The sequence below is a fragment of the Triticum urartu genome, chromosome 3A (assembly GCF_056163025.1).
Source record: "Triticum urartu cultivar PI428250 chromosome 3A, HENAU_Tu73, whole genome shotgun sequence".
In the NCBI taxonomy this organism is placed as follows: domain Eukaryota; kingdom Viridiplantae; phylum Streptophyta; class Magnoliopsida; order Poales; family Poaceae; genus Triticum; species Triticum urartu.
Window position 1 is genome coordinate 45,671,497 of NC_141875.1, and position 70,831 is coordinate 45,742,327.

General features: G+C 45.5%; 4 protein-coding genes and 1 pseudogene across 7 annotated transcripts; 4 read left to right on the forward strand and 1 right to left on the reverse strand.

Moving 5' to 3' along the window:
* Positions 1 to 37,976: 37,976 nt before the first annotated feature.
* Positions 37,977 to 42,113, forward strand: PGGT-I (Prenyltransferase family protein). 2 transcript variants are annotated; one of them, XM_087546247.1, is made up of 11 exons: positions 37,977 to 38,304; positions 39,603 to 39,678; positions 39,759 to 39,817; positions 39,931 to 40,070; positions 40,598 to 40,653; positions 40,761 to 40,813; positions 40,923 to 40,968; positions 41,109 to 41,233; positions 41,404 to 41,471; positions 41,587 to 41,674; positions 41,826 to 42,113. In XM_087546247.1, exons 1-11 carry the CDS (start codon positions 38,134 to 38,136, stop codon positions 41,967 to 41,969), a joined length of 1,026 nt encoding a protein of 341 aa, XP_087402373.1. In that variant the 5' UTR covers positions 37,977 to 38,133; the 3' UTR covers positions 41,970 to 42,113. The 2 variants fall into 2 exon arrangements, with proteins under 2 accessions (XP_087402373.1, XP_048550875.2); XM_048694918.2 differs by having other exon boundaries at positions 37,978 to 38,304; positions 40,737 to 40,813.
* Positions 42,114 to 42,280: 167 nt separating this feature from the next.
* LOC125530533 (very-long-chain (3R)-3-hydroxyacyl-CoA dehydratase PASTICCINO 2A) lies at positions 42,281 to 44,860 on the forward strand. The gene is made up of 9 exons (XM_048694916.2): positions 42,281 to 42,677; positions 42,780 to 42,891; positions 43,394 to 43,412; positions 43,538 to 43,626; positions 43,733 to 43,786; positions 43,894 to 43,964; positions 44,091 to 44,172; positions 44,264 to 44,360; positions 44,500 to 44,860. The coding sequence occupies exons 1-9, from the start codon at positions 42,607 to 42,609 to the stop codon at positions 44,568 to 44,570; spliced, it is 666 nt and encodes a 221-aa protein (XP_048550873.1). The 5' UTR covers positions 42,281 to 42,606; the 3' UTR covers positions 44,571 to 44,860.
* Positions 44,843 to 46,488, reverse strand: LOC125530534 (uncharacterized). Of its 2 annotated transcripts, none has more exons than XM_048694917.2 (3): positions 46,278 to 46,488; positions 46,058 to 46,208; positions 44,843 to 45,179 (listed from the first exon to the last, which is right to left on the reverse strand). In XM_048694917.2, exons 1-3 carry the CDS (start codon positions 46,471 to 46,473, stop codon positions 45,152 to 45,154), a joined length of 375 nt encoding a protein of 124 aa, XP_048550874.1. In that variant the 5' UTR covers positions 46,474 to 46,488; the 3' UTR covers positions 44,843 to 45,151. The 2 variants fall into 2 exon arrangements, with proteins under 2 accessions (XP_048550874.1, XP_087402374.1); XM_087546248.1 differs by lacking the exon at positions 44,843 to 45,179 and adding an exon at positions 45,695 to 45,975.
* Positions 46,489 to 49,718: 3,230 nt separating this feature from the next.
* On the forward strand, positions 49,719 to 50,153 carry LOC147978371 (putative ripening-related protein 6 pseudogene; annotated as a pseudogene).
* A 2,255-nt stretch (positions 50,154 to 52,408) lies between these two features.
* Positions 52,409 to 58,041, forward strand: LOC147978372 (putative ripening-related protein 6). 2 transcript variants are annotated; one of them, XM_087516587.1, is made up of 3 exons: positions 52,409 to 52,570; positions 57,160 to 57,170; positions 57,765 to 58,041. In XM_087516587.1, exons 1-3 carry the CDS (start codon positions 52,409 to 52,411, stop codon positions 58,039 to 58,041), a joined length of 450 nt encoding a protein of 149 aa, XP_087372713.1. The 2 variants fall into 2 exon arrangements, with proteins under 2 accessions (XP_087372713.1, XP_087372714.1); XM_087516588.1 differs by lacking the exon at positions 57,160 to 57,170 and having other exon boundaries at positions 52,409 to 52,572; positions 57,771 to 58,041.
* Positions 58,042 to 70,831: the final 12,790 nt, after the last annotated feature.

Here is a 70,831-nt window from a genome sequence, read left to right on the forward strand (position 1 = left end):
AGCTGACCGGACTCCAAACATGCATCCAAACCCTGGTGGACAAGAAGCTCAAGCTTGTCAACGTAGTCCAGGTTATGCTCATCCGCCTGATCCTCCCGTGTCAATGACGGGCCTTCAACCTGTGGGAGTTCGACCCGGCGCAGCATCAAACTCTAAACAGGCTCTTTGACACGACGTATGAAGATGCCTGGAGGGTGCTTTTCAAGGGCGCCGAGGCTCCCGCATTCGCTGCCGAGGATCGCGGATTCAGTACTCAGCATCACGCTCATGCGGTAAGCCATTTTTGTCCTTTTACAGGGTATCAGTTTTTCATAGCTCGACTCTATGCGGGATCTGAGTTCCCTTATCTTTGATAGGATTGGGTGGCGACGTCCGGACAGATCAACTGTCCGGTTCCTCTGCCCGAAGGCCCAGCGGACACTCGCTTGGCGAAGCTGCTGGTTCCGGCGCCCTATGTGGTGCCGGAGAAGAAGGCCACGAAAAGGGCCACGGGGACTCGAAAGAGTGCCCGGCGCCAGGAGGTGTCGGATTCGTCATCCGACGGTCCCGAAGCGCCTTCCTCTCGTGAAGATGAGGAGGAAGAAGAAGAGACCTCTCCCCCTCTAGCGGGAGGAGAGAATAAAAGGAAGGCCGCCCTCTCCGAGGAGGCCGGAGGGTCCAAGAAGGGGAAAACCCTTCCTCCGGACTGCTCCACCGACGCCGACAATGACGAAGAGGAGTGGCAGCCCAGGGCCAAGCCCCTGGCGAAATTGTAAGTGTATGGATACCGGGGTAATTCATAGTATTCATTTTTTGCACAGCTTTTCCTTATGTCAAATATGTTTATGTAGCCCACCCAAGGACCGGCTCGACGCATCGTTGAGCGGCTCACTGGACCCGTCGGAGGTGAACTCGCTTCCGACGGCTTCATCCCCCCGCCCTACGGACGACACCAAAGTGTTGTCCCAACAGGTTCCAAGCGGGGAGGAGGTGATCCTGGAGGCGCCGCAAGGCGACCTCCCGGACTCCAGGAGTAAAGGGAATGAAACCCCCCAGGGCTCCAAGTCCGGCTTAAGGCCGGACACAGCTCCGGAATCTTCAAGGGTTCTAGAGTCCGGCGGGAGACCTCCTTCCAAGAGGAGCAAGCCTACCATGCCGGTGACCTCCATCCAACTGGAGGCGCCGGACAATATGTTGGAGGCGCTCCAAGGTGCCTCCATCGACGAGGGGCACCGCACTATTATGAGTGCGGTGATCCAGAAGGTTCAGTCCGCCAAAAGCGGACTGACTGAAGCTTGTACAAGCCTTTTAGCAGGCTTTGAGGTAAGTAAAGAATGTTCAAATGATGTTACCGCATAGACAGTAGCCCCTGATGCTCTGTTGGGCGTTCGGGAAGAAAAGCCGAATAGAGGATCAAAGAATTCGCAGGAGTCTAACAAAAGGAGTTAATATGCGTATGCAGGCTTCTCTGCTAGCGTCCGCCACACTGACTGCGGAAGTGGACGTGCTGAAGCAGAGTCTCGAGAAGTCCGAGCAAGAGCTCGGGCGTGCCAAGAAGCAGCTCGAGGAGAAGGAAGGTAAGAAATACCCTGTTTGAATATGTATATAAAAAGGTGCAATTGCAAAAAATGACAGGATTTACATGGCTATTGCAGGGGCCACGTCTGAGGTGGCGACCCTTAAGCAAGCGCTGCTCGAGGCCGAGAAGAGTGCGGCCGTGGAGCGCATCGAGTAGGAGAGGTATGGGGCTGAGGTTGGCAAGGTGCGGCAAGAGCTCCAGGTTCTCATGAAGAAACATGAGAGTTTGGAGCTTGACTCGAAGACACGAGCGTCCGAGCTCGCGGTAGCTATAGAAAATGCCAAGTCAGCCAAGGCCGAGTCCCAGAAGACCCTCCAGGAGTTGGATGAGGTGAAGAAGATTGCGGCGGGTAAGGCATTCTTTATGCAAAGCAAACACATAAACGTGAGTTACCTGTTACTTACCCGAATCCAGAGCTCTCCAGGGGCGTTCGCAGATCTTCCCCGGAGTGTATCTGATGCCGCCGCATTCTATCAAGCCAAGGAGGGTAGCTCGACGGAGAAGGTGTTCTGGTCTCAGTACGCTGAGGCCGGACACCCCATGCCCCTGAGCGACGAGCTGAAGCAACTGGTCGAGCTCCACAAGGCGGCCGAACAGGCCATGAAGGGCCTCCTAGTTCGGCTGTGGCCTAGAGAGGCTCTGCCTGGGAGCTATTTCGGGCTGGTGCGGCGGCTGGTGGAGGCATGTCCGAGGCTTGAAGACATCAAGCGCTCCGTCTGCATTGAAGGTGCCCGTAGGAACCTTGCCCGTGCTAAGGTGCACTGGGGCAAGCTGGATGCGGAGAAGCTTGTGAAGGATGGGCCACCACCGGGGAAAGAGCATCGCAAGCCCGAGAATTATTATAAGGATGTTCTAAAGGGTGCCCGCCTTGTTGTGGATGAATGTACCAACGATGTATTTTTTGAGTAAAACTCGCTCGTTTTATCCTGTGCGCTGAAAACTTGTTCATATGCGCTAAGCAATGCTGCTTGAATTTAAAATATTACCTTCTGTGCGGTTGTTTATCAATACTGAGAGATGGCGAGTCGTCGGCTTCTGCCCCCATGCCGCTAGTGCTGGGGTGTTCGGGGATAAACCTGGGCGCTCTTTTTCCCATATTTGGTTCCTTCGAGGGAGGCGCTCAGCCCAACGAACGAGGCAATCGGACTATAATGCGTGAACACTCTCACTTAGCCATAGAATTCTATAATTTTAAATTTCGGCGAAGCCCCTAGTATTTGGAAGACCGATTTCGGGGTGCTATCCACGCCTTGGCCGGACAGAGCCGACTCCTCGCCCGAAGCGGCATAAGTCTTTAGGGACTCGAAAAAACCTCTCGAACAGCGACCAGCTCTCGCTTCATCATGACAGTCAGTTTTAGCTTTCTCCACTGAGGTGCTCGGCCCAGCTCAACTGGGGCACAATCGCAGTGGTTCTCCTAGTGCTACCTTAGCCGATATAGCGGAACGTAAGGCACCAAAACATAGGAGCCGGGCAAACCCAACTATTGACCCAAGACATGATTCGGAGCCGATGCATATAATGCTATAAGTTCGGGGTGCCGCACTTGTTAAAGTGTTCGGACTTCTCACACCATGTTGAGGGGTACTGAAGCCCCTGGCGTATTTTGGCCGTACCAAAGTGTACGGGTGCAACATGTCATTAAGAAACATATATATATATATATATATATATATTTAAAAAAAAGGTAATGCAAAAAATAGACAAAAGCTATGCATTGTTCATTAAAATAGCTGCGATCAAAGCAAAACGATACAAGTGATGCGATAAATGAAAAGTTGGACTATTTAACATGTCTGCTTCAAGGGCAAGCTGCGGGATAGTATGCGAAAAAGGTATACTACTCGTGATAGAGACCACCTGGGATTTCCGTAATGCGGCATGGCTTGTCTGCTTCCCTGGTCCTTGCATCGTTTGTGCGGCAATTGAACTGCCGAACAAGCCTTCCGAAGAGTAGAGTCCTGGAAGTAAGAGAAAAGTATAAAAAAGTCGGCATCCCCTGGTGCGGTTTAAGCCGTGTTTTGGGCGTGCCGTGATGGTGCCCCTCCCCTTATGCCCATGGTATTTCTAGGGCGTAGTTATGTACGCGAAGTACTGGCGTCGCCTTTTTGCGGGGGTTGGGGCTGGGGACGCATTGCTACGCCTGCTCGGAACATGCCAGGCGGTCTTGTTGTAGGTTACTCCGGGCGCGCTTGACTGTGTCCGGACGTTTAATGGCCGGACTGGGGAACTGCCTGGAGAGGCTACTTTGTACTTCCGCTGCAAGGGCCGCCGTGTGCTCCTCCGTTCGGAGGAAGCGTTCAGTGTTTCCATTGACCGTAATTACTCCTCGAGGGCCTGGCATCTTGAGCTTAAGGTATGCGTAGTGCGGGACCACGTTGAACTTGGCGAATGCGGTTTGCCCGAGCAGTGCATGGTAGCCACTGCGGAACGGGACTATGTCGAAGATTAACTCCTCGCTTCGGAAATTATCCGGAGATCCGAAGACCACTTCAAGTGTGACTGAGCCTGTACAGCTGGCCTCTACACCTGGTATTACACCTTTAAAGGTCGTTTTGGTGGGCTTAATCCTCGACGGATCTATGCCCATTTTCCGCACTGTATCCTGGTAAAGCAGGTTCAGGCTACTGCCGCCGTCCATAAGGACTCTAGTGAGATGAAATCCATCAATAATTGGGTCGAGAACCAATGCGGCGAATCCGCCATGACGGATGCTAGTGGGATGGTCTCTTCGATCAAAGGTGATCGGGTAGGAGGACCATGGGTTGAACTTTGGGGCGACTGGCTCTACCGCGTATACGTCCCTTAACGCGCGCTTCCGCTCCCTCTTGGGGACGTGGGTGGCGTATATCATGTTCACCATCCGCACTTGTGGGGGAAAACCCTTCTGTCCATTGTTGTTCGGCGGCCGGGGCTCCTCGTCGTCATCGCTATGCAACCCCTTATCTTCATTGTCAGCGCTTAATCTGCCTGCCTGCTTGAACACCCAATAGTCCCTGTTGGTGTGATTGGCCGGCTTTTCGGGGGTGCCATGTATTTGGCACAAGCGGTCGAGTATTCGGTCCAGGCTGGACGGGCCCCTGGGATTCCTTTTGAATGATTTTTTCCGCTGACCGGGTTTAGAGCCTCTGAATCCGGCATTAACTGCCGTATCCTTAGCATTCTCGCCGTTGATGCGGCGCTTCTGTTGGTTGCGACGCGACCTGCCGCTAATGTCCCTGGTGTCCGAACGACCAGGGTTCTTGGTCATATTGTTGCTACGAGCAAGCCAGCTGTCTTCTCCCGTGCAAAAGCGGGTCATGAGTGCCGTGAGTGCTGCCATAGATTTCGGCTTCTCTTGTCCTAGGTGCCGGGCAAGCCACTCGTCACGGATATTATGCTTGAAGGCTGCTAAGGCCTCTGCGTCCGGACAGTCGAGTATTTGATTTTTCTTTGTTAGGAACCGTGTCCAGAATTGCCTGGCCGATTCTTCTGGCTGCTGAATTACGTGGCTTAGGTCGTCAGCGTCTGGGGGTCGCACATAAGTGCCCTGGAAATTGTCGAGGAATGCGGCTTCCAGGTCCTCCGAACAGCTGATTGACCCTGTTGGCAGGCTGTTAGGCCACTGCCGGGCTGGTCCTTTAAGCTTGAGTGGGAGGTATTTGATGGCATGGAAATCATCGCCGCGGGCCATGTGGATATGAAGGAGATAATCCTCGATCCATACCGCAGGATCTGTTGAGCCATCATATGATTCGATGTTTACGGGTTTGAAACCCTCGGGGATTTGATGATCCATTATTTCGTCTGTGAAGCACAATGGGTGTGCCACACCTCTGTATTGGGCGATATCATGACATAGCTCCAATGAGCTTTGTCTACTGTGTTCGGCCCTGCCGAATTTGTGGTCGGCGTGACGGTTGTCGTCTCGAGCCGTGGGGTGCCTGCGCGATCCGTAGATCGATCTTGTTTGCCTTGTCTTGTCCTCCAACATGTCTCGTAAGTCCGGCGCATATTCCCGTGCCTTGGTACGGGGTGCGGCTTGGGTGGAGGGCCATGAGGCCTCTCTGTCGCGGCCACGAGGTGGCCTGTCGGCCCCGTCGAGTGCTTCCTCCTCTAATCGGGGTAGCAACCTGCGCTTCGGGTAGCACTTGGAGGGGCGTTCGGGTTTATGCTCTTCGGCCGCAAGGACTTCAGTCCATCTATCGACTAGCCAATCTTGATCAGCTTTAAGCTCTTGCTGTTTTTTCTTGAGGCTTCTTGCCATGGCCATAAGCTTGCGTTGAAAATGCTCTTGTTCGACGGGATCCTCTGGCACGGCGAATTCGTCGTCGTCGAGGCTTGCCTCGTCTTCAGAGGGAGGCATACAATTATTGTCCTCGACCTCTCTATCGGCCGCTCCCTCGTGAGGGCTGGTTTCTCCATCCTCCTGTGCTAAATCTTGCTCGGGGGGATGTTCTTCGGCGCTTTCCGGGGTATTATTATCTCCCGTGCTGGAATCGCCGTTTTTGTGTTGGCGGGATTTTGAGCGGCGCGCTGATGCCGGTGCTTTTGCTGTTTCTTGGAGGGGTCATCCTCCGCTGTTCCATCGCCCTCTCCCTCTTTTGGGGTGTCCACCATGTATATGTCATATGACGAGGTGGCTTTCCAGGGCCTAGTGGGCGCTGGTTCTTCATCATCTCCTTCATCGGTGTCCATACCGTCGATGTCTTCGGAGTCGAAGTCGAGCATGTCGGTTAAGTTGTCAACAGTGGCTACAAAGTGGGTGGTGGGTGCGTTTTGAATTTCTTCATCGTCCGTATCCCAACCTTGCTGACCGTAGTCCGGCCAGGGCTCTCCTGACAAAGAGAGAGACTTCAGTGATTTTAGGATATCGTCGAAAGGCGAGTGCTGAAAGACGTCCGCGGCCGTGAACTCCATGATCGGCGCCCAATCGGATTCGCTCGGCAGGGGCGCGGAGGGTTCGGAGTCTGGAGAAGAATCCGGCTCCATGGAGTCACGAGTCTTGTAGAGTACGGGGCTGGTGTTCGGCTCAACCGCCGTTGGGATCGCAGCCCCCGAGGTGGCGTCCAACCGCCCATCCTCGATCGGCGCGGTCGGCTCCAAACTAGGGGTCGGAGCCGATGCGGGTGCGGCCTCCAGGGCTCTGTTCGGCGGCAGAGCTAGATCATGCTTGTCGTGACAGTGTGGCGCGCCCGGCAGTGGTTCGAATCCGTCGAAGATCAAGTCCCCGCGGATGTCGGCCATGTAGTTTAAACTTCCGAATCTGACCTAACGGCCAGGGGCGTAGCTTTTGATCTGCTCTAGATGGCCAAGTGAATCGGCCCATAGCGCGAAGCCACCAAAGATGAAGATCTGTCCGGGGAGGAAGGTCTCACCCTGGACTGCATCGCCATTGATGATCGTAGGAGCCATCGGGCCTGACGGCGACGGCATAGAGGAACTCTCAATGAAAGCACCAATGTCGGTGTCAAAACCGGCGGATCTCGGGTAGGGGGTCCCGAACTGTGCGTCTAGGCCGGATGGTAACAGGAGGCAAGGGACACGAAGTTTTACCCAGGTTCGGGCCCTCTCGATGGAGGTAAAGCCCTACGTCCTGCTTGATTAATATTGATGATATGGGTAATACAAGAGTTGATCTACCACGAGATCAGAGAGGCTAAACCCTAGAAGCTAGCCTATGGTATGATTGTTGATGTGTATGTTGTCCTACGGACTAGAACCCTTCGGTTTATATAGACACCGGATAGGGTTAGGGTTACATAGAGTCGGTTACAATGGTAGGAGATCTGAACATCCGTATCGCCAAGCTTGCCTTCCACGCCAAGGAAAATCCCTTCCAGACACAGGACGGAGTCTTCAATCTTGTATCTTCATAGTCCAGGAGTCCGGCTGAAGGTATAATTCGGCTATCCGAACACCCCCTAATCCAGGACTCCCTCAAACGTTCTTGCTAGAAACCCATAGCAGCCACGTAAAACATGCAACAACAATTAGAGGACGTCTAACTTGTTTTTGCAGGGTATGCTATGTGATGTGATATGGCCAAAAGGATGTGATGAATGATATATATGATGTATGAGATTGATCATGTTCTTGTAATAGGAATCACGACTTGCATGTCGATGAGTATGACAATCGGCAGGAGCCATAGGAGTTGCCTTAATTTATTTATGACCTGCGTGTCAATGAAAACGCCATGTAATTACTTTACTTTATTGCTAACCGTTAGCCATAGTAGTAGAAGTAATAGTTGGCGAGGAAACTTCATGGACACAATGATGGAGATCATGATGATGGAGATCATGGTGTCATGCCGGTGACGATGGTGTTCATGTCGTGCCTCGAAGATGGAGATCAAAGGCACAAGATGATATTGGCCATATCATGTCACTTTATGATTTGCATGTGATGTTTGTCATGTTTTTACATCTTATTTGCTTAGAACGATGGTAGCATAAATAAGATGATCCCTCATTAAAATATCAAGGATTGTGTTCCCCCCTAACTATGCACCGTTGCTAAGGTCCGTTGTTCCGAAGCACCACGTGATGATCGGGTGTGATAGGTTCTAACGTTCGCATACAACGGGTGTAAGCCAGATTTACACACGCGATACACTTAGATTAACTTGACGAGCCTAGCATGTACATACATGGCCTCGGAACACGGAAGACCGAAAGGTCGAACATGAGTCATATAGTGGATACGATCAACATGAAGATGTTCACCGATGATGACTAGTCCGTCTCACGTGGTGATCGGACACGGCCTAGTTGACTCAGATCATGTATCACTTAGATGACTAGAGGGATGTCTATCTAAGTGGGAGTTCATTGAATAATTTGATTAGATGAACTTAATTATCATGAACATAGTCAAAAGGTCTTTGCAAATTATGTCGTAGCTCACGCTTTGGTTCTACTATTTTAGATATGTTCCTAGAGAAAATTTAGTTGAGAGTTGACAGTAGCAATTATGCGGACTGGGTCCGTGAACTGAGGATTTTCCTCATTGCTGCACAGAAGGGCTATGTCCTTAATGCATCACTCAGTGCGTTGAACCTCGAGCGTCGTCTGTAGATGTTGGGAAACATCTGACATACACGTTTTGATGACTACGTGATAGTTCAGTGCATAACACTAACGGTTTAGAATTGTGGCACCAAAGACGTTTTGAAACATCGCAGAACATATGAGATGTTCCAAAGACTGAAATTGGGATTTCAGACTAGTGCCCACGTCAAGAGGTATGAGACCTCTGAAAAGTTTCTTAAGCCTGCAAACTAAGGGAGAAAAGGTCAATCGTTGAGCATGTGCTCAGATTGTCTGAGTACTACAATCGCTTGAATCGAGTGGGAGTTAATCTTCCAGATGAGATAGTGATAGTTCTCCATAGTCACTGCCACCAAGCTATTAGAGCTTAGTGATGAACTATAACATATCAGGGATAGACATGATGATCCTTGAGCAATTCGCGATGTTTGACACCGTGAAAGTAGAAATCAAGTAGGAGTATCAATTGTTGATGGTTAGTAAAACCACTAGTTTCAAGAAGGGCAAAGGAAAGAAGGGATACTTCATGAGACGGCAAATCAGTTGCTGCTCTAGTGAAGAAACCCAAGGTTGAACCAAACCCGAGACTAAGTGCTTCTATAATGAGGGGAACGGTCACTGAAGCAGAACTACCCTAGATCCTTGGTAGATGAGAAGGCTGGCAAGGTCGACAGAAGTATTTTGAATATACATTATATTATTGTGTACTTTACTAGTACTCCTAGTAGCACCAGGGTAATAAATACCGGTTCGGTTGCTAAGTGTTAGTAACTCGAAATAAAAGGCTACGGAGACTAGCTAAAGGTGAGATGACGATATGTTGGAAGTGTTTCCAAGGTTGATGTGATCAAACATCGCACGCTCCCTCTACCATCGAGATTGGTGTTAAACCTAAATAATTGTTATTTGGTGTTTGCGTTGAGCATAGACATGATTGGATTATGTTTATTGCCATACGGTTATTCATTTGAGGAGAAAAATGGTTACTCTGTTTACTTGAATAATACCTTCAATGGTCTTGCACCTAAAATAAATGGTTTATTGAATCTCGATCATAGTGATACACATGTTCATGACAAAAGATATAAGATAGTAATGATAGTACCACATACTTGTGGCACTGCCATTTGAGTCATGTTGGTATAAAACGCATGAAGAAGCTCCATGTTGATGGATCTTTGGACTCACTCGTTTTTGAAAAGATTGAGACATGCGAACCATGTCTATTGGTAGATATGCATGAAAGAAACTCCATACAGATGGATCATTTGGACTCACTTGATTTTGAATCACGTAAGACATGCAAATCATACCACATGGGCAAAATGACTGAAAGGCCTCGTTTTTAGTAAGATGGAACAAGAAAGCAACTTGTTGGAAGTAATACATTTTGATGTGTGCAGTCCAATGAGTGCTGAGGCGTGTAGTGGATATCGTTATGTTCTTACTTCACAGATGATTTGAGTAGATGCTGAGTATATTTACTTGATGAAACACAAGTCTGAATTATTGAAAGGTTTAAGTAATTTCAGAGTGAATTTGAAGATCGTCGTGACAAGATGATAAAATGTCTATGATATGATCATAGAGATGAATATCTGAGTTACGAGTTTGGCACACAATTAAGACATTGTGGAAATTGTTTCACAACTAATACCGCCTGGAACACCATAGTGTGATGGTGTGTCCGAACATCATAACTGCACCCTATTGGATATGGTGCATACCATGATGTCTCTTATCGAATTACCACTATCATTTATGGGTTAGGCATTAGAGACAACCGCATTCACTTTAAATAGGGCACCACGTAATTCCATTGAGATGACACCGTATGAACTATGGTTTAGAGAAACCTAAGCTGTCATTTCTTAAAAGTTTGGGGCTGCGATGCTTATGTGAAAAGGTTTTAGCCTGATAAGCTCGAACCCAAAGCGGATAAATGCATCTTCATAGGACACCCAAAACAGTTGGGTATACCTCCTATTTCGGATCTGGAAGCAATAGTGTTTGTTTCTAGAAACGGGTCCTTTCTCGAGGAAAAGTTTCTCTCGAAAGAATTCAGTGGGAGGATGGTGGAGACTTGATGAGGTTATTGAACCGTCACTTCAACTAGTGTGTAGCAGGGCACAGGAAGTTGTTCCTGTGGCACCTACACCAATTGAAGTGGAAGCTTATGATAGTGATCATGAAACTTTGGATCAAGTCACTACCATACCTCGTAGGTCGACAAGGATGCGTACTACTTCAGAGTGGTATGTAATCCTGTCTTGGAAGTCATGTTGCTAGACAACAATGAACCTACAAGCTATGGAGAAACGATGGTGGGCCCGGATTCCGACAAATGGCTCGAGGCCATAAAATCCGAGAGGATCCATGTGTGAAAACAAAGTATAGAATTTGGAAGAACTACTTGATGGTCGTAAGGCTATTGGGTACATATGGATTTTAAAAGGAAGACGGATAATGATGGTAAGTATCACCATTAAGAAAGCTCGACTTGTCGTTAAGATGTTTTCCGACAAGTTCAAGGAGTTGACTGCGGTGAGACTTTCTCACTCGTGGCGATGCTAAGAGTCTGTTGGGATTGTATTAGCAGTTACTGCATTATTTATGAAATCTTGCAGATAGGATGTCAAAACATTGTTTCCTCGACAATTTTCTTGAGGAAAGGTTGTATGTGATACAACCAGAAGGTTTTTGTCAATCCTAAAAGATGCTAACAAGTATGCAAAGCTCCAGAAAACCTTCTAAGGACTGGAGTAAGCATCTCGGAGTTGGAATATACGCTTTGATGAGATGATGAAAGATTTTGGGTTTATACAAAGTTTATGAGAAACTTGTATTTCCAAAGAAGTGAGTGGGAGCACTATAGAATTTTTATGAGTATATGTTGTTAACATATTGTTGATCAGAAATGAACTAGAATTTCTGGAAAGCATATAGGGTTATTTGAACAGTGTTTTTCAATGGAAAACCTGGATTAAGCTACTTGAACATTGAGCATCAAGATCTATAAGGATAGATCAAAAACGCTTAATAGTACTTTCAAATGAATACATACCGTGACAAGATTTTGAAGGAGTTCAAAATAGATCAGCAAAGAAGGAGTTCTTGGATGTGTTACAAGGTGTGAGTATTGAGTAAGACTCAAGACCTGACCACGGTAGAAGAGAGAGAAAGGACGAAGGTCATCCCCTATGCTTTAGACGTAGGCTCTACAGTATGCTATGCCGTGTACCGCACCTGAAGTGTGCCTTGCCATGAGTCAGTCAAGGGGTACAAGAGTGATCCGGGAATGGATCACATGACAGCGGTCGAACTTATCCTTAGTAACTAGTGGACTAAGGAATTTTCTCGACTATGGAGGTGGTAAAAGAGTTCGTCGTAAAGGGTTATGTCGATGCAAACTTTGACACTAATCCGGATGACTCTGTGTAGTAAATCGGATTCGTATAGTAGATCAGTTATTTGGAATAGCTCCAAGTAGCGCGTGGTAGCTGCATCTACAAGATGACATAGAGATTTGTAAAGCACACACGGATCTGAAAGGTTCAGACCCGTTGACTAATAACCTCTCTCACAAGCGAGATATGAACAAACCCCATGGGTGTTGGATTCATTACAATCACATAGTGATGTGAACTAGATTATTGACTCTAGTGCAAGTGGGAGACTGTTGGAAATATGCCCTAGAGGCAATACTAAAATGGTTATTATTGTATTTCCTTATTCATGATAATTGTCTATTGTTCATGCTATAATTGTATTAACTGGAAACCGTAATACATGTGTGAATACATAGACCACAACATGTCCCTAGTAAGCCTCTAGTTAACTAGCTCGTTGATCAATAGATGGTTATGGTTTCCTGACTATGGACATTAGATGTCATTGATAACAGGATCACATCATTAGGAGAATGATGTGATGGACAAGACCCAATCCTAAGCATAGCACAAGATCGTGTAGTTCGTTTTGCTAGAGCTTTTCTAATGTCAAGTATCGTTTCCTTAGACCATGAGATTGTGCAACTCCCGGATACCGTAGGAATGCTTTGGGTGTACCAAACGTCACAACGTAACTGGGTGGCTATAAAGGCACACTACGGGTATCTCCGAAAGTGTCTGTTGAGTTGGCACGAATCGAGACTGGGATTTGTCACTCCGTGTGACGGAGAGGTATCTCTGGGCCCACTCGGTAATGCATCATCATAATGAGCTCAATGTGACTAATTAGTTAGCCACGGGATCATGCGTTACGGAATGAGTAAAGAGACTTGCCGGTAACGAGATTGAACGAGGCATGGGGATACCGATGATCGAATCTCGGGCAAGTAACGTACCGATTGACAAAGGGAATTGTATACGAGATAGATTGAATCCCCGACATCGTGGTTCATCCGATGAGATCATCGTGGAACATGTGGGAGCTAACATGGGTATCCAGATCCCGTTGTTGGTTATTGGCCGGAGAGTTGTCTCGGTCATGTCTGGATGGTTCCCGAACCCGTAGGGTCTACACGCTTAAGGTTCGATGACGCTAGGGTTATTAGGAAGACTTGTATGTGATTACCGAATGTTTTTCGGAGTCCCGGATGAGATCCCGGACATCATGAGGAGGTCCGGAATGGTCCGGAGGTAAAGATTTATATATGGAAAGTTGTTGTTCGGGTTCCAGGAAAAGTTCGGTTTTTTCCCGGTATTGTACCGGGAAGCTTCCGGAAGGTTCTGGAGGATTCCGGAGGGGTCCGGAGGTCCGGAAAATGTTCCACCACGTCCAATACAGCAGCATGGGCTGTAGGGGGGCTCCCTAGCCTTAATGGGCAAGGGGCACCAGCCCCCCAAGGCCCATGCGCATGGGAGAGGGGAAACCCTAAGGGGAGGGCCTCCACTTGACTTGGGAGGCACTCCTCCCCCCCTTGGCCACCGCCCCCAACCCTAGATGGGATCTAGGGGGGCGGCCCCCTCTCTCCCCACCTATAAATAGTGGAGTGGTGGGAGGGCGGCCATACGCTTGCACCTGGCGCAGCCCCTCCCCTCCAATACCTCTCCTCCTCCACGTGAGCTTGGCGAAGCCCTGCCGGAGAACTGCCACTCCATCACCACCACGTCGTCGTGCTGTTGTTGGACTCTCTTCCTCAACCTCTCCCTCCTCCTTGCTGTATCAAGGCGCGGGAGACGTCTCCGTTCCGTACGTGTGTTGAACACGGAGGTGCCGTCCGTTCGGCGCTAGGATCATCGGTGATTTGGATCACGACGAGTACGACTCCATCAACCCCGTTCTCTTGAACGCTTCCGCTTAGTGATCTTCAAGGGTATGAAGATGCACTCCCTCTCTCTCGTTGCTAGTATCTCCTAGATTGATCTTGGTGACACGTAGGAAATTTTTGAATTATTGCTACATTCCCAAACACTGGGATGGACCTGCTGGAGGTCTTTCTCAGTCGATGCATCCAACCGCTCCAAGCCCGTGACCATCCGATGTGGATGTACTCGGGTCTCGAGGACTCCACTCGGATCCACCCGGAGGACGTTAGCGAAGACATGGTGGAGAAGTGGCTGAGAGGAATCACCGGCAACAAAGATAATCCCCGGGGGTCTAGGAGGGTGATTCCATTCGACCATTCACGCCAGCCGGAACAGGTGTGATTCTGCATTGTCAAGTTTCTTCTCGATTCATTGTGTAGCACTTTGTTGATGGTCAACTGTATTTCTTTTGCTCGTTGTCCTTTCAGGCTCTCATTGATATGTACTCGATGCCCAATGGACTGCAGGAGCAAGACGTCGAGGAAGGGGGGAGCGGGGGCGAGAGTGGCGAGTGGCACTCGGATGTAGAGGAGGACGAGGAGAGCGACGACTCGAGTGATGACGAAGAGGTCGATTCGCCTCCTCGCAGAGAGAGGAGATCCAAGCACGCTCATGACCCGGCAAGCACCCCGGTCCTGGCGACCGCGCCGACTGGGCAAACTTCGAAGCGCCCCCGGACGTCTTCCCCAGCGCCGACTGAGAAGGCATCGAAGCAGCTCAAGGTTGTGCCGCCTCCTGCGCCAAAAGCATCGAAAGCCACCTCCTCTAAACCACCGAAGGCTTTGCCCAGAATCAAAGTGATCGTCCCCACCATCTCCAGGTAATCATCTGATCCGTTCTTTTCATCGACTCGAGCAACAGAACATAACCGACTGAGTGTGGACATTTACAGTGCTGCTACATCGGGAACCTCTTCCTACCAATATCGAGACGAGGAGATGGAAGACACGGTCACCTCCAACCCAGGTAAAAACTCTTATGATCTTGTTCTTGGTTACTCGGTTGATTGAATTCTAGCGATTCACTTGGGGTCGACTGATTTCTCTGCAGCTCCACCCAACGTCATCGATCTTCCAGATGATGATGAAGACGTGGCCCCTAGACCCAGAAAGAACAAAAAAGTAGCAGCTGGCAAGACGTCTCAACAGGGACCGACGACCACACCAACCGCCCGGCAATCTGAAGACGCAGGCGGGGCCTCTGTAACTTTCGATGTACCATTATCGAGTGAGCGCCCTGCACCGTCAATTGAATCGGTGTTCCCTTCAGTCGTCCAGCCTCATGCTTCGGAGCTCCAAGCTGCCGCAGGTCGTCTGCCCCCTTCTTCACCAACTACCATGTTCCGGAAAACCAGTCGGGCGCGGCTGCAGAAGCCATCTGTCAGGCTGACATGATGATGGAGCGGATGAAGACGGTGCACGAGCATAGCCAGGCTGCTTACGACGCCAGCGCTGCTCTCCGGGCCAATGTCCAGGTAAGTAAACTTCCGACTGACCTTGTTCTATTAGGATATGCTACCTGAAATATTTTCTTCCATACAATCTCTTATTGTCTGCGTCGAATTTGTACACCCACTGGGTGTTTTGTTGTCTTTGGTATTTGCGCTCTTCCACTCGGTCTGGGCGAGTAGGATCTGAACCGGTGGGGGCACTCTAAGTGCACCCACTAGGCGTAGTCCCCGAGACCGCAGTCGACTGCGGGCAGTCGACTGGGGTCTGAGTTCTTTTTTCTTTCTTTTCTTCCACCCGACCCGGGCAGACCGGTCGAATGAGATCTGAACCAGTGGGGGCAAGTTAAGTGCACCCACTGGGTGTAGTCCCCGAGACCGTGGTCGACTGCTGGCAGTTGGCCGGGGTCTGAATAGTTCTTTTCTTCTCTTTGTTTTTTTACTCGACCCGGGTGGACCGGTCGAGTTGGGTCTGAATCAGTGGGGGCACGCCAAGTGCACCTGCTGGATGTAGTCCCCGAGACCACAGTTGACTGCGGCAGTCGACTGGGGTCTGAGTAAATAACCTTTGATCTTGTCGATTGACATGTCTTTTACCTCCTGCAGAAATCTTGTACTCTCATTTCCAAGTTTGATGAACTTGAGGAGAAGCAGAGGCAACTCAACCTCGACTTGGAGCTGGCCCAACAGAATTTGAAGAAAGCTCAAGATGAAGCTGCTGGTATGGAAGGTAACTGCCTGTCGACTGTTCACGTCGATCGTCTTTTAAGATATTTCTTCGATCTCTTGTTTGATCTAATTGCTTCTTTTGCAGAGAAAATGAGGTTGGCTCTGGAGAAGGACTTGGACCTTGCAGCTGCGCAGAAGGAAGCCCAAGATAAGACTGCCCTTGCACACCAGAAGCTGGCTTCAGTCGGAGCGTTGGAAGGGGAGGTGAACAAGCTGAAGTCCCGTCTCAATGAGTCTAACCGAGAAGTGAGTCATCTGAAGAAGGATAAAATTGCCCTAAATGAGAAGTTGGAGTCTGCGGTCCGCAAGAGAAATGACACGGAAGCCTATCTGAGAACTCTTGCTAAGAAGCTCTATCTTATACTGGAAGGTACTCCTTTTAAACCGACTGTTTTGCTGCTTGCAAGTTAATCCTGTCCAGTCGACTCACTAACTCTTTGACTGCAGAATTCTGCCAGAACTTTGACGAGGAAATCGGAAGGATCGAGACGGGTCTGGACCCTATCGCTTCTCCGGTTTGCGACGAAACTGCCATGAACGTGCTCCGACTGGAGTCCCGTGTCGCCAGCGTCACAAGTTACCTTGCGCGTCTAAAGGTGGCAGTTTCAAAATGACCTGGAATCTCTGATGGCTCAGCTCGACGAGATCCCTGGTCGAGTGCAAGAATGGAAGAAGTCCTCTGCCCGGTGTGGTGCTGACGTGGCGTTGTCCTTGGTAAGAGTCCACTACAAGGAAGCTCATGAAGACAAGCTGGCGACGATCAAGGTTACCAACACCAAAAGGCACGACTTCCAGTCCTTTATGGAGACTTTCATCGCTGCTGCCACTCGGATCGCAGATGGAATCGACTTGGACGAATTCGTCGAACCCTCCAGCCCTCCTACTGCCGAGTGAACAAACTATGAGATTTAAACCTGTCTTAAATTTGCCTCGGAATGCTGAGTGGTTGCTGTAACCATTACACTCCTTCGGGCTTGATGCTCGAATACTTTTGATCTGTTGCTTGGAACTTTAGGATTTATCCGAACTACTTTTGAGTATACTTGCTTGCTTTTGGGATCTGCTCCGTTGTATTTGTGGCGTAGCTCAGAGGAGAAGGTTGCAGTCGACCTGCGCCTCGCCGTCCTTGCGGACAAAGATGGAGCGCACGTTGTACTTGTGGCAAAGCTCGGAGCAGAGGGTTGCAGTCGACCTACGCCTCGTCGTCCTTGCAGACAAGGGTGGAGCGTACGTTGTATTTGTGGCGTAGCTCGGAGGAGAAGGTTGCAGTCAACCTGCGCCTCGCCGTCCTTGCGGACAAGGATGGAGCGCACGTTGTGCTTGTGGCAAAGCTCGGAGAAGAGGGTTGCAGTCGACCTACACCTCGTCATCCTTGCGGACAAGGGTGGAGCGTACGTTGTATTTGTGGCGCAGCTCGGAGAAGAGGGTCGCGGTCGACCTGCACCTCATCGTCCTTGCGGGTAGGGATGGAGCGTACGTTGTACTGGTGGTGCAGCTCTTAGGGAAAGGATTTTACAAACTTAGGAAAGTACTGGACTGCAGCTAAGCCCCCGAGTGGGAGGATTTCTCACCACTCGGTAGAATTTTTTAAACTTAGGCGAGTACTGGACTGCAGCTAAGCCCCCGAGTGGGAGGATTGCTCATCACTCGATAGGATTTTATAACCTTAGGCGAGTACTGGACTGCAGCTAAGCCCCTGAGTGGGAGGATTGCTCACCACTCGGTAGGATTTTTTAAACTTAGGCGAGTACTGGACTGCAGCTAAGCCCCCGAGTGGGAGGATTTCCCACCACTCGGTAGGATTTTTTAAACTTAGGCGAGTACTGGACTGCAGCTAAGCCCCCGAGTGGGAGGATTGCTCACCACTCGGTAGGATTTTTTAAACTTAGGCGAGTACTGGACTGCAGCTAAGCCCCCGAGTGGGAGGATTGCTCACCACTCGGTAGGATTTTACAAACTTAGGCGAGTACTAGACTGCAGCTAAGCCCACGAGTGAGAGGATTGCTCACCACTCGGTAGGATTTTACAAACTTAGGCGAGTACTGGACTGCAGCTAAGCCCCCGAGTGGGAGGATTGCTCACCACTCGGTAGGATTTTTTAAACTTAGGCGAGTACTGGACTGCAGCTAAGGCCCCCGAGTGGGAGGATTGCTCACCACTCGGTAGGATTTTTTAAACTTAGGCGAGTACTGGACTACAGCTAAGCCCCTGAGTGGGAGGATTGCTCACCACTTGGTAGGATTTTACAAACTTAGGCGAGTACTGGACTGCGGCTAAGCCCACGAGTGAGAGGATTGCTCACCACTCGGCAGGATTTTACAAACTTAGGCGAGTACTGGACTGCAGCTAAGCCCACGAGTGGGAGGATTGCTCACCACTCGGTAGGATTTTTTAAACTTAGGCGAGTACTGGACTGCAGCTAAGCCCCCGAGTGGGAGGATTGCTCACCACTCGGTAGGATTTTTTAAACTTAGGCGAGTACTGGACTGCAACTAAGCCCCCGAGTGGGAGGATTGCTCACCACTCGGTAGAATTTTACAAACTTAGGCGAGTACTGTACTGCAGCTAAGTCCCCGAGTGGGAGGATTGCTCACCACTCGGTAGGATTTTCTTCCGAACCTAGGCGAAACGGATTCGTGGCTAAGCCCCCGAGTGGGAGGATTGCTCACCACTCAGTAGGATTTTTTAAACTTAGGTGAGTACTGGACTGCAGCTAAGCCCCCAAGTGGGAGGATTGCTCACCACTCGGTAGGATTTTTAAAACTTAGGCGACTACTGGACTGCAGCTAAGGCCCCGAGTGGGAGGATTGCTCACCACTCGCTAGGATTTTTTAAACTTAGGCGAGTACTGGACTGCAGCTAAGCCCCCGAGTGGGAGGATTGCTCACCACTTGGTAGGATTTTACAAACTTAGGCGAGTACTGGACTGCGGCTAAGCCCACGAGTGAGAGGATTGCTCACCACTCAGTAGGATTTTACAAACTTAGGCGAGTACTGGACTGCAGCTAAGCCCACGAGTGGGAGGATTGCTCACCACTCGGTAGGATTTTTTAAACTTAGGCGAGTACTGGACTGCAGCTAAGCCCCCGAGTGGGAGGATTGCTCACCACTCGGTATGATTTTTAAACTTAGGCGAGTACTGGACTGCAACTAAGCCCCCAAGTGGGAGGATTGCTCACCACTCGGTAGAATTTTACAAACTTAGGCGAGTACTGTACTGCAGCTAAGCCCCCGAGTGGGAGGATTGCTCACCACTCGGTAGGATTTTCTTTCGAACCTAGGCAAAACGGATTCGCGGCTAAGCCCTCGAGTGGGAGGATTGCTCACCACTCGGTAGGATTTTTTAAACTTAGGCGAGTACTGGACTGCAGCTAAGCCCCCGAGTGGGAGGATTGCTCACCACTCAGTAGGATTTTACAAACTTAGGCGAGTACTGGAGTGCAGCTAAGCCCACGAGTGAGAGGATTGCTCACCACTCGGTAGGATTTTACAAACTTAGGCGAGTACTGTTGGGGAACGTAGTAATTTCAAAAATTTCCTACGCACACGCAAGATCATGGTGATGCATAGCAACGAGAGGGGAGAGTGTTGTCTACGTACCCTCGTAGACCGAAGCGGAAGCGTTGACACAACGTAGAGAAAGTAGTCGTACGTCTTCCCGATCCAACCGATCCAAGCACCGAACGGACGGCACCTCCGAGTTCTGCACACGTTCAGCTCGATGGCGCTCCCCGGGCTCCGATCCAGCAAAGCATCGGCGAGGAGTTCCGTCAGCACGACGGCGTGGTGACGATCTTGATGTTCGACCGTCGCAGGGCTTCGCCTAAGCACCGCTACAATATGACCGAGGTGGAATATGGTTGAGGGGGGCACCGCACACGGCTAAGGAACGATCACGAAGATCAACTTGTGTGTCTATGGGGTGCCCCCTGCCCTCATATATAAAGGAGTGGAGGAGGGGAGGGCCGGCCCTCTCTATGGCGCGCCCTAGGGAGTCCTACTCCCACCGGGAGTAGGATTCCCCCTTTCCTAGTCCAACTAGGATTCCTTCCATGTAGTAGGAGTAGGAGACAAGGAAGGGGAAAGGAGAAGGGAAGGAAGGAGGGGGCGCAGCCCCTCCCCTAGTCCAATTCGGACTAGGCCTTGGGGGGGCGTGCAGCCTGCCCTGGGCAGCCCCTCTCTCTTTCCCGTATGGCCCAATAAGGCCCAATACTTTTCCCCCGTATTCCCGTAACTCCCCGGTACTCCGAAAAATACCCGAACCACTCAGAACCTTTCCGATGTCCGAATATAGTCGTCCAATATATCGATATTTACGTCTCGACCATTTCGAGACTCCTCGTCATGTCCCCGATCTCATCCGGGACTCCGAACTCCTTCGGTACATCAAAACTCATAAACTCATAATATAACTGTCATCGAAACCTTAAGCGTGCGGACCCTACGGGTTCGAGAACAATGTAGACATGACCGAGACACGTCTCTGGTCAATAACCAATAGCGGAACCTGGATGCTCATATTGGCTCCTACATATTCTACGAAGATCTTTATCGGTCAGACCGCATAACAACATACGTTGTTCCCTTTGTCATCGGTATGTTACTTGCCCGAGATTCGATCGTCGGTATCCAATACCTAGTTCAATCTCGTTACTGGCAAGTCTCTTTACTTGTTCCGTAATACATCATCTCGCAACTAACTCATTAGCTGCAATGCTTGCAAGGCTTAAGTGATGTGCATTACCAAGAGGGCCCAGAGATACCTCTCCGACAATCGGAGTGACAAATCCTAATCTCGAAATACGCCAACCCAACATGTACCTTTAGAGACACCTGTAGAGCTCCTTTATAATCACCCAGTTATGTTGTGACGTTTGGTAGCACACAAAGTGTTCCTCCGGCAAACGGGAGTTGCATAATCTCATAGTCATAGGAACATGTATAAGTCATGAAGAAAGCAATAGCAACATACTAAACGATCGGGTGCTAAGCTAATGGAATGGGTCATGTCAATCAGATCATTCATCTAATGATGTGATCCCATTAATCAAATAACAACTCTTTGTCCATGGTTAGGAAACATAACCATCTTTGATTAACGAGCTAGTCAAGTAGAGGCATACTAGTGACACTCTGTTTGTCTATGTATTCACACATGTATTATGTTTCCGGTTAATACAATTCTAGCATGAACAATAAACATTTATCATGAAATAAGGAAATAAATAATAACTTTATTATTGCCTCTAGGGCATATTTCCTTCAGTCTCCCACTTGCACTAGTCAATAATCTAGTTCACATCGCTATGTGATTAACACCAATAGTTCACATCTTTATGTGATTGGTTCACATCTCCATGTGACTAACACCCAAAGGGTTTACTAGATTCAATAATCTAGTTCACATCGCTATGTGATTAACACCCAAAGAGTGATCATGTTTTGCTTGTGAGAGAAATTTAGTCAACGGGCCTGCCAAATTCAGATCCGTATGTATTTTGCAAAATTCTATGTCTACAATGCTCTGCACGGAGCTACTCTAGCTAATTGCTCCCACTTTCAATATGTATCCAGATTGAGACTTAGAATCATCTAGATCAGTGTAAAAAACTTGCATTGACGTAACCCTTTACGACGAACCTTTTTGTCACGTCCATAATCGAGAAACATATCCTTATTTCACTAAGGATAATTCTGACCGTTGTCCAGTGATCTACTCCTAGATCACTATTGTACTCCCTTGCCAAATCAGTGCAGGGTATACAATAGATCTGGTACACAGCATGACATACTTTATAGAACCTATGGCCAAGGCATAGGGACTGACTTTCATTCTCTTTCTATCTTCTGCCGTGGTCGGGCTTTGAGTCTTACTCAACTTCACACCTTGTAATACAGGTAAGAACTCTTTCTTTGACTGCTCCATTTTGAACTACTTCAAAATCTTGTCAAGGTATGTACTCATTCAAAAAACTTATCAAGCGTCTTGATCTATCTCTATAGATCTTGAAGCTCAATATGTAAGCAGCTTCACCGAAGTCTTTCTTTGAAAAATTCCTTTCAAACACTCCTTTATGCTTTACAGAATAATTCTACATTATTTCCGATCAACAATATGTCATTCACATATACTTATCAGAAATGCTGTAGTGCTCCCACTCACTTTATTGTAAATACAGGCTTCACCGCAAGTCTGTATAAAACTATATGCTTTGATCAACTCATCAAAGCATATATTCCAACTCCGAGATGCTTGCACCAGTCCACAGATGGATCGCTGGAGCTTGCACATTTTGTTAGCACCTTTCGGATTGACAAAACCTTCTGGTTGCATCATATACAACTCTTCTTTAATAAATCCATTAAGGAATGCAGTTTTGTTTATCCATTTGCCAGATTTCATAAAATGCGGCAATTACTAACATGATTCGGACAGACTCAAGCATAGATACGAGTGAGAAACTCTCATCGTAGTCAACACCTTGAACTTGTCGAAAACCTTTTGCGACAATTCTAGCTTTGTAGATAGTAACACTACTATCAGCGTCCGTCTTCCTCTTGAAGATCCATTTATTCTCAATTGCTTGCCGATCATCGGGCAAGTCAACCAAAGTCCAAACTTTGTTCTCATACATGGATCATATCTCAGATTTCATGGCCTCAAACCATTTCGCGGAATCTGGGCTCATCATCGCTTCCTCATAGTTCGCAAGTTCGTCATGGTCTAGTAACATGACTTCCAGAACAGGATTACCGTACCACTCTGGTGCGGATCTCACTCTGGTTTACCTACGAGATTCGGTAGTAACTTGATCTGAAGTTACATGATCATCATCATTAGCTTCCTCACTAATTGGTGTAGTAGTCACAAGAATAGATTTTTGTGATGAACTACTTTCCAATAAGGGAGAAGGTACAATTACCTTATCAAGTTTTCTACTTTCCTCCCACTCACTTCTTTCGAGAGAAACTCCTTCTCTAGAAAGGATCCATTCTTAGCAATGGATGTCTTGCCTTCGGATCTGTGATAGAAGGTGTACCCGACAGTCTCCTTTGGGTATCCTATGAAGACATATTTCTCCGATTTGGGTTTGAGCTTATCAGGATGAAACTTTTTCATATAAGAATCACAATCCCAAACTTTAAGAAATGACAACTTTGGTTTCTTGCCAAAACATAGTTCAGATTGTGTCGTCTCAACGGATTTAGATGGTGCCCCTTTTTAACGTGAATGCAGTTGTCTTTAATGCATAACCCCAAAAACTATAGTGGTAAATCGGTAAGAAACATCATAGATTGTACTATATCCAATAAAGTACGGTTATGACGTTCGGACACACCATTATGCTGTGGTGTTCCAGGTGGCACGAATTTGTGAAACTATTCCACATTGTTTTAATTGAAGGCCAAACTCGTAACCCAAATATTTTACCTCTGCGATCATATCGTAGAAACTTTTATTTTCTTGTCATGATGATTTTCCACTTCACTCTGAAATTCTTTGAACTGTTCAAATGTTTCAGACTTATGTTTCATCAAGTAGATATCCCCATATCTGCTCAAATCATCTATGAAGGTCAGAAAATAATGATACCTGCTGCAAGCCTTAATATTCATCGGACCACATACATCAGTATGTATGATTTCCAACAAATCTGTTGCTTGCTTCATTGTTCCGGAGAACGGCGTTTTAGTCATCTTGCCCATAAGGCATGGTTCGCAAGCATCAAGTGATTCATAATCAAGTGATTCCAAAAGCCCATCAGCATGGAGTTTCTTCATGCGCTTTACACCAATATGACTTAAACAGCAGTGCCACAAATAAGTTGCACTATCATTATTAACTTTGCATCTTTTGGTTTCAATATTATGAATATGGGTATCACTACGATCGAGATCCAACGAACTTGTTTCATTGGGTGTATGACCATCGAAGGTTTTATTCATGTAAACAGAACAACAATTATTCTCTGACTTTAATGAATAACCGTATTGCAATAAACATGATCAAATCATATTCATGCTCAACGCAAAAACCAAATAACACTTATTTAGGTTCAACACTAATCCTGAAAGTATAGGGAGTGTGCGATGATGATCATATCAATCTTGGAACTATTTCCAACACACATCGTCACTTCACCCTTAACTAGTATCTGTTCATTCCGTTTTGGGTTACTACTCTTAGCAACTGAACCAGTATCAAATACCGAGGGGTTGCTATGAACACTAGTAAAATACACATCAATAATCTGTATATCAAATATACCTTTGTTCACTTTGCCATCCTTCTTGTCCGCCAAATACTTGGGGTAGTTCTGCTTCCAGTGACCAGTTCCTTTGCAGTAGAAGCACTTAGTATCAGGCTTAGGTCCAGACTTGGGCTTCTTCACTTGAGCAGCAACTTGCTTGCTGTTCTTCTTGAAGTTCCCCTTCTTCCCTCTGCCCTTTTCTTGAAACTAGTGGTCTTGTCAACCATCAACACTTGATGTTTTTCTTGATTTCTACCTTCGTTGATTTCAGCATCACGAAGACCTTGGGAGTTGTTTCCGTTATCCCTTGCATATTATAGTTCATCACGAAGTTCTAATAACTTGGTGATGGTGACTAGAGAATTCTGTCAATCACTATCTTATCTGGAAGATTAACTCCCACTTGATTCAAGCGATTGTAGTACCCAGACAATCTGAGCACATGCTTACTAGTTGAGCGATTCTCCTCCATCTTTTAGCTATAGAACTTGTTGGAGACTTCATATCTCTCAACTCGGGTATTTGCTTGAAATATTAACTTCAACTCCTGGAATATCTCATATGGTCCATGACGTTCAAAACGTCTTTGAACTGCCGATTCTAAGCCATTAAGCATGGTGCACTAAACTATCAAGTAGTCATCATATTGAGATAGCCAAACGTTCATAACGTCTGCATCTGCTCCTGCAATAGGTCTGTCACCTAGCAGTGCATCAAGGACATAATTCTTCTGTGCAGCAATGAGGATAAACCTCAGATCACGGATCCAATCCGCATCATTGCTACTAACATCTTTCAACACAATTTTCTCTAGGAACATATCAAAATAAACACAGGGAAGCAACAACGCGAGCTATTGATCTACAACATAATTTGCAAAATACGACCAGGACTAAGTTCATGATAAATTTAAGTTCAATTAATCATATTACTTAAGAACTCCCACTTAGATAGACATCCCTCTAATCCTCTAAGTGATCACGTGATCCAAATCAACTAAACCATGTCCGATCATCACGTGAGATGGAGTAGTTTCAATGGTGAACATCACTATGTTGATCATATCTACTATATGATTCACGCTCGACCTTTCGGTCTCCGTGTTCCGAGGCCATATCTGTATATGCTTGGCTCGTCAAGTATAACCTGAGTATTCCGCGTGTGCAACTGTTTTGCACCCGTTGTATTTGAACATAGAGCCTATCACACCCGATCATCACGTGGTGTCTCAGCACGAAGAACTTTCGCAACGGTGCATACTCAGGGAGAACACTTCTTGATAATTAGTGAGAGATCATCTTAAAATGCTACCGTCAAACTAAGCAAAATAAGATGTATAAAAGATAAACATCATATGCAATCAAAATATGTGACATGATATGGCCATCATCATCTTGCGCCTTTGATTTCCATCTCCAAAGTACTGTCATGATCTCTATCGTCACCGGCATGACACCATGATCTCCATCATCTTGATCTATATCAATGTGTCGTCACGTGGTCGTCTCGCCAACAATTGTTCTTGCAACTATTGCTATCGCATAGCGATAAAGTAAAGCAATTATTGGACGCTTGCATCTTATGCAAATAGAGAGACAACCATAAGGATTTTGCTAGTTGCCGATAACTTCAACAAAACATGATCATCTCATACAACAACTTATATCTCATCACGTCTTGACTATATCACATCACAACATGCCCTGCAAAAACAAGTTAGACGTCCTCTACTTTGTTGTTGCAAGTTTTACGTGGCTGCTACGGGCTTAGCAAGAACCGTTCTTACCTACGCATCAAAACCACAACGATAGTTTGTCAAGTTGGTGCTGTTTTAACCTTCGCAAGGACCGGGCGTAGCCACACTCGGTTCAACTAAAGTTGGAGAAACTGACACCCGCCAGCCACCTGTGTGCAAAGCACGGCGGTAGAACCAGTCTCGCGTAAGCGTACGCGTAATGTCGGTCCGGGCCGCTTCATCCAACAATACCGCCGAACCAAAGTATGACATGCTGGTAAGCAGTATGACTTATATCGCCCACAACTCACTTGTGTTCTACTCGTGCATATAACATCAAACCATAAAAACCTAGGCTCGGATGCCACTGTTGGGGAACGTAGTAATTTCAAAAATTTCCTACGCACACCCAAGATCATGGTGATGCATAGAAACGAGAGGGGAGAGTGTTGTCTACGTTCCCTCGTAGACCGAAGCGGAAGCGTTGACACAACGTAGAGGAAGTAGTCGTACGTCTTCCCGATCCGACCGATCCAAGCACCGAACGGACGGCACCTCTGATTTCTGCACACGTTCAGCTCGATGATGCTCCCCGGGCTCCGATCCAGCAAAGCATTGGGGAGGAGTTCCGTCAGCACGACGGCGTGGTGACGATCTTGATGTTCAACCATCGCAGGGCTTCGCCTAAGCACCGCTACAATATGACCGAGGTGGAATATGGTGGAGGGGGGCACCGCACACGGCTAAGGAACGATCACGAAGATCAACTTGTGTGTCTATGGGGTGCCCCTGCCCCCGTATATAAAGGAGTGGAGAAGGGGAGGGCCGGCCCTCTCTATGGCGCGCCCTAGGGAGTCCTACTCCCACCGGGAGTAGGATTCCCCCTTTCCTAGTCCAACTAGGATTCCTTCCATGTAGTAGGAGTAGGAGACAAGGAAGGGGAAAGGAGAAGGGAAGGAAGGAGGGGGCGTAGCCCCTCCCCTAGTCCAATTCGGACTAGGCCTTGGGGGGGCGTGCGGCCTGCCCTAGGCAGCCCCTCTCTCTTTCCCGTATGGCCCAATAAGGCCCAATACTTTTCCCCCGTATTCCCGTAACTCCCCGGTACTCCGAAAAATACCCGAACCACTCAGAACCTTTCCGATGTCCGAATATAGTCGTCCAATATATCGATATTTATGTCTCGACCATTTCGAGACTCCTCGTCATGTCCCCGATCTCATCCGGGACTCCGAACTCCTTCAGTACATCAAAACTCATAAACTCATAATATAACTGTCATCGAAACCTTAAGCGTGCGGACCCTACGGGTTCGAGAACAATGTAGACATGACCGAGACACGTCTCTAGTCAATAACCAATAGCGGAACCTGGATGCTCATATTGGCTCCTACATATTCTACGAAGATCTTTATCGGTCAGACCGCATAACAACATACGTTGTTCCCTTTGTCATCGGTATGTTACTTGCCCGAGATTCAATCATCGGTATCCAATACCTAGTTCAATCTCGTTACCGGAAAGTCTCTTTACTTGTTCCATAATACATCATCTCGCAACTAACTCATTAGCTACAATGCTTGCAAGGCTTAAGTGATGTGCATTACTGAGAGGGCCCAGAGATACCTCTCCGACAATCGGAGTGACAAATCCTAATCTCGAAATACGCCAACCCAACATGTACCTTTGGAGACACCTGTAGAGCTCCTTTATAATCACCCAGTTACGTTGTGACGTTTGGTAGCACACAAAGTGTTCCTCCGGCAAATAGGAGTTGCATAATCTCATAGTCATAGGAACATGTATAAGTCATGAAGAAAGCAATAGCAACATACTAAACGATCGGGTGCTAAGCTAATGGAATGGGTCATGTCAATCAGATCATTCATCTAATGATGTGATCCCGTTAATCAAATAACAACTCTTTGTCCATGGTAGAGGCATACTAGTGACACTCTGTTTGTCTATGTATTCACACATGTATTATGTTTCCGGTTAATACAATTCTAGCATGAACAATAAACATTTATCATGAAATAAGGAAATAAATAATAACTTTATTATTGCCTCTAGGGCATATTTCCTTCAAGTACTGGACTGCAGCTAAGCCCCCGAGTGGGAGGATTGCTCACCACTCGGTAGGATTTTACAAACTTAGGCGAGTACTGGACTGCAGCTAAGCCCACGAGTGAGAGGATTGCTCACCACTTGGTAGGATTTTACAAACTTAGGCGAGTACTGGACTGCAGCTAAGCCCCGAGTGGGAGGATTGCTCACCACTCGGTAGGATTTTTTAAACTTAGGCGAGTACTGGACTGCAGCTAAGCCCCTGAGTGGGAGGATTGCTCACCACTCGGTAGGATTTACAAACTTAGGCGAGTACTGTACTTCAGCTAAGCCCCCGAGTGGGAGGATTGCTCACCACTCGGTAGGATTTTCTTTTGAACCTAGGCGAAACGGATTCGCGGCTAAGCCCCCGAGTGGGAGGATTGCTCACCACTCGGTAGGATTTTTTAAACTTAGGCGAGTACTGGACTGCAGCTAAGCCCCCGAGTGGGAGGATTGCTCATCACTCGGTAGGATTTTTTAAACTTAGGCGAGTACTGGGCTGCAGCTAAGCCCCCGAGTGGGAGGATTGCTCACCACTCGGTAGGATTTTACAAACTTAGGCGAGTACTGGACTGCAGCTAAGCCCCCGAGTGGGAGGATTGCTCACCACTCAGTAGGATTTTACAAACTTAGGCGAGTACTGTATTGCAGCTAAGCCCCCAAGTGGGAGGATTGCTCACCACTCGGTAGGATTTTCTTTCGAACCTAGGCGAAACGGATTCGCGGCTAAGCCCCCGAGTGGGAGGATTGCTCACCACTCGGTAGGATTTTATAAACTTAGGCGAGTACTGGACTGCAGCTAAGCCCCCGAGTGGGAGGATTGCTCACCACTCGGTAGGATTTTATAAACTTAGGCGAGTATTGGACTGCGGCTAAGCCCCTGAGTGGGAGGATTGCTCACCACTCGGTAGGATTTTTTAAACTTAGGCGAGTACTGGACTGCAGCTAAGCCCCCGAGTGGGAGGATTGCTCATCACTCGGTAGGATTTTTTAAACTTAGGCGAGTACTGGACTGTAGCTAAGCCCCCGAGTGGGAGGCTTGCTCACCACTCGGTAGGATTTTCTTTCGAACCTAGGCGAAACGGATTCGCGGCTAAGCCCACCCACTGGGGGATTTCAGAGGTAAACAACAACAATCGTGCGAGAAGACTGTAAAGCTGTTGTCTTTGATAAACAAATTACAAAGGTACTCCTTATTACACTTTATTGGAACGAGTACTTAAGTATAAAAGGGGCGGAGTAGCTCCGCATTCCAAGCTCGTGGCTCGTCTTTCTGATGCTCGACACTGTAAAGATGGTATGCTCCATTGTGGAGAACTCTGGCGATGATAAAGGGGCCTTCCCAAGCAGGGGCAAGCTTGTGTGGCTTCTGTTGGTCCACTCGAAGAACCAAGTCTCCCTCTTGAAAGGCTCGACCCGTCATGTTTCTGGCGTGGAATCGACGCAAGTCTTGCTGATAAATGGTCGACCGGATCAAGGCCATCTCTTTTTCTCCTCTAAGAGATCGACTGAATCTTGCCGGGCATGTTCTGCTTCTTCTTCAGAGAAGAGCTCGACTCGGGGTGCGTTGTGGAGCAGGTCACTTGGTAGAACAACTTCGGCTCCATAGACCAAAAAGAAAGGAGTTCGTCCAGTCGACCGATTAGGAGTTGTCCTCAAACCCCAAAGAACTGATGGAAGTTCATCGACCCAAGCGCCTGCTGCGTGTTTGAGATCACGCATCAGTCGGGGTTTCAGTCCTTTGAGAATTAGGCCATTTGCTCTTTCTGCTTGTCCATTCGACTGCGGGTGAGCGACCGAAGCATACTCGACTCGTGTGCCTTGAGAAGCACAGAAAGCTCTAAACTCATCAGAATCGAAGTTCGACCCATTGTCAGTGATGATGCTGTGTGGAACTCCATATCTGAATGTCAATTCCCTGATAAAACTGACAGCGGTGCTGGCTTCAAGATTCTTGATAGGTTTAGCTTCAATCCATTTGGTAAACTTGTCGACTGCTACGAGCACGTGAGTGAAGCCGCTCCTACCAGTTCTCAGTGGTCCAACCATATCTAATCCCCAAACAGCAAAGGGCCAGACGAGGGGAATGGTCTTCAGGGCTGACGCTGGCTTGTGAGACATGTCAGAGTAAAACTGGCAGCCTTCACATTTGTCGACTATATCTTTCGCCATTTCATTTGCTCGTGGCCAATAAAATCCGACTCGGTATGCTTTAGCCACGATGGCCCGAGAGGACGCATGGTGACCATAGGTCCCCGAGTGGATGTCGTTGAGGATCATTCGACCTTCTTCTGGCGTTATGCATTTCTAACTGGCTCCAGTCACGCTTTCCCTGAACAGTTGTCCTCTTATCACAGTAAAGGCTTTGGATCGACGGACGATCTGTCGAGCCTCTTCTTCGTCCTCTGGGAGTTCCTTCCTAAGGATGTACGCAATGTATGGCACTGTCCAGTCGGGAGTAATGACCAGGACCTCCATGATTAGATCAACCACGGCTGGATCTCGACTTCAGTCGGATCTGTGGCGCTCTTAGGCTGCGGGGGCTCTTCCGTGAAAGGATCTTCCTGAACTGTCGGTGTGTGAATATGTTTCAAAAACACATTGCCGGGAATGACTTCTCTCTTGGAACCTATCTTTGCCAAATCATCGGCTGCTTGATTTTTCAGACGGGGTATGTGATGGAGCTCTAACCCCTCAAACTTCTTTTCCAATTTCCTCACCGCATTGCAGTAACCAGTCATAGCTAGGCTTCTAACGTCCCATTCTTTCATCACTTGATTGACCACCAAATCTGAGTCGCCTAAACCATGAGGCGACGGACGCCGAGTGAAATGGCCATACGTAACCCATATAGGAGTGCTTCATATTCTGCTTCGTTATTGGAGGAATCAAAGTGAATCTGGAGGACGTATCTGAGCTTGTTCCCTCAGGGGGATACCAGAACCATTCAGCATCTTGGATCCATCAAAGAACATGGTACAGTGCTCCGAGTGAACTTGAGTCGGCAGTTGTTGTTCGATCCATTCGGCGAGGAAATCTGCCACTGCTTGGGACTTGATAGCTTTCTTTGCCTCAAACTTGATATCTAAAGGAAGGAGTTCAATCGCCCATTTTGCCACTCGACCAGTTGCATCTATGTTGTGCAGAATCTCCGACAATGGAGCGTCGCTGACGACTGTAACAGAGTGATCAGAGAAATAGTGTGCAACCTTCTTTGTGGTCATGTAAATCCCATAAACAAGCTTCTGATAGTGTGGATATCTCTGCTTTTATGGAGTCAGAACTTCAGAAACATAATAAACCGGGCGCTGGACTTTATAGGCTTTTCCCTCTTCTTCCCGCTCGACCGTAAGTACTGTACTGACGACTTGTCCAGTGGCTGCTATATAAAGAAGTAAAGGCTCTTTGCTGATTGGGACAGCAAGCACCGGCTAGGTGGAAAGCAGGGCTTTTAGCTCTGCAAATGCTGCATCAGCTTCAGGAGTCCACTCGAACTTATCTGATTTCTTCATCAGTCGGTAAAGAGGCAGTGCCTTTTCACGGAGGCGAGAAATGAATCGACTTAGGGCGGCCAAACAACCAGTAAGCTTCTAGACATCATGCACATGCACAGGGCGTTTCATCCGGAGTATGGCACCCACTTTCTCTGGGTTAGCGTCGATCCCTCGTTCGGAAACGAGAAAACCGAGTAATTTTCCGCCTGGAACTCCAAACGTGCACTTTGATGGATTAAGCTTGATATCATACCTTCTGAGGTTGGCAAAGGTTTCAGCAAGGTCAGCCAGTAGGTCGGAACCTTTACGTGACTTGACCACAATGTCATCCATGTATGCTTCCACATTCCGACTGATCTGAGTGAGCAGGCACTTCTGAATCATCCGCATGAATGTGGCTCCAGCGTTCTTCAAACCGAATGGCATAGTGACATAACAGAAGCACCCGAATGGGGTGATGAAAGCTGTTTTTATCTCGTCGGGTCCGTACAGACGAATCTGGTGGTACCCGGAATAGGCGTCCAAAAAGGACAAACGCTCGCACCCCGCAGTCGAGTCAACTATTTGGTTGATGCGAGGGAGAGGAAAGTGATCTTTCGGGCAGGCCCGATTGATATGTTTGAAGTCGATGCACATGCGAAGTGAGTCGTCCTTCTTTGGGACCATGACATCATTAGCTAACCACTCGGAGTGGTAAATCTCACGGATAAACTCAGCTGCCAAAAGCTGAGCCACCTCTTCACCGATTGCCTTCCTCTTCTGTACGGCGGACCGTCGAAGATGTTCTTTGACTAGTTTCACTTTTGGGTCGACTCGCAAACGATGCTCAGCCAGTCCCTGGGAACACCTGGCATGTCCGAAGGTTTCCATGCAAAGATGTCCCAGTTCTCACGGAGGAACTGAATGAGCGCTTCTTCCTATTTGGAGTCGAGTGTTGTTGAAATGTGAGTCGGAGCAGCATTGGGATCCATCGGGTGAATGTGAATCGACTTTGTTTCGCCAGACGACTGGAATGCTGAATCTATGGCAGGCTTCTTGGCTCGCAACAAATCACTCGGATCTGCATTTTTTTGATATTCCTGCAATTCTACTACGGCCATTTGTGCATCGGCGATCTTTGAGCCCTTCTGGAAGCACTCTTCCGCCTTCTTCCGACTACCACTGATAGTGATCACCCCTTTGGGACCATGCATCTTCAATTTGAGGTACACATAACATGGTCGAGCCATGAAATGTGCATAAGCTGGCCTGCCCAGAATAGCATGATAGGCACTCTGGAAATCCACAACTTCAAATGTCAGCTTTTCTTTGCGGTAATTCTTGGAATCACCGAAAACCACGTCGAGAGCAATCTGGCCGAGTGATGCAGCCTTCTTGCTGGGAATGACCCATGGAAACTCATATGCTTTCACTGAGTCTGGACATCGGAATGCCCATTCCTTTCAACGTTTCTGCATACAGTATATTTAGGCCACTGCCACCATCCATCAGAACCTTAGTCAGTCGGGTGCCTTCGACTATTGGGTCGACCACCATCGCTTGCCTCTCAGGGGTGGCTATGTGCGCTGGGTGATCGGATTGGTCGAATGTAATGGCAGTCTGGGACCACTTCAAATAACTGGGTGTCACCGGAGCGACCATGTTCACTTCTCTGTTGATGACTTTCAATCGAATTTTACTCTCAACGTCAGCGAAAATCATCAGAGTGGAATTCACGTGGGGATAACCATCATCATCCTCCTCCTCGTCCTCAACCTTGTCTGCTTCTTTCTCCTTTTCCTTGGGCTGTTTCTCTCGGAATTGCTGGATTAGGAGTCGACGTTGTCGAGTGGTATGCTTCGGGTAAATGAAATTACCCTCTTCATCTTTTTTGGTGTGAATGTGGCATGGTAAATCCAGCACATCATTTCCATCTTGATTTTTTTACTTTCTTGGGGTTCCACGGCCCTTTGGGCTTCCCCTTGAACTTTTCTTGAGTCACGACTAAGGCTTCACCAGGAGCGGCTGGCTCGGCTTTGCGCTTCTGCTTCCGACTGGAGTTTCCTCCTCCGGTTTCATGGGCGACTGTTTTGTGCTTGCCACTCCGGAGTCGGTCTTCTTCTTCACCGTTGGCATACTTGGTGGCAATTTCCATCATCCGAGTCAGAGTCATATCTCCTGTCCGACCAAATTTCATATTCAACTCCCGATATTTGACGCCTTCTTTAAAGGCACAAATTGCCTGATGATCTGACACATTCTCCACTGTGTGGTGCAATGTGATCCATCTCTGGATATAATCTCTCAAAATTTCATTCGGTTTCTGAATGCAACATTGCAATTCTGTCAGCCCTGCCGGCCATTTGCAAGTACCTTCAAATGTTCTGACAAATACTCGGGCAAGATCTTCTCAAGTATAAATGCTATCAGGTGCTAACTGATTCAGCCACGCTCTGACTGAGCCCTCCAACATCAAAGGAAGGTGTTTCATGGCCACCTCATCTTTGCCACCACCGATCTGAACAGCCACTCGGTAATCTTCAAGCCAAGTATCAGGCTTGGACTCACCAGTGAACTTACTGACTCCAGTCACCAACCTGAAGTTGGGAGGAATCACCGCAGCCCTGATGGCTCTGCTGAAGCACTCTGGACCTGCGCGCTCTGCTGCTGGTTGGAAAATCTCCGTCGGGACCTTCCCTGTGAGCTCTGTTTCTGTCGATCAGACCCTGAACGAGAATAGATCTCGCGTCCAAGCCCGGTTCCCTGGGGTCGACTGGAATCCTTCGCCCACCACTGTGAGGGCGTCTGTCATCCTGTTGCCAAGGCACGTACGATCAACTCCTTGGGGGTGGCGTGGGCACTCGACGACGATCGTCGTGATCGAGTCGGTGATCATACTGCTCATGGCTTCTGTACTGATCTCATCGATCTCCACGTCCCTCACGCCTCGGGGGCAATCTTGGGCTGTGAGCCGACTGGACTGTGTCTGCAACCACGGATCAGCTGTGAATCCTATTCCGCAACTGAGATACTACTGTGTTCTTCTCACCCGCGGCTCGGAGCAAGGCCCGGATCTGCACCAAACCCCGACCAGCTTCTGACTGGGAAGGTTGAATTGACTCCGCTATTCGGGCCGCAGCTGCGAGGTTCTGTATTGGAGTTCGGTATACCTGAGTCGGAGGCGGAAAAAGTTGATGTCGACTGGATTCGGGAGCACGCTGCCGAGCACGCTCGTCGAGTGCGCGCTGGAGGTTCTCCAGTCGAGTGCGCTCAGCCAAGTTGGCCAGGCGCGCCTCCTCCAAGGCCTGGGCCTCAGGGGTTTCTCCAACGATAGGAGTGTGAAGTGCATCCATGTTCCGGCGGCAAAGTTCTTCTCTCCGCTGCGAAGAGAGGGGTTCGGGGCGGTACTCTTCATGAACACGCGACGGATCACCGCCCCCATCGCCTCTGTCTTCACGGGTGAAGCCAGAAGGACTGAGTGGTCCATTGACCATCAAAACTTCCGCCGCAGGGTCACTGCTGTCGCACTCGGATGCAGTCTCTACGGAGCCAATCGACAGATCGAACATGCCGTAGAGGGTTTCGTCGGGCTCGATTGCCGCGACTTGGGGGGTGGCCGACTGGCGAGCCACCGCATGCTTCACCCACCGCTGAAGCCTCGATCGACCGAAACGTTTGCTCCGGCGGGCCGCATGGAGGGGGGAAGCTACAGGAGCCAACCGATACTGGGTCGACAGCTGCCGCAGGAGGACGCCGTGGACGCACGCGCGAAAGTGCGTTGCCCCGCGGACGGGGAGTGCGTCGACGTCGAGTGGAGCCTCCTGAAGCCAAGCGGAGTCGTCGGCGACAAACACGAGCGCGCCGAGACGGATCTCGCGGCCCTCAGCCAAACCTCCGCCCGAAACCATGATGAAGGGGATCGGAAAAATTGCAACTTCTTCAAAAAGTTGCTAAGACACCTGCCCCACGGTGGGCGCCAACTGTCGTGGTTCTAAGTCTGACAGTAGAATGGGGGGTAGGAATGTAGAGGCAAGATCTTAGCTATGGAGGAGTTGTACTCGGGAGTTTTACGAGTTCAGGCCCTTCTCGGAGGAAGTAACAGCCCTATGTCTCGGAGCCCAGAGGCGGTCGACTGGATTATATGCGTGTGTTACAGAAAGTGCGAACCCTTGTCCCTGAGGAGGGGGTGGCTTATATAGAGTTCGCCAGACCCCTCCCGCCCTCAGTTATAAAGGGTTTAAGGTACATAAAATGAAGAGATTACAGGTAACGCCTGTAATAAAAATACATAATGACCATTAAGACTATGTCTGGAATCCTGACCGTTGCAGAGTGGAGTGGCTCTAGATCTTCTGGTAGTCGAGTGGTTGTCCGTACGGTCGAGTGTCTTCAAGACTGTTGAGTGGAACATGGCTTCATGGTCGAGTGGATGATGATTTTCTTCAACTACTTCTGGTTCTTTTAGGAATGTCCTTAGAGAGGGTATCTTAAACAAATTCATAACCCTACCCTAAATACATAGCTTCATCAGGGCCGGAGCGGGAGCTCTCCGCCCCCCATTCGAGTCGGAGCTTACCTATTTTCGCTTCGATGAGCCCTGGAGACCCCGCTCTGGGAGCTCGACTGCGCGCTCTACGTCGCCGCGTGCTGGCGGGCTTGTCGGCCGCAACCACGCGCTGGCTGGTTGGCTGGACGTAGCCGTGTACCAGCGGGCTGGCTAGCCAGGCCGTGCCGCCGCGTGCTGGCTGGCTGGACGCAGCCGCGTGTCCGTGCGTCCGTGGTGCACATGTCAACTGTTTGATAAAATGTCTAAAAGATGTCCGGTCATTTTGAGTCGAATTTTGAGAAGTGTGATTGGATGCAGAGACATATAGGGGTTCAAAAAGGACGCGACCCGGCACTGTCCTGACGTGCAGGCATTTGGGAACCGGAATTTGGTACTTCTTGTGATAGATGCTCTAAGCAAGCAATGCTACTCTCGGGAGGAGAAAGGGAAAACGATAGATACCATAATACTATGATAAATTATTTTTACTTTTAGTACAATGTTTAAACTATTTTAGAAAACAGTTTGTTTAATTCACATTTAGATGTTTTCTAAGGATGTTACATCTAATTTTCCACAAGTAACATAGCAATAAAGAAAAAAAAAGCAGGACAAAAAAACCAAACCACAAGACATCACGTTAGATATAACATAACTATGTCACATCTAGATGTGTCCTAAACAGACCCGAGAACAATTTATTTTTTTTCCATTTTGTTAATACTTTGTTGGTTCTCTACAGGTAGTCGATGATGATTGTAAGGACTGGTGAGTTGAGTAATACAATTGTTTCACAAGCAAAAAAAAAATCGAAAACACTAATGCCCACACGTGTAGCAACATTGCAACTCGTCCACACGTTTGGATCACCGTCTAGTTAAGTTTGCACGAATCTTGACACATCGAGACAGTTTTCTCGTGCTACGTAGGACAAGGCCGGTGTGTAGGCGTTGGAGAGGTCGCCCACACGCCCCACAACACACAGTTGCCAGCTGCGCTGTATGGACGAACTAGTTTCTGCCCACACAGCCACCACCTAGTCCACACGCATGTGGACGAACTGCTTTTCACCCACACGACAGTCGTACGTTGTTGGATGGCAACTGTAGTTGCACGTACATGACAACTAGGCAAACACGCATGGCAACTATGATTCGTTTGCTAGACGGCAACTGCAGTTGCGCGTATGTGGCAATCAGATAAACATACATGGCAATTATGATTAACCACACGTGGCAACTAGATAAACACACATGGCAACTATTGTTTGACCATATGTGGCAACTAGTTAATCACACACGGTTTGAGTACGCGCAGCAACTACCATAAATTAGACATGACAACTATAGTTAACCAAAACAGAAAGAGTTGTCATACTTTTACAATCATATTTATCATCCCGGATAACTACATCTGCCATTCTAGATGGCAACTAAATCGTCATCTCGTGGGTATCTAATATAGCTGCGCCACGACGTGTGGGCATATTTGCTTCGTGCCACACGCGCAGGGTGGGGATGCGTAGTACTTGTTGGGCGTGTGGCACGTAGTAGCCACGCCCATGCGTGTGGACAATTCTACTATTCGCCCACACACATTCCGTATCGGCTGCCCCTGCTCATGCCACACATGATGTGTGTGCGAATGTCTATTATGTCACACTGTGGTGGATATCGGCGTAAAAAAAAACCTTTGTTGCAAACCTTCTACGGCATCGTGTTCGTCACGGAGAAGAGATAGCAGGGAATACGATACCCGCCCGAAAAACAAAAACAGAAGTGTAGTACGGCACGGTCGGAAACCGGACACAAGTGGGACCGCCATCTCATCTCAGCCCCCTCGCAAAGTCCCAAGCGCGCCAGGATTCGTGCTCCCGCACCGGCCAGACCAATCGGCGGCGACGAGGAGAGGGCCTTCACTTTCCACGGCCGACGACCGCCGGAGATGGGGGACCAGGAGGAGGGGCCGGCCGGGTTCGCGCGCGCGCGCCACGCAGCGTTCCTGGAGCTCATGTCGTCCGAGCTCCCCGACGGCTACGCCACGCAGGAGGTCAACCACCTCACCCTCGCCTACTTCGCCGTCGCCGGCCTCTCCCTCCTCCGGGAGCTCGACCGGGTAAGCTCAGCCGAGATCTATCCCGCTGCCCGCCCTCTAGGCATGTACTCTGCCCACGGTTGAACGAATTGCGCGGAATTCTAGGGAGTTTCCGAGTGATCTGTATTCTGTCATGGTCTAGATGCGGCTGTCCTCTGTTCATAGCTTTGGATCTCGCGTGAGGTACTGATTACACTAGGCCATTGTATGCTTGTGCTCAGTTTATTCAAATATTTTTGAAGCATGCGCACACACATCGGTAGATTTCTGCGCTACGGTGTAGAAGAAAAGGGTGGCAAATTTTTGAAAAATTTGGTTGCGGCGACTGAACTTAAGCTGCCCTGTTTTTATTTTCGAATCGAATTGCAAAATATGTACAGGTTCAAGTATTACTCAGGATAAAAAATAAGTTACTCCACGTATTCAATCAACATACGAATCCACCATCGAACAGTATGACTTATCAAGGCAATTCGCCATCAGACAGTAGGTCTGGTCTGGTTCAGAGCAACGGATGCTTGTGCACAATTAGAAGTATGAAAAAAAAATGATTCGATGTTTTTCTAGGGGCAGGTGCGAGTAGTATTCATAAGCAATAAATGCAACTAATCACAAATATGGGGACACGTAATGCAGTTCGCAGATCAACGTTATCAAACGCTTGTAACAGCAACTGCTAGCTGCAAGGCTTAAGCATTTGAGTCCACTACCCAGTCCACTAAGACTTTAACTCCCAAGTAGTTAGAGGTTAGCGAGGTTATTGGATGCAGACCTGCCTGACAACTAGATGTCATAACTAAGCTCAACAAGGTTTGGTGTCTGGTGATAAGAGCAAAGGGACCCAGATGATGTTGATGCTGGTTTGTAGCAACAAAGTGGTACTGGTGCCCTCAGTTTTGGTTATTTGGTCTAAGCCCTATAAGATTTTGGCTGAATTCTTCGTGCAGTTGGGAGCTGTCTAGTTGGTTAGCAATTAAGGGTATCCTTCTCAATGTCGATTGCTTGCGTGAACACATGATAATAACCTTTCAGGTTTATCAATCAGCATACTTTCCCTCTGGTGAATTGCATAAACCAGATATAGAAACATCAAAGAAGTTCTACATCTTCCGAGCCTTTAAATGAATAGCATTTGCATAAAATAAGTAAAAGCTATCTGCCAGCAATCACTTTTGTGACTTGAAGTTCTTTTAGAATGATCAACCATGTTAGGTTGCTAGTTTAATTGTTTATTGGGGAAATTTCAGTTTACCTATGCACCTTGACTGTTCAGGAAGAAGTAATGTAGTAATAATTTGTGTACCTATCTTTTTTTTTAGGTTAACAAGGATCAAATTGCCAAATGGATTTTGTCGTTTCAAGTACACCCTGAGGAAAACGACGACTTAGATAATGGTAAGCAGACTCTTCTGATGTATATAATTCGTATTTCTAGATGCAATGTGTTTATTACATAACAATTCACTCATTTGCAGGGCAATTTTATGGATTCTGTGGCTCTAGAACAACCAAGTTTCCCTCAAATTTGGTGAAGGTATGGGTGATTAATGCTTGACTCAACCTTTTCTCGTCATATAAGTCCACATTTTTTGCCATTTTATTTATTTGTTGTGACAGTTCCATATACTGACCTGTGCTCTGTTTCAGGACCCTTGCCACAATGGTAGTCATCTAGCAAGCACTTATTCTGCTCTTGCTACATTGAAGATTGTAGGTTATGATGTACTAAACCTTGATAGCAATGTTCTTCTACTGTCGATGAAAAAACTGCAGCAACCAGACGGAAGGTATGTGTTTAGCTTTGGTCTCCATGGTACTTAGACTGTTAGGCTTCAAAATTTACCTGGGAAGTATCTAGGTATTTCCATCTATGACCTGCATTAACATTATCACTAGAATGTTTTCTAGGAAATAATCACCGGAATAGTTTCACCTTGTCACATACCTCACATGCTGTTTTACGATTTTCATAGCACCCCATGGTTGATTCACAATCCACATCCTTCATTATAGTTTTGTTTCAGGAACATATGCATTAGTTGTAAGCCTTTTCATTTACCATGTGTAATTTCATCTGCATGAACTTAAACTATGTACTCTCATTGCAACAAACTTTACACCGGTGAACACCACTTTTCTGGTGTGTATTTGTACTAGAATGTTCAGGCGTTGTACTGATGATACTCCGAAATGTTTGCAAGTAGTCTAGTGCTTCTCTGCTCATTTTGCTTTCTTTCCTGTTTTATTGGTCAACTCAGAAGGCTTTGATTTTGTGCATCTGACATTAGCTAACTTAACATGCATCTTTTTATAGCTTCATGCCTACTCATATTGGTGCAGAAACAGACCTACGCTTTGTATACTGCGCAGGTGAGGAGCACTGTTCTTTGTATATGCTAATAATAGATTTTTTTTGTTGGATGTAATGTTATGCATTTGAGCTCTGTTCTCAGCTGCGATCTGCTCAATGCTAAAAGATTGGTCAGGAATGGACAAGGAAAAGGCCAAGGAATACATTCTTAACTGTCAGGTTGGCTTGCGAAAATTCCTAATGCACCGTAGTTTTCATTTTTCAGTGATGTAAGAGTGTTCTGCACCATGCTATTTGCCTTTCCTGATTCTGTTTCTACTGCGTGCAGTCATATGACGGTGGCTTTGGCATGGTTCCCGGTTTAGAATCTCATGGTAGGCAGCGCATTTCTTTACCTGGTTACTTTATGGAGGTTATTCTTTAGAGTTTCAATTGTGTGGCAACTAAGTTAAGTCTTTGTTTTGCAAAATTTGGTTATGGATTCTCATTGTATGACTTTGTGTTAGTGAGCCAGGTGGGGGAACTTTCTGTGCTGTTGCGGCCCTATATCTAATGGGTTTCATTCAAGTTGATTTGGCATCGAACTTACGAGAGTCTGCGGCGATTGACGTACAATTGCTCCTGGAGTGGTGCCTTCAGGTCAAATTCTGCTTAAATGTGTCTCTGCAGTTATCCATTAAAATCTGCCGTTTTACATGACGTAAAAATGCACAATAGTCTACATGAGAAGTAAATCTGAATTATCAGCAAAAATCTCTTTATTAGCTTACCGGTGAACATTACTGACGCAATGCAGTACCATTGTGTAGAGGCAAGCGGCAGACGGGGGATTTCAGGGCAGAAGAAACAAGCCAAGTGATACGTGCTACGCTTTCTGGTTAGCACATTAACATTCCTGTGTATACTGCTATTTGGCTGAGAAGCAGGCGGTAGCAGCAACACCTCGATAAAAATTTGTTTGCTGCCCATTTGACTCGTCTTCATTCATTCAGGATTGGAGGCGTCTTGAAGATGATTGGCGCCTACCACTTGATCGACCACGGCGCGCTGCGGGGGTTTCTGCTCACCTGCCAGACATGCGTAATTATCCCAAACTAGAGCCTCCATTGGCAACTTTTTTTTCCAAGATTTCAACCAAATATAAAACCTTAAATCAAGTTTTCAAACAGGTCTATATGTATGGTCCTTTACTGACTCGTTTTTTTTCCTCGATTTTTTGCTTGGACAACAGTACGGAGGTTTCTCGAAATTCCCGGACGACGAGCTGCCAGACATCTACCACTCATACTACGGGCTCGCGGCCCTCTCATTGCTGGGGGAGGAGGAGGTCGAGCCGCTCTGCGCCGAGCTGGGGATCATCGCCGCCGCACTGTAGCTAGCCCAAGGCACCGATCCTCCCCGTTGTACCCCCCTTGTAACTCACAGTTTTGTTGCGATCGACAGATGCTGTAAGATCCATCCACCATTACAGCGTGCGGCTGAAAACACGGAAGCAATTTTTGCGTGAGGTTTCTTGATCCGTCGCGCTTTCGGCGTGTTTATTATTTTCCGGTTGAGCTGTTTGATGTGCTCGAAAGCTACTGAGAACGGCGCGGGCGGCAGAATCGTCTGCCCGGATTTTGCATCGGCGTTTGAATTGCGTGCCCGATGAGGAAATGGCGCGTGTGGTGGGGATTGGGCAAGCTGGATTCGGGCGGGCGGGCGGTTGGGTAGATGGGAGCAGCTGCAGCGGCAATAACTAACTGCCACGAGCTGCTGGCCGCCACTCGCTCACTCGCTCGTCGTGTCCGAACGATCCGATCTCGCCAGATTCCGTCCGGATTCAAACCGATCGCGTGTCGATCCCGGCAGAGTTTGTTGGCCAGCCGCCTCCTAATCCAACTCCCGATCCGCGTGCTATTTCTTCCTTCCGCCTCCGTGTTGCAGCGGGACACATCGGCGGCCATTATTTGATCCGCCTCGCTGCAGCCGCATCCCAGCCCTGCGGCGTCTGCGGCCTAGAGAACAAATAAATGGCCGGCGTCGGGTCGGCGGTGCGGCGGCTCTACCTCGCCGTCTACAACTGGGTCGTCTTCGTCGGATGGTGCGCCTTCTTTCATTGGATTTGATGGATGGATGGATGGATGGATCTCTCGTTGCTTGCTTTGGGTCTGACCAGTTCGGATCTCTTTGGTTTGGTTGGCAGGGCGCAGGTGCTCTACTACGCGGTGACGGCGCTGCTGGGCGGCGGCCATGAGGGCGTCTACGCCGCCGTCGAGCGCCCGCTGCAACTCGCGCAGACCGCCGCCGTCATGGAGGTCCGCTTCTCTCTTCTCTTCTCTTCTTCCCCCCTCTCTCTCCCCCCTCTTTGAGTTGACTCCTAGCTTCAAAATTTGACTTGGTAAAAGAGCATGAATGTTAGTCAAAATATGCAGTAACTTTTACCCTCTTAAGGTGCGGTTTCTCATATAGATCAAGTAGGATGGATTACTGCTCTGAACTGAGTTAAGGCAGAGACAAAATGTGGAGTTGACCAAACAGTAAAAAAATGTGGTGCCCCAAATCGACCAGATTACTCTGTGAACCGAGCCGAGTACCGCTAAGAGAGACTTATCGAAACACCATGATGATGATTCAACTCCATTGTTATTTCCGTGCTTATTACAACTTTGTTCTGAATTTAATGTGGTGTCCTAGTTCTTTCTGGACTTATATATATACAGTAGCAATCTACTTTATTTCTTTGCACATCCAAGTTTGAGAGTTACTGACAATCTTGTGTTTGCCTGGCACTGGCGCTCGTGCTGCTGGTGGGCGCAGATTCTTCATGGGCTTGTAGGTATGAAGTTATTCTTACCTTTCTTCAAAAATCGTCAAGTATCAGATTTTCAAAACAAGATTGCTCTTCGTCACTCTTTTGGTATCTATTCAGTTTTAGTAACTATTGCATAATCTGAATTTTAGGGTTGGTAAGGTCTCCTGTCACTGCAACCCTTCCACAAATAGGATCAAGGTTGTTTCTTACATGGGGCATCTTGTGGAGCTTTCCTGAGGTATCGTCCTTGAGCACTGGCGAGTTGTATCTTTTCATATTGGATGGATAAAAGTAAAATTTTGTTTGACAATGTTGGTTCATCACTTTGTACATCTATCTTGCAGACACAATCTCATATTCTTGTAACTTCTTTGGTCATAAGCTGGTCCATCACGGAGGTACTTCTTACAAATTTCCTTTGCTGAGGTTAAAATCAGAAATTTTGGATGGTCTCTATCTATATTTGAGTATGTACCATAACGCGGAATTTGTTGGTTTCATGTAGATCATCAGATATTCCTTCTTTGGCCTGAAGGAGACGCTTGGGTTTGCACCTTCCTGGCTTTTATGGCTCAGGTTAGTACTATTTCCGTTCCAAGCAGGGCATCATCTCATCAAATTTAGAGGAAATTTACTACCTTTTCAAAAACATTATCTTGAAAGTGAACTTCATTCATTTGTCGTGGCATTGCTTGTATGCAGGTATAGCACATTTCTGATATTGTATCCTACCGGTATCCTTAGCGAGGTCGGTCTGATCTACATTGCTCTTCCTTACATTAAGGTAACTAGAATAACCAAAGAGGATTAGCAAACTCCATGTTATTCATTTGATAACAATCTTGTCTAACTACTTTTATCTTTTGGGTGACCAGGTATCCGAGAAATACCTTGTTAAGATGCCTAACAAATGGAATTTCTCCTTTGACTACTTTTACACATGTGCTATCGCCATCGGTGTCTATGTTCCAGGTACATAAACCCTCTTACCTCGCCTTTACCCTTCGCATTTGTAGTGATTGTCATCCTTTTTGACATTATTAATAAAGCGATACTATAAGTGAAGTAGGACCTCACGGAACATTTTGTTGTTGAACTTGGGTGACCGCAGGTGGGCCGCACATGTTCACGTATATGCTTGCCCAGAGGAAGAAGGCCCTGTCAAAGGCAAAGACTGCATGAAGTTGCTGTGAGCCTTGTAGCTGGAGCATGCAATGCAAACTCTCCAGTCTCATGTTGTACGAATAGCTGGTGTGAGTTGTCATTGTTAGACATGAATTACTCGACATGTGTTGTAACAATGATGATTGTTGGATTTCTCATGGTTGAATTAATCATTGATCAACCTCTGCATTGAGCCAATGATTATAACCATCAGATAAAAACAATATTCATCTTTGGAAGTGCTCATCCGTTATGAGCCAATGGCTATATCACATCTTAACAAGGAGAACTTTGTGAAGCAAATGGTACACTGGTTATTGCAGAGGACATGTGCTGTCTTTATTCTAGTACATGCATGTACAATCTTATTACAACATCCTTAACTTTTACACAGGGGCAATATACAGTGGATACATTATTGTGCATCTTTACACAGGGGCAATATACAGTGGATACATTATTGTGTATCTGGGGTTTGCAAGCTAAATAAGTGTGTGGACATCTGCTCCTAAAAGAGAAAATCTGTCAATTTATTGGATGTACAACATTCTGAATTGGAATGAGATGAGGGCTTCCTTCAAAGTCCCAAAGATTATTCCTTAAGAGGTCCCTTCCAATTTAGTGTCCCTGTTAACCAATATTAAACAGACATGTTCATATTAGCACATAATGCAATAGAAAAAAGCAGAAAATCTCAGATGGTTCAGGGGTTTCCCCCTTCGTATCTTAGCAAAAGCGAAACCAGGCTATATTGTTTATACAAAAAGCTCGGCTATCTTGTCAGAATGTCATATAAGATATTATAACCTATGCAGGTGAGCACAGTATGGTTTGAAGTGATTGGGGTGTATAACTGAAGAGAGTGCAACACTCTGAATAGCCACACTCCGTGACACACCAGGCCACGCTGTTCCTGTCTGAATTTTCTGAAGACCAGCATGGCCCAATTCCTCGCCAAGTCGCATCAGCTCTTAACCACAGTCCACAAGAGTAATCGAACTAACATTTGATATCAAACTGGCTGTCTCAGCAGCTAGCTAGCTACAAATAAGGCTTTATGGACATTCTCCTGTGTTGAAATATACATGGATTTGCCCAACCTTGTCCATCGGTTCGGACTTTTAGTTCCACTGGTCGGTTGGTGCATGAAACTCAATATCTTCAATAATCTCATTGCTGTCCAACCATGTTCCCCGCAAGTTTTATAGAAAGGGTAACAAGTTTTGAAACAATATGGCTGCAAGTTAAATAGTTGTGCTCTCTAAGAGTGACTAGAAGTGCTGCTCTAATAATCCCTAGAATGCAGGCAGCTCTGAAACAACCAGCGGCAGCTAATCGTAACATCATATTTGTCGATTAACCAAAGCCACTTTGTTGGATAGACCAAGTGCATCCAAATCCCAGCAGATCAGATACTCTTGAACTGGAACAGAAGCGGAATAAAAATCTTGGTTAGGCCCCTTGGGGGGACATCCGAGAAATCTAATCTTGGTTACTTCGTTCACCTCTGCGCTTCTGCCTGCGACTGGTAGAACCTGCCGATGCGACCGCGGTTGGGGGGCTTGGGCTTGGCGGGCTTCTTCTTCGGGCGCAGGCCGGCGACCTCCTGCACGAGCGGGACGTGCACCAGCACCGTCCTCCACGCCACGTACCAGCCTGAGGGATCTCAATCAGGAAACCGGCCAGACGAGAGGAAGAAAAAAGGGGGGCGGCCGCCGTACGTACTCAGGAGGATGAATGAGAGGGCGAAGGAGATGGCGAGGACGGGGCGGAGGACGAATAGCTCGGCGAGCTCCCACGCCGTCTCGGCCATGGCGCCGCCGGCCTTCCTTGGGGAGGGAGGGAGAGGATCGAAAGGGACGAGAGGAAAAGAAAGGAATCTCGTTCGGTGCGAGGAGAGGTACATACGAGTCCATGACATGTGGGTCCGTGCTAGGCAAAGAGATTGCAGCCCCTTTTACTATTCGTTGAAGCAAAGGTCTTGTATTCACAAATCGAATCGAAATTCAACTCTTGTTCCGATTCCGCAAGCCCCACCGAATTCAACTCTCAATTCTGAGGTGCCTCTATTCCTCGCGCCTCCCTTGTCTACCAGCATTGGCGCGACATCCTCGCCAACCACAAATTCCTTTGCCGCTTCCGCAAGCATCATCGAAACCCCCTCTGTTTAGCTTCTTCGCAAGGTGTTCACTCACTGGTGAACAACACAATCATTTGACAATTCCATTGGTGTTCAAGGGCGACAAATGGAAATGTCGACAGGCATGTTTACTCTTGCATTTTCGGGGCCTGATCTGGTGGATATGGAATTGCTCGGACTCAAGGCCAGGCGAAAGCCATGCTCGATGCTGGTAGCGGCAACACCCGTGGATGTCGTTTCCCTTCTTGGAGGCGTTGTCACGACCTTTATCCGAGCCCCTCTGCGAGCATCAGGGGAAACCCTAGGTCCGGCTTTTCGGAACGGATGGCGACGGCGTCACGACGTCGTTCCTCTTCTTGAAGGCGCTATCTTGCTCGCTCGTGGAGTCCCTAGTGTTGGAATTGAAGATGCTCGATGTTTGCTCTTTTGGTCTGCTACTCTAGTTTTAGGCTCGGTGGGTTTAGCTGTGTGTTTCTTCCTGTTCGGGCTGAGCACCCCTTCTCTCTGCTCCGGGTACCATGTGCATGCCTTCTTGCGTTCATGTCATGTGTTGTATCCTCGGTTGTACTCATTCTCCTTCTATCTATTAATGAAAAGATACACAAGCTTTGTGTATTCGCGAAAAAGAAGTGTTGGAATGCCATTGTGTTGTGCACTAATGTTGAAGATGGGCCTGTGCATGGTGATTGCTTCTCGAACCCGTTCAAACTGGTCTTGATTTTCAACACAGATACCGAAGCTTCAGCTTGCGTCTATGAATCAACATCTAGTGTATGGTCTCTATGGTGACCAAGGAATTACTTTCATCCCTAAGACCCAACATCCTGGTTGGAAACGTACTTTAGTGGTTGTTTGTTGGAGGTGACGTTCTTGTGCATGATTTTGAAAGACAGTTTTGATGTGATTGAGAAGCCAACATGCACACCTAAGTGCCATGTCAAGATTTCTTATCATCTCTTACATATAGAGGGTAATTGACTTGGTCTTGTTGTTGTGTCAATTCGTACAATCAAATTATGAGAGAGGAAATCCAACTGTGATGGTGTTGTTGGATGGGTGTTGCTGAAGAAAATTTCTCCATCGGGCAAGGTTGTTTCCGCAAATAATGCATGGCGATCACATGTGGATATTTCTGATGGGGTATGATGAGGACACAAATATGATTGTTCTGTCTTTGATGAGTGGCATGTTCATGCTCCGACTTGATTCTATGCAAATCAGAGATATTTCTATAAAAAATAATCTATGTTACCCAGCCATTTATCCCTACAGAAATTCCTATACTCCAGATAATATATCACTATCTAGATTGCACAAACTAAAATAATCCGATTAATTTTTATTTGTTAACATTCATTCTAGTTACCTTTAGTTCGTGTTCCTTTGTTAAGGATGGACTAAGATATATAAAAATACATTTCTTCTTCATTTCTTAGTATGTGTGGTGATCTTATGGTGATGTAATTTCTTATACCGGGCTACACTTTATTAACTAGAAGGGGAAGAACCATAACTATAGTTATCTCTCATTGATCTTTCCGCATGAGTTTTCTAGCAACCGGAAACTGGTAACGACCACACTGAGAGAATATAATGAAAACATATAATATCTGAAATATTATTTACAATAGGTGCATTGGGAAGATTAAAGCCCGTTGTCTTTTTCATTCACTATTTTTCTTCACAGATATATCTTGATAGTAATCATCAATTCAAATATCATGTAGTTCTTCTTTTTTTATCTAAATAGTACTGTGCCGATTGAAGAACTTGTTGAGGGGACAAAAAAGCAGGAACACAGCTCAAGGCTGATACAACTTGGCACTGGGGAAGAATCAAATTAGACGTAGTTTAACCTCATAGTTGATTTGAAGAACTGGTTGCTCAAAATGAGAACTTACCCCTGAGTTAGAGGATAGAACCTGCTCGAACACCATGAACAGATGACTATATTCTTTGAAAACATATTTGTGGGCAAGTAGCACATCGTCATTCTAAAGTATAAATTGATTTTGAAAAGAAATTTCAAAAAAGAAAATAAAAAATATAACAAAATAATTCATGAAAACGGGTAGCAAAGGAAAGCCAATTGCGGGAATATAATCCATTTTCCTGATAGATAACCAAGAGACAGCACCTAATGCTCTAAATATGTTGGTTTGCATATATTTAAGTCTATCCAGATATATATTTATGTCCAAGTTCATTCAGCAAAGTTCAACTCGGCTTAAATGAAAATTTGAAAATGCAAATAACCAAGAAGAACTCAGCAACCTTTGAATTAACAAGATTGTTTTAATAAATAACAAAAATATGCTAGAGATGTCTTTTAAATAAGTTTCAAACTCCTACAAATTTATAAATTTTCTTTCACATGTGACGTGCTAACAGCAGAAAGAGACCGGCGTAGCCAGCGATGCCAGTTCTACTGGTTGAGCCACATACTGCTACATATGCTCATTCTAAAACCAAAGTTTTTAGATACCTGAACAAAGTTGGTGGGCTATTTTTTCGCGAATCCACAACAAAGTAGCTAGCTAGCTTGAAATGTTTCCTATACACATCTCATTCAACTCTGACACGTATTGATTACAACACTGCTGGTTCAAAGCGAACTTCCTTAAGTTGAGTACTTGATTATATTAACGGAGCTGCATCCTAGTACTTACTGATGCTCATTTTTGAAGTAAATTTTGTCTTACACGTAGCAATAGAATCACTATCAACTCCGCCACGGGCGACCTGCTCAGTTGCCACTCGCTCTGGGATTACCGCTCCAACACTCAGCGACACCATCAAATCCAAACGCATCGTCATTACACAAGCACAAAGTGACCCCAAAACAAGCCGTTAATTAGTCCCATATATCGAGCACACCGACCGATGCAAGAACCAATGCAAGAAAGACAGCGATTGTTGTCTATATAAACCGCCGGAATTCAACGCCATAAGCACCCCACGAGCAAGCCGATCTAGCGCATGCAAGCATAGCTAAGCGAGCAGGAGCATACTTAGGAGGCTTAGCAATGGCGTACGGCAAGCTCGCAGCCCTGGCCGTGCTCGCGGTCCTACTGCAGGCGTCGACCCGCGCCGTCGCCCGCTCGTCGCCGGACGTTTCGACGTCCAAGGTCGACGGCATGCCGGGGGTGATGACGGTCAACGGGTTCGAGCGCGGCGAGGACGGCGGGGGGCCGTCGGAGTGCGACGGCAAGTACCACAGCGATGATGACATGCTGGTGGCGCTGCCGACGGGGTTGTACCAGGGCGGGGCCCGGTGCTTCAAGATGATCCGCATCACCAGCGCGAGCACGGGGCGGAGCGCGGAGGCCATGGTGGTGGACGAGTGCGACTCCAGGAAGGGCTGCAAGAACAACATCGTCGACACCTCCAAGGCCGTGTGGAAGGCGCTCGGGCTCGACACCAACGTCGGCGAGGTGCCCGTCACATGGTCCGACGCCTGAGTTAGACGCGTCCATCGCTCGACCGTTGAATAATTGGCTGCGCGTCAGCGCGCACGGCAGCTGGGGGCATTCGCAAATCGAAATGTCTGTTCTCTTTTCTGTTTCTACGTGCACCTAGTATGTACGTATGCGTAATAAGACGAGGTTTTCTTCCTCAAGATCGACGGGTGAAGTGCGATCATATTTCCTACTACAGTGTATGCATGCAAGGAGATGTAAAATCAATCCAGTTATCGAAAAGCTGAGCTGATTTTAAGATCAATCCAACATGCAAGGATATTATGCGCAAATTTTGCCATTTCTTATTTTTATTTTATTCTGAAAGGGTACCAATGTCACTAATTCATTTTTTCTTCGAAAACTTAATTTTTTTTATTTTTGTTTTAGTTTTTTCATTCTTTTTTAAGTGTAATATCAACGCTACTAATATATTCTTTCTTAGAAAATTCACTTTTTCCTAAATTTTACTATTACATGTTTATTTTTGCATATTATAAAAAGCAATATTTATGTGTAAACTGTGTGCAATTTTTTCCATTTTTAATTTTGTTTTCCTTTAGAACCAGGGTTAATACCAATGCCATTAATTGAGTACTTCTTAGGAAACTTAATTTTAGTGGCATTCCACTAGTATATGCATATTCTTGCATGTTATTAAAAAAAATCAATTCATGTTTAAACTATGTGCAAATTTTGTCAATGTTTATTTAAAATTTTATTTTACTTTTTCTTAAAGTGTAATATCAATGTCACTAATTCATTCTTACTTGGAAAATTTTATTGTTTGTTTTTATTTATTTATATTTATATTTATCTCTATTCTTATAAAAAACTGAGTTGTTGATGATGGTGTGCCTGTCATCTTGCAATATAGGCCATCCGATCTATATCTGAGGGATAGAAAGCAAACTATGGCAATTTTGCAAAAAGATACCTGCACCTTTCTTCACATTTCCAAATAAGGCATTCACTCGTTCATCCTTATCTCGCACAACCTCATTGTCGAGCAATTAAAAAAGAAAGCCTCTGGAACAATATGGCATGGTGGCCGCTGCCGACGACGTCCATCCCCATGACTACGCTCGGTCCGACCACCAATCACCACCACGCCTTGCTCCTCCTCATCTTATCTCTCCTCTTTCTCGGGATATCATTAATTTTCACACATGGAATTACTCCCGCATGGGTCAATCACAACAGGTGTTTTATAAAGAAAATGCATCTTGATGTTCCGTGCAATGCACAGGCATCTTGCTAGTTTATTCTTTACAGGTGACTGGCCCATTTTCTTCTTTTGGTTATTAGGTTAACAACTCATGGAAACGTGTACCATTGTTATTAAAAAGAAATTGTGATATTCTAAGTAAAATGTGCATTACGCTAATAAGTAACAAAAAAATAATATGGTATTCTCTTGGTTAGTGTGTATTCCAATAATTTTAGTTCCAAATAACATTTCATGAATGTCTAGTTGGAAATTTTGTCGATGCAAGGCTGGGTGTCATTAGATCTTCGCGATATTAATATTTGTAAAATATGTCGGTTTGCCTATATTTTATAGTCGTCGCTTGGTGGTCGACGGATTTAGATGTAATTTTTATTATTTCTGACGTTCGTTGGACTACCATAATTAAAGATGAATAGATAAAAAAATTCCAAAAAATAAAAACCTAAACAAAGTAGGTGGGCTGTTTTTTCGCGAAACGACAACAAAGTAGCCTAGCTTGAAATGTTTTCTCTACACATCTCAATCAACTCTGACACGTATTGTTTACAATACTATTAGCTCAAAGCGAAATTCCGTAAGTAGCATTCTACTACTGGAGCACTTGATTATACTAACAGAGCTGCATACAACCACTGATGCTCATTTTAGAAGTAAAATTTGTCTTACGCGGAGCAACAGAATCAGTATCAACTCCGCCACGGGCGACCTTCTCAGTTGCCATTCGCTCTGGAATTACCGCTCTAACACTTAGCGACACCGTCAAATCCAAACGCATCGTCATTACACACAAGTGACCCCAAAACAAGCCTTTAATTTAATCCCATATCGAGCACACCGGCCGGGAATAGACTAGCCAGTGGCGCAGTTCTGAAACAAGAACCAATGCAAGAAAGACAGCGGTGCACACGAGACAGTGATGGTTTTCTATATAAACCGCCGGAATCCAACGCCATGAGCACCCCACGAGCAAGCCGATCCAGTGCATGCAAGCGAAGCAAAACGAGCAGGAGCTTACTTCGGCTTAGCAATGGCGTACGCTAAGCTCGCAGCCCTGGCCATGCTCGTGGTCCTACTGCAGGCGTCAACTGGCACCGCTGCCCGCTCGCCGCCGGCCGTTTCAACCTCCAAGACGGACGGCATGCCAGCGGTGATGACAGTCAACGGGTTCGAGCGCGGCGAGGACGGCGGAGTGCGACGACAAGTGTTAGAAATTTAGGGTTTTGCGGTCTACCCCTAATTTTTCTGTACTTATCCGTGGTGCCGCTCACAATTCGCATATCTGAGGTTAGGCGGTAGGGACTTTCTTATATTGTCTTTTCAAAGAGTCCATCTCTTATACAGATAAGATTCCTAGTCTTTTCAACTAGTTTTCCGGGATAGACTCCAGACCAAATTACCAACCACGATCAAATTTGTCTGTTAACGGATTCTACCCGTTGTGTCCCCGGAGCACGCGCTTGTGAGCAACGCGCTATAATAGAGTGTAAATTTCTCTAATTATGTAGATCAACATTAGGGCTGTAATCTAACTATATGATCTAGCTCCTTCCGATTATCACTGTACCCGGGTAGTGTTTCCAATATATATAGCAATATTATATTCCACTGATAATCGACCAGCTTCCTTAAGCATATAACTTAAGTACGTTCCAACAAGTGATAATTCCATGATAATCATGTAAAGTAATTCCATGCATAACTACATGTATAATTACATAATGAGGTATTTCGAATATTAGTAATTCCTAGTAATTTGAATATAGTTGCAGGACACATAATTCCAACATCTCCCACTTGTCTAAAACGATCATTCAAATATCCGTAAGCCCATCGTATTAACAAGCTTACCAAATACCTCCTGAGTAAGAAGCTTAGTCAGGGGACTAGCAACCATATTAATACTAGGTAGAAAATCCAAAGAAATATACCTTCCCTCAATATGTTTGTTTGCTGTGACACTTAAGATCTCTAAAGACCTTCAGTTTCCGCCTAATAATTCCAGCATAGCTGTCCTCGGCGCCTCGAGTATTATTTCCTCGAGTGTAATTCCACCTTTATAGGCACCTTGAGTATTTTGTTTCCTCAAGTGAAATTCCGCATCAATTATTTCCGGTCACATATATCAATAATTTGAATAATTCCACATTGACTCATAATATATGATAACCATGTTGAATAAATTTTCAAAACCACATAAATATCAAATCCAATCCGTAAATGTAGTTCCATAATTAACCATGTTTTGAACGAAATTCCTGACTTCAGTCAGTGAACCTGGACCATATTAGTACTACAAAAAAAATTGAATATGTGTACCTGGACTTATTTCTCATCTTGTGGATAGAGTAATAGCTTCCTCAATGTGTTTACCTTTAATATAAATTTCAGAATAAGTGACAAGTTGTGATGCACTTTCCACAATCTTAAATGATGTGTGAGATTCCCTCAGCTGCTCATCTTTCCTTCCACTGCTTGAATGCGGCATAAATTCCGGTAGCTAAGGTATGATAATGTAATGAAGATACATACGAATTACAGTACCATTTATTATTCCATTTTCCTTAGGTGTTCAAATATAATTCCTCATCGAGTATGATTCCCTTTATCAAAGGTATTTTAACGGATTTTCAATTTTCCATAGAGAAACACTTCAAAATATTTTCTATGTATTTCAACTCGTAAAGCATAGGATGTTTCAAATGTTCCTTTCATATGAAAGTTAAAAGATGACCAAGCTTTCACTTCCATCAATGTGACTTATCATTGCAAACAACAAAACAATGTTAACATATACAATAATAATGCAAAATACTTTACACTTACGTGTGTAGATGACCGCCTTGCTTCATTTAGAAAGCCATATGACCTGCTATTCCATTGATGTGAAGCTTGTTATAAGACCATACATTAATATACTCAATTAGCAAACCATGTCTTTAGTTCCTCTTTCCCAAAATTCCAGGAGAGTGAGTTTCCACAAAGTATATTTCCCTCTATGTGAATAATTGAATAACAAGAGTGACATTATAATATTCCAGTGAGCCAAATATCCTTACAAAAAAACACTTCCAAACAATAGGCTTGCGGTTATATGGTATGGTCTTAAGTTCCCAAACTAGGCTCCTCCTCATTCGAGTTTATTCCTTCCCGCAATTCTTCCACCCATAGTTGACATTGAAAAAAAAACTTTCTTAAGTGAATTTAGCGATTCCTCTAAAATTTAGAGTGACATCCCCCAATAACACATAATAATTATCCAGACATGATAGTCCAAGCTAATTCCTCCCACTTATCCTAAGCATGTTAGTATCGGGAGTTTCACTTGTAGTTTCCTTTGAGGTCAAGATTATATTCCATTATGATTGTTAATATTTCCACCCTGGATCATAAAAAACAATTGTTTTCCTACTTTCCACCACTTTTCTTTTTTCAAATCAAAAAGAAAATAACCTTTGATCCACTAGAATAACCATGAAAAAATTCCTGGTGTGTGCTTTGTAGTAACTGAGAATTTACTTTTTATTTCCTTCCACCTTAAGAAAAGGTGTGCAAGTCAACATACTCTTATATATGCTTCCCAAGTACCACAATCCTCCCACTAAAGTTTAGAATTCTAGAACCAGTAAGCCACTCAATTCTGTTCCATGATATCTGACCAAGTCGTCCATGGCACAATAATAGATTCCAAGCATGTGTTCTCATTATCAGCATTCCTCTCCATGAGTTATCTTCCCCAAATGACAATTTGGGTTGCTAACTTCCAATGGACCATCAAGAAAGAATAAACCATTGTTCAAAATTCCGTAATGCACTAATTTTATCATTGAGCAATATTTCAACTCTTCCTTTTCCAAATAGTATTTCATAAACAATGGGTTTCAAGATAGAACCATAAATCAAATCCCTTCTTACTGAAGTTGCACAGAATGTCCTATAACAACAATAGTTTTCCTCCACATGGGAGTTTCATGGCATAATTTCCAATCCAAAGTACATCGATTTTCCTTTGAAATTGTTGAATGCCAATAAAGTTGCTATGGTATTTCAACAATAAATGATATATATAATCGAACACCATAATCCAACTATTTGAAAGAGTATCCAAAATAAATAAATAAATAAATAAATATAGTGCAGATATTATCATTAGACATACCAACAAATGAAGAGCTAATTTCCTTATCCTTGGAGTGACTCCTATCTTCCTCCATTAACAAGTGGTGCTCAATAATAATAGTTGTCTGAAACCCCTTTCAAGATTATGCATTATTTTCCATGGAATAATTCAACCATGGCAATTTTTAGTACGTAATCATCTTCTGTGTGCAGTCCATCCACATATTTAATCAAAAGTCCCTCCTTACTTCTTCCAAGGAGCAGACGTATTTTCCTTGTTGTGACGTAAAGTCAAAATTATTAATTCCTTTTTCATGGAGTGTCTCCCACTTCCTCCAAAATAAGTGCCGTCAACTTCCGAAGAAGAAACTAGAAAAAGAAAACCATTATCCTCAAATATTCCGTCTTCCATGTGCATCAACAGTAACATGTCTAATTCCTTCTCTTCCTTGAACGTTTTCCAGCAGCAATTTATGTGTAATCAAGATTCTAGCAGAACAACAACTAGCAGTGCGGACACAACCAACATGGTGATTTCTATTTAATCTGTGTATTCCAATTGCAAGAGTATGCGTTCCCGCATACACCAAATTCCGGTGTACGCCGTCAAGTGCGGCTGACGGTTGACAACGATCACTATTCCGATTTGATCATGAAATCATTACCTTACAAAAACAGCACTGGTTCCTTGGCAAATAGTTTGAAACAACCGTGATATGTCCGAGAAATTGTGATTTGAAGAAGTCGATATACAGACATGCCGAAGAAATTCCAATTCGAGTGAATCAGCCGCAGGCAGGCTCAATTCCTCTGAGCATGCAAGTAGCAGCAACAAATTTTCCTCGTTCCTCATGCAAGATAATACCTGTGCCTTTTCTTCCAATCTTCCTTGTTCTTCGTAGTGCAAGATAAATAATAGTAGTAAAAGAAATAACAACCTGAACTTTCATGATTGATGACGGTAATTGGCTATGATCCAATTGAATTTGTCTCTCCACATGAAGTGGAAATAGTACGTACACTACTTGAGTTTGACAACTTCCAACCGAGCAACTCCTTCCTTGATTTTCTGGTTCCACGTTTGCAGCTTATCGTGTGAAGCTGGCGTGTTTTGCTGTAGATTCCCTGATCCCGGTGAATTCTGCAGGCGGTGAATACAGCGGAGGCTACCACAGGCTTGTGGGATTCCGTGGATTTGTAGATCCACGCAGAGGCAGTATTAAGCCTCAATACTGTAGGCGGCGGTTCCCACGCAGCTAGAGCAGCCTAAATCACGCGGCGACAAAATCATCTAACGTGATGGAGCGACACCGTCGAACCTGCTGCGTGAGGTGAAGAAGCGAAGCAGAAGCAAGGGAATCATCGGGCGGCTTGGCGCTTGCAAGTTGCTAGATGCAACAAGAGCACGTGGGATCCTGTAACAGCTAGCGCAACTTTGACAAGGACGTGAATACGTGATACCTCCATCGTTGATTTGATCCGAAGTTTTTTTCTCCGATCCAGCAAAGTCCGACGGCAATCGGGAAAAGTTGACTGGATCGATTCGCAGCGGAAGATCTCAGCGAAGCCTCGAGGCAGATATGAGCGCAGCCTCTTATACTGCGGATATGAGCGCAGCCTCTTATATTGCGATGAACGCACGTCCGGACCAATTGACGACAGAGACCAGCAGAGTACGAGGCGGCGAACCTAGCTCCGATGCCAATATTAGAAATTTAGGGTTTTGCGGTCTACCTTCTAATTTCTCTGCGCTTATCCGTGGTGCTACTCACAATTCGCATATCTGAGGTTAGGGGGTAGGGACCTTCTTATAGTGTCTTTTCAAAGAGTCCATCTCTTATACAGATAAGATTCTTAGTCTTTTCAACTAGTTTTCCGGGATAGACTCCAGATCAAATTACCAACCATGATTAAATTTGTCTGTTAACGGATTCTACCCGTTGTGTCCCCGGAGCACGCGCTTGTGAGCAACGCGCCATAATAGAGTGTAAATTTCTCTAATTATGTAGATCAACATTAGGGCTGTAATCTAACTATATGATCTAGCTCCTTCCGATTATCACTGTACCTGGATAGTGTTTCCAATATATATAGCAATATTATATTCCACTGATAATCGACCAGCTTCCTTAAGCATATAACTTAAGTACGTTCCAACAAATGATAATTCTATGATAATCATGTAAAGTAATTCCATGCATAAATACATATATAATTACATAATGAGGTATTTCGAATATTAGTAATTCCTAGTAGTTTGAATATAGTTGCAGGACACATAATTCCAACAGCAAGTACCACAGCGACTACGACATGCTGGTGGCGCTGTCGACGGGGTTGTACCAGGGCGGGGCCCGGTGCTTCAAGATGATCCGCATCACCAGCGCAGGCACCGGGCGGAGCGTGGAGGCCATGGTGGTGGACGAGTGCGACTCCAGGAAGGGATGCAAGAACAACATCGTCGACACCTCCAAGGCCGTGTGGAAGGCGCTCGGGCTCGACACCAACGTCGGCGAGGTGCCCGTCACATGGTCCGACGTCTGAGTTAACCGTGTCGATCGGTCGGCTGCTGAATAATTGGTTGCTCGGACGGCAGTTGTGGGCATTCGCAAATCGCAATGTCTCTTCTGTTTTCTGTTCTTCTAGAATTCTACGTGCACCTAGTATGTACGTATGTGTAATAAAACGGACATGGCGTATTTGCTCCAGAGCTCAAATGCTTTCTGATGAACAGTAAAATAAAAAATATTCTGAATTTTTTTTGGTAAACTTTGACAAATGTTTTGTATGCTTGCAAATTTTCAGCACGAAATGACATCGTGAAAGTTGTGACAAAAAGACAGAGTCGATGTTTCAAAAATGTGAAAATATTTTGGAGTGCTGATTTTTTTCACGCCTTAAATGAATGTCATTTTGTGCTGAAATTTTGCAAGAATACAAAACATTTATCAAAGTTTACCAAAAATCAGTTTTTTTAAAAAAATTACTGTTCATCAGGGAACATTTGATCTCGGGTGCAGAATAGTACTTTCGAAACGAGGTGTTCTTCCTCAAGATCGACGGGTGAAGTGTGATCATATTTCCTACAATGTATGCATACAAGGATATGTAAGATCAATCCAGTTACCGAAAAGCTGAGCTGAGTAAAAAAATTATAACCATGTGCGGGTGGGGTTTCGGCTGGCGGGCCAATGACAACAATAGGATGGATGACAATGCCTATGAGGTTGGCAGCATATAGATGAGTCACCGAGCGCAATGTAGGTTTGCGACGGTCGATGTAGATTGAAAGGCGAAACTCATTCTCCATGATGGATGGTTCGATCGATTTTGTTCGTCTTAATGGATTCTCATATTGATTTGAACAGGTGGAAGGGAAGCATGGACATAGAGAAAAGGATTTGTGAACGCATCTTGTGCAATGTTTCTATGGTTTCAAGAAGCATCTCTGCATGGTTGGAACTTTTTAATGCATGAAAGCCGAGAAGCCCTGGAAAATGAATTTGATAAGTCTTTTTTTTAGCCATTGATTTCTGCTTCAAGATTTGTGCTTCTTGTTTTCTTTCTATTGTGTCTTCTATCATGGTTTGGGCCAATTTTTTTGACAGACCACTTCTTTGGGTCAGTCGATTCCTTATTGGGCTGAAGCCCATTTCATGTTATATAGCCGACAATGCTTACTGTTTTTCTTCTGTTTCTATACCTCCTTTTTCTTTCTTTTTTCTTTTTCTTAGTCGGTTTTTATGGCTATTTTTTGGGATGTTGGCTGAGTGTAAAATGTATACACGCAAATATTATATAACATGTGTATAAATTATGTTAGAGTGTGAAAATTAAATTATTATATGCTTATTTCTTACTCCATCCGTCTCATAATATAAGAGCGTTTTATAGTGTGAAAACGCTCTTATATTATGAGACGGAGGCAGTACATACTTAATAAGTGCAAAGTTGTGTGCACTTTTTTTTTTAATTTCTTTCTACTTAATGGAAAAACTTTATTATTTTGATTATGTTTTAGTTTTTGTCCCATTTCCATTCTTTTTAAGGTTGACACTAATGTCTCTAATTCATTCATTTTTAAGAAACATATTTTGTCCGAGAATCCACCAGTATATGCTCATTCTTGCATATTATAAAATGCATAACTTATGTGCAATTTTTTTCATTTGATTTTTCTGTATTTTTGTCTTCTTAAATGGTAATGACAAGCCACTACTTCATTCTCCTTATAAAACTTCATTTTTTTTGCTTAATTTTGTTTTTCTTCATAGATAATGCGAATGCCACTAAATCCATTCCTTCTTAGAAAAATTTATTTATTAAAATTCATGTGTTATATGCTTATTCTTTCATATTATAAAAAGGTGCAACTTTTGTGCAAATTTTGCGATCATTTGTTTTTTCTTTTAAAAGGGTAATACCAATGACACAAATTCATTATTCCTTAGAAAAACTTCATTATTTTGCTTTTCTAGCTTTTGGTTCATTTTCTTTCTTCTTTAAGGGTAATACCAATGCCACTAAATTCTTTCATTTTTAGGAAACTTCATTATTGCAAAATTCCACTATCTTATGCTTACTCTTGCATATTATAAAAAGAAGCATAACTTCTTCGTAAATTGTGTGCAAATTCAGTAATTGTTTGTTTATATGATTTCTTTCTTTTTTTTGACTGGAAACTGTGAGGCAACAGCCCCACAATACTTTATTAAAACTCAACCAACAAAATACAAAAGGTTCTGGTAAGTAACGCTAGAGGAAAACTACTTGCATATGAGCCTATGTACATATATACATGAAAATTTACATATTTACATGGAGCCAACTAGGGCAAAGAATTAATCCAATGCAACAACAAAGGCTTCAGGTTAGGCTTGAATCTGTGGGACAGCAGGGTAATATCATGGATAAAGCTCCTCTTCCATGCTGCAAAGGTGTGCCTTTCATTTCTGAAGATTCTTCCATTTCTTAGCAACCAGACATTCCATGCAGCCAGATAAATAACCTCTTTGAAGAAAGGTTGGCCAAAACTTTGCCTTGCAACAATCAAACACTTTGTGGGAGACAGATCAGCTAGCCATTGAATTTGCAAATAATTCCAGATCCTTGTACTGAATTGGCAGGTGAAGAAAAGGTGGTCTCTGTCCTCATCAGCTTGAGCATGACATAAGGGGCATGTGTTGTCCTCCTGAGGCGATCTCCAGTGCCTCCTGACCAGCAAATCTCTGGTGCTGAGCCTGTCATTGAGCATTAACCACGCAAATACCTCGATCTTCATTGTTGACCTACTTTCCCAAATCCATTTAGCCGGCGTATCAGTAGGGAGATGAGCATGCATCACTGTATAGTAGCTCTTAGCATAAAATTTCCCTTTGCCAGGTGTCCAAGACCAATAATCATTGGTGCTATCATCTGCATTTAGTTCCAGAAGGCCAGCCTATACAATGATCATCTCCTCCATTGCTTCTGGCGACAAGGATAGATGAAAAAGTTCAGACATATCGAGAGTATTAATAACATCTCTCACAGATACCTTGTCATCAATGGCAAAAGAAAAAAGCCTGGGAAACCTCTCCCTGAGAGGAACAAATGATCCCAAGAAAATCCAAGCATCAAATTAGAAAAGAGCATAATCTCCCATATTTGTAGTAACCACAGAATGCGGCCTGAAAGCTTCATTGATTTTGATGATATCCCTCCACCAATAAGAACCCCATAACATTGTTCCATGGGGTACAACTCCATCATAATAGGTATTCCAAATGAGAGAGACCCAAGGAATGTCTGCTTTGTTATAGAACTTATGTAGGTGCTTGGTAAAGGGTAATATCAATGCCACTAATTGAGAACTTCTTTGGAAACTTATTTTTGGCGACATTCCACTAGTATACACCTATTTTTGCATATTATTAAAAAATCAATTCATGTTTAAACTATGTGCAAATTTTGTCAATATTTATTTAATTTTTTATTTTGTTTTTTCTTAAAGTGTAATATCAATGCCACTAATTCATTCTTACTTGGAAAACTTATTTATTTATTTATTTATATGTTTTATCATTTATTCTTTACAGGTGACTGCCCCCTTTTCTTCGTTTTGTTATTAGGTTAACAACTCATAGAAATGTATACCATGGTTATTAAAAAGAAACTGTGGTATTCAAAGTAAAATGTGAATTACGCTAATAAGTAACAAAAATGAATATGGTTAGTGTGTATTCCAATAATTTTAGTTTCAAATAATATTTCATGAGACATGAAGTTAAAAGCACTAGCCCCCATAGCAGGCGCATGTACGCACAAGGCAAAACCCATCGATTGAGCCTGGGCCAGCCTTGCATCGCTAGCCGATGCTCTGGTTAGATGAGTCAAGACCACGCTTTATGCTTGGGGAATTCCTATGCGCCGCATTTTGCGGAAAGTAGCCACCCGACCCACACAGAGGCAGCGAACTGAGCCGGCGACCTCACGTACTACACACGGGCTAATAACCAGCGTAGCTGAAGAAACTAATGAAAATATCTAGCTTGGGGTTTAAATAACACAGTATTGTTAGATTGAACGTTTTCTGATAATTCAAACACGTTCTTTTTAAGGAAGTAAATACTTTTTGAAACATGAAATATTAAGAAAAATTGAACAATTCTTTAAAAAAATTCATTTTTTATAAAATGGAAATATTTTTTTAAATTGTAAATAGAAGTGGAAACATGAATATTTTTTGAAACTGAATAAAAATTAAAAACATGAACATATTTTGAATTGTGAGAAAAAATTGAACATTTTTTGAATCTCTGACTAATTTTTGGAAACACGTACAGTATTTTTAAAAATCAAACGTATTTATAAAAAATTCAAACAATTTTTATTTGTGAAAAAAATTGAACGGGGGCATTTTTTATAGTCTCAAACATTTTTTGAATTTGTGAACAATTTTAAAAAGAAAGGAGAACAATTTTTGAATGGAACTGTTTTTTTAAGTTTTGAACAATTTTCAAAAACAAGAAACGTGTTTTGAATTTCAAACAATATTTGAAATTTTCAAATTTTTTTGAAATAAAAATAAAAAGGGGGAAAATAAAGAAATATGAAACAGATTAAGTGGAAAATAAAATGTAAAACCGAAACAGAAACGGAAGAAAAAAATGAAAATAGAAAACCAGCTTAAGGTACCTTCTAGAAGGTTCCAAACCCGATAAAAACCGACTGGGAAACTTATAGTTAGTTCCCAAAACAGGAACTGCCTACAGCACGAGATGGGTCGGCCCAGTTGATCGCGCCCGATGCGATCGGTCGACTGTTTGATGCAAAGAGCGTCAAATAGGATCAGATGACGTCTGGCTCTGCATGTGTGGTAAATCTACTGCTCATTCCGTCCTACTCCCTCCATTCCAAAATATTTAGTATAAAGTTAGTATAAGATTGAGTCATCTATTTTGAAACGAAAAAAAATATAATATAAAATCGATATTAGTGTAAAAAACACTTATATTATAAGGTCAAATTGACTGAAAGAAATTTATGGTCAGTCGACGGGGTTGCAAGTTAAACAGCCATGTCCCTGTCAACCAATATTAAATAGCCATGTTCACGTTATTCTTTACCTAATAATAATAATAATAATAATAATAATAATAATAATAATAATAATAATAATAATAATAACAATAATAATAATAATAATAATAATGAGAGGAAGCTTCCATATTTCTTCAAACGTCACCTTTTTGTATCTGTTGATTTTATGTTACGGATGAGATTTAAAAGTAGATCTATGTTTATCTAAAAGTTTCCGATTGATCTCATCTGGCTAGCTCGACAAGTGTCCCTAGCGACCGATCTGTTCTGCTCGATCAATTTTTTTAGGAATCCCTAGCAATGGATCTTTGGTTGGCCCAGGCTAACTCGATCCGATGAACCGGCCCAAGCTCATCTAGCGTTCATAACTGAAATAGATCGTAACCCTCAAAAAAAAAGAACTGGAATTGATCGTGTTGCTAAAAAAACTAGAATAGGTCGTGATCTTTCTTGCTCCCACCCTCCCACGTTGCACTCGATGGATTCTAAAAAAAAGTTCCGCTTGATGGAAACCGAACTTTGCCCGTACGTTCAAATAAACTGGAAAAGAAGCAAATCAATCTGTGATTGAATGGTTAGAGGGACTATGGTATTCCCATCCCATTAGGGTTCAAATTCTAGTGCTCGCATTTATTCCTAGATTTATTTCAAGATTTTCGGTGATGCGCATTCTGTGGGAGGAGACACTTGAAATGTTGTCAGTATTGGATATAATAAGGACACATCTATCGGGGACAACTCTCTCGGACTTGCAAAAATGGCACGTATGTCAGCTATGATAATCTATCGCACTCAGCTAATGAAAGATTGAGAATGTCGCTTAGAGGGGGGGGGGGGGGGTGAATAGATGCTTTAAAATAATTACGGTTTAGGCTTGAACAAATACGGAATAAACCTAGCGGTTAATTTGACAAGCACAAAACCTACAACAACTAGGTTCACCTATGTGCACCAACAACTTATGATAAGCAAGATAAACTACTTGATGATAGCAAGATATATGACAAGAAACAATATGTCTATCACAAAGTAAAGTGCAAAAGTAAAGGGCTCGAGTAAGAGATAACCGAGGCACGCGGAGACGACGATGTATCCCGAAGTTCACACCCTTGCGGATGCTAATCTCTGTTTGGAGCGGTGTGGAGGCACAATGCTCCCCAAGAAGCCACTAGGGCCACCGTAATCTCCTCACGCCCTTGCACAATGCAAGATGCCGTGATTCCACTAAGGGACCCTTGAGGGCGGTTACCGAACCCGTACAAATGGCAAGCCTTGGGGGCGGTCACCGAACCCGTACACTTTGGCAACCCTTTGGGGCGGTCACCGAAACCCGTCAAATTGCTCGGGGTGATCTCCACAACCTAATTGGAGACCCGGACGCTTGCCCGGAGCTTTACACCACAATGATTAAGCTCCGAACACCACCAACCGCCTAGGGCGCCCAAGCACCCAAGAGGAACAAGCTCAAGGGCACCAAGCACCCAAAAGTAATAAGCTTCTTAACTTGTAACTTCCACGTATCACCGTGGAGAACTCAAATCGATGCACCAAATGCAATGGCAAGGGCACACGGAGTGTCCAAGTCCTTCTCTCTCAAATCCCACCGAAGCAACTAATGCTAGGGAGGAAAATGTGAGGAAGAACAAGAAGGAGAACACCAAGAACTCCAAGATCTAGATCCAAGGGGTTCCCCTCACATAGAGGAGAAAGTGATTGATGGAAGTGCGGATCTAGATATCCTCTCTCTTTTCCCTCAAAAACTAGCAAGAATCCATGGAGGGATTGAGAGTTAGCAAGCTCGAAGAAGGTCAACAATGGGGGAAGAACACGAGCTCAAGAGAGATAAGATTCATTGGGGAAGAAACCCCCCTTTTACAGGTGGGGAAAAATCCAACCGTTACCCGCGCTCAGCCCCGCACAGGGCGGTACTACGCTGGGGGGCGGTACTACCGTTGTGGCCAGCGGTACTACCGTTCCACCTCGCGGTACTGCCGCGAAGTTAGAAGAAAGCGAGAAGCAAAGCGGGACCTGGACCCAGGGCGGTACTACCGTGGTGAAAAGGGCGGTACTACCGCCTATGAGCGGTACTACCGCCTCTACTACCGCAGCTAGTGCCGCAAAACCCGACACGAGAGGAGAACCCTCGAATCGAGGCGGTAGGAGCACGGAGCTGCAGCGGTACTAAGGCTGAGAGCTCCAAGCGGTACTACCGCTGGGGTTCGCGGTACTACCACTGGGACCAGATCTCAGGGAGAAGGCCGCAAGAGAGCCTTCAACGAAGGGGAAAAGCTCAAAGGGTGCAAAGGGGATCTGTACGTGATGAATCCACCCATACTATTCTGAAACAGATCCCATAAAACCAGATGTAACGCCCTCGATGCGGCTATATCTCCCACGTGTCGAAGCACGACTTAGAGGCATAACCGCATTGAAAGCAATGTCGCAAGTGAGGTAATCTTCACACAACCCATGTAATACATAAGGGAAAGAGATACATAGTTGGCTTACAATCGTCACTTCACACAAATACATGAATAAATCATTACATCATCCAGATACAAACAAGGTCCGACTACGGAACCAAAATAAAATAAGACTACCCCAAATGCTACAGAGATCCCCGATCGTCCCAACTGGGCTCCATTACTAATCAACTAGAACGAAACAACACAAAGGGCAAGATCTTCATCGAGCTCCTCCTTGAGCTTGGTTGCGTCACCTGCACGGTTTCATCGGCACATGCAATCTGGTTTAGGAAGTATCTGTGAGTCACGGGGACTCAGCAATCTCACACCCTCGCGATCAAGACTATTTAAGCTTATAGGTAGGATAAAAGGTACAAGGTGGAGCTGCAGCAAGCGACTAGCATATTTGGTGGCTAACATACGCAAATGAGAGCGAGAAGAGAAGGCAAAGCACGTTCGAGAAATCTATGATCAAGAAGTGATCCTAGAACAACCTATGTCAAGCATAACTCCAACACCGTGTTCACTTCCCGGACTCCGCCGAGAAGAGACCATCACGGCTACACACGCGGTTGGTGCATTTTTAATTTAAGGTAAGTTTCAGGTTTTCTACAACCGGACATTGACAAATTCCCATCTGCCCATAACCGCGGGCACGGCTTTCAAAAGTTCAATCCCTGCAGGGGTGTCCCAACTTAGCCCATCACAAACTCTCACGGTCAACGAAGGATATTCCTTCTTCCAAGACAATCCGATCAGACTCGGCATCCCGGTTACAAGACATCCTCAACAATGGTAAAACAAGTCCAGCAAGACCGCCCGATGCGCCGACATCCCGATAGGACCTGCACATATCTCGTTCTCAAGGCACACCGGATAAGCAATCCGTACAACTAAAACCAGCCCTCGAGTTTCCCCGAGGTGGCGCTGCAAGGGGCTCTAGTTTGGACCAACAATTAGACAAGCACTGGCCCGGGGGGGGGGGTTAAAATAAAGATGACCCTTGGGCTGGCCTAACCCAAGGGAAAAAGAGGCTAGGTGGCGAATGGTAAAACCAAGATTGGGCCTTGCTGGAGGAGTTTTATTCAAGGCGAACTGTCAAGGGGTTCCCATTATAACTCAACCGTGCAAGGAACGCAAAATCCGGGAACATAACACCGATATGATGGAAACTAGGGCGGCAAGAGTGGAACAAAACACCAGGCATAAGGCCGAGCCTTCCACCCTTTACCAAGTATATAGATGCATTAATTAAATAAGAGATATTGTGATATCCCAACAAAATATCCATGTTCCAACAAGGAACAAACCCCAATCTTCACCTGCAACTAACAACGCTATAAGAGGGGCTGAGCAAAGCGGTAACATAGCCAAACAACGGTTTGCTAGGACAAGGTGGGTTAGAGGCTTGGCTTAACAATATGGGAGGCATGATAAGCAAGTGGTAGGTATCGCAGCATAGGCATAGCAAAAGAGCGAGCATTTTAGGAAGCAAAGATTGAAGTGATTTCGAGGGTATGGTCATCTTGCCTGAGATCCCGCAAGGAAGAAGAATGAGTCCATGAAGAAGACAAACGGACGTAGTCGAACGGTTCCTCACAAATGCGATGTTATCGGAACCAACCTGAAGAAGCAACACCGGAAAGAAGCACACAACATAGTAAACAACCAACACATGAACATGGCATGATATGCGGGATGCGGTGCATATGCATGATTTGGAAAGGAATGATTGAACCTGGCCTCAACTTGGAAATCCAAGAGTGTCACTGGAAAGAGGAGTTGATTTTGGTCGAAATCGATATAAAGATCACCGGAATCGGATGCACGGTTTGGAAATGGCAAGCAAAACAAATATGGCACCGGTCTGCGATTAACAGCAAGTAGCCTTCTAAATGCATCAAGATAATTAAGCTACTGCACTCAAACATGGCAACAAAATACATGGCAGGGATCCACTCAAGATTCTAGACAAAAGATGAACACTGAGACACGGCTAAATCACTCATTAACAGGTTCAAACAAGCATGGCAAAAATGCAAATGATAACATGTTACAGACTTAGAGAAAATAACACGAGTCAAGAATTTATCATCAGGAAGCAATGTTTAGAGCACGATAACTACATGCTACAGGAACATATCATGGCAAAGCAAGGCATGGTATGAAGCTACTCAAAGCATACAACAAAAGTCCCTTAGTGACCATGAGCCAAAAGGGATAAGAAAATACAATTGCAAGCATGTGAACATAGCAAAAACATAAACAAATTCAGACTTAGTGAAAACTGGAGCATGGCAAAACAGATATCAAGTAGGCATGTTTACGAGCTCGATGCACTCACTACTAGGCATTGCATGACAAACTAAGCATACACCCAGCAAATAGACATGACATAGAAGCTAGACATGGCAAGAACAACAAGATAGCATGCACGAATCAACAACAACAAGCTCGGCAAAAGCGCTAAACATGTTAACAATCTGCCAGGAACATTTTATAGCAAAAGTAGAGCTCGATTGACTCAAGCTAGGGTGCTCCATAAATGCAAACAAAGACATGGATGGATAGAGCACCACAATATCTACAAAACATCCTTACTGATCATGCTCAAAAGAGGCACGGATCACTAGGAAACAACATGAACATATGGCATAAAAATAATGACAGGGCAAGAACTTAGTGAAATTCTAAGTCCCTGAAATCAGCATCATCGAGTAAGCTACTTTGCATGCTTGTGCTAGTCACCACAAAGATCACAAAAATACATGGCATTCCCCTGTAAAGATGGCATGGCATTCTACAAAACACATGTAGAGCTCAAGATCATAGCATGCACACATTAATCATGACAAAAATGACAAAAGTGCATTTGCTGAAACAGATCTGAAACTATCATCACATAGCCCTCTTCCAACAATATTTAGGGCATCAAGATGAGCTCAAATGAAAATGATGCAATAAGATGAAATGATGTGCTCGTCGAGACGAACATTTTGATATACTACACGCATGAATCGGAGCAACGGTGATGAAGTTATGATGCGTTGAAATATGCATAAAATTACTGGGGCTTAGACGAAGATATCACCTCCCGAAAACAGATCTAGGGTTTCGGGGCACGTGGATCGAAGTTCGCCGGAGAAGGACGCGAGGAGGTGGTCGGAGCTGAGGAAGAGGCCGGCAAGGTCCGTGGGCGCCGGATCAGGGGGCGCGGGCTCCATCCCGGTCGGATCCATGGCCGCCGGGGTCGGGGCGGGCGACGACGCTCGGAGGCGGCGGCGCAGAGCTGCAGCTTCGGTGAGGGAGGCGGGGCCGCACCCGCGGCAGGGCCGGTCGCCGACGGAGGCGGAGGTTGGCGGCGGCGAGCGGGAGGCGAAAGCTGAGGCGGCGGGTCGACACGGGGTCGGGCGCGGAGGCGCCGGCCGGCTCAGGGCCCGGTCACGGCGCGGGCGGGCCGGCCTCGGGCCCGGTGGGCCGCGGCGGCGGGGAGGAGAGAGAGGAGGCGCGGGCGACACGTGGTGGTGGCGGATTGGTTGGAGGGCGGCGGCGGACATGTTCGGCGGCGGGGAGGATTTGTCCGGCGGCGGGGAGAGAATTTGATCTAGGGTTTGTCCGAAATTTCGGGGACAGAGGCCTTTTTATAGGTAGAGGGAACTAGGAGGCTCCAAATTGAGCACGGTTTGCGGCCACGCGATCGTGATCGAACGACCTAGATGATGGAAGGGGTTTAGGTGGGTTTTGGGCCACTTGGGAGGGGTGTTGGGCTGCAACACACACGAGGCCTTTTCGGTCCCTCGATTAACCGTTGGAGTATCAAACGAAGTCCAAATGGCACGAAACTTGACAGGCGGTCTACCGGTAGTAAACCAAGGCCGCAGTACAAGTCTCGGTCCAATCCGAAAACGTTTAACACCCGCACATGAAAAGAGGTAGAAAGGAACACCGGAGGACATAGGAGTGCCGGATTGCAAAACGAACAACGGGAAAAATGCTCGGATGCATGATATGAACATGTATGCAAATGAAATGCACATGATGACATGATATGAGATGTATGACACGCAAGCAATGACAAGGCAACAACAGCGAATAACTGGAAGACACCTGGCACATCGGTCTTGGGGCGTTACACCAGAACTGTCATAACTTCTACAAAAGAGCTCCGAATTGAGCAAACTCAAGCTTATAGAAAGAAGAGGCAGGGGAGGTATGCCTAACAAATGGAGGAGTGAGACCTCCAATAGAGAAGAAACGGGCATAACCTCCAACATCGAAAACATCATAGAATATGCAAGTGAACTCCGTTTTCGATGAACTCGAGCTTGTCATCAAGATGACCATAAGCTCCAAAACTCTCAAAGAGAACCAAACAAGAACCAAGAAAGATGATGCATGGATGCAATGGTTTGAGCTCTCTACGAACGATACGATCAAGCTACTCATCGAGAGCCCCCCTTGATAGTACGACAATCGATCCTATAACCCGGTCTCCCAACTACCACTATGAGACCGGTAAAATAGAAAACCTATCAAGGGCAAACCTTTGTCTTGCACATAGTCCACTTGAGCTAGATGATGACGATCTTGACGTCCTCAAGTTGGACCATCTTTCTTGATTGTGTTGGCTCGATGAAGACTAGTTGATTGCTCCCCCATACTCCACTATGGGTGAGCCACTCTTCGGCATATCTTCATAAATCCATTGTTACCGTAATGGACGGCAAGCTTCAAGCATTTGATCTCTTCATGATGCTCCACTTGAACTTGCACATCACAACCTAACCCCACAAAGAACTCTCACAAAAACCATGTGTTAGCAAACAAAGCGTAATGGACAATGCTTACCATACCATGGGATCACTTGATCCCTCGGTACATCTTGTATACTTTGTGTGTTGATCAACTTGATTTATTCTTGACTTAATCTTGATCAACCTTGAAGCTTTCCAATTCTCTTCATTTGGATGATGTCTTGAAGGTAGACATGAATGATCACACAATCTTCTTCTTCAAGACATGCTTGTAATAAGCTCAACACTCACATGACTAATCTTTGGATAATTCCTTGAATAGCACCTTGGTCGACACAAACTCTCCTTGAAACCAACACATGTACTCCAAGAAAAGCCTATGGACAAAAGCTTCAAATATAACTCAAGGCAACCATTAGTCCATAGAGATTGTCATCAATTACCAAAACCAAACATGGGGGCACCGCATGTTCTTTCAGCTAAGATGACAGATATGAAAGAAAATTGGAGCCAATGTAAGCATGAACATGTGAG

Excerpts from the sequence above, each read along its gene's own strand:
- PGGT-I (XM_048694918.2), top strand. The coding sequence starts at position 38,134 with ATGGGGGACCAGGAGGAGGGGCCGGCCGGGTTCGCGCGCGCGCGCCAC. Across the intron at positions 39,679-39,758 it reads AAACGACGACTTAGATAATG|GGCAATTTTATGGATTCTGT; the intron begins GTAAGCAGACTC and ends ACTCATTTGCAG. Across the intron at positions 41,675-41,825 it reads TGCTCACCTGCCAGACATGC|TACGGAGGTTTCTCGAAATT; the intron begins GTAATTATCCCA and ends CTTGGACAACAG.
- LOC125530533 (XM_048694916.2), top strand. The coding sequence starts at position 42,607 with ATGGCCGGCGTCGGGTCGGCGGTGCGGCGGCTCTACCTCGCCGTCTAC. Across the intron at positions 43,787-43,893 it reads TAAGCTGGTCCATCACGGAG|ATCATCAGATATTCCTTCTT; the intron begins GTACTTCTTACA and ends GGTTTCATGTAG. Across the intron at positions 44,361-44,499 it reads CATCGGTGTCTATGTTCCAG|GTGGGCCGCACATGTTCACG; the intron begins GTACATAAACCC and ends GGGTGACCGCAG.
- LOC125530534 (XM_087546248.1), bottom strand. The coding sequence starts at position 46,473 with ATGTCATGGACTCGTATGTACCTCTCCTCGCACCGAACGAGATTCCTT. Across the intron at positions 46,209-46,277 it reads CCTCTCATTCATCCTCCTGA|GCTGGTACGTGGCGTGGAGG; the intron begins GTACGTACGGCG and ends GAGATCCCTCAG. Across the intron at positions 45,976-46,057 it reads TCGCAGGCAGAAGCGCAGAG|TTCAAGAGTATCTGATCTGC; the intron begins GTGAACGAAGTA and ends CTTCTGTTCCAG.
- LOC147978372 (XM_087516587.1), top strand. The coding sequence starts at position 52,409 with ATGGCGTACGCTAAGCTCGCAGCCCTGGCCATGCTCGTGGTCCTACTG.